The sequence below is a fragment of the Somniosus microcephalus genome, unplaced genomic scaffold, assembly GCF_052327205.1.
Source record: "Somniosus microcephalus isolate GS21.2 unplaced genomic scaffold, FLI_Smic_1.0 unresolved_chr1, whole genome shotgun sequence".
Classification (NCBI taxonomy): Eukaryota; Metazoa; Chordata; class Chondrichthyes; order Squaliformes; family Somniosidae; genus Somniosus; species Somniosus microcephalus.
In genome coordinates, this window is record NW_028225179.1 from 154,703,990 (window position 1) to 154,775,199 (window position 71,210).

The window sequence follows — 71,210 nt, forward strand, 5'->3', positions numbered from 1 at the left end:
CTGAGGGCTGGGGCTGCAAGGGAATGGAGGAGGGATGTTTGGGGGTGGGGGAAAGGGTGCAAGGCTGATCCACTCTGCTGTTTAGTGTCTGTGCTGCTGCGCAGCCACCCTCGGCCAGCACTGCGGGCTGACCTGACCCTTTCGGTCTGAAGGACACTGTGTCTCGCTTCATCTCCAGCTACCCGTCGCACCAGGCTCATTCATCCAGCTGCTGCGATAGCTCACAGGACCTCAGCATGATCATCCTCCTCCTGCTCGCCGTAATCCCTCTCTTCCTGGTGCTAGGGTTCTGGAGAGGTGGGAGACCGCCGAAGCAACGCGACCAGCAGGAGCTGCCTGGACCTCCCTCACTGCCGATCATTGGGAACCTGCGGGATCTCAGACAGAAGGACCTCCACATCCACCTCAGCGAACTGGCCAAGACGTTCGGGCCAATCTACAGACTGAGGCTATGGAGCCAAGGTGGGCAATTGGGTATCATTTGGGAGTCTCATTGAGGGAACCTGCTTACAGCGAGCTGTTTATAGACACAGGAACTGATGGGAAGTGTGGGGAACTTGAACTTGATTGGAGTGCAGAGAGGGATAACAAATAGGAGCGTGGAGAGTGATAACAGGAGCATGGGGAGTAACGAGCAGCGTTACGATAGCCCCTGACATGTACTTTTACTCTATAACCATCATGCGCCATATTTTCCGCCAAGTTGAACCAAAATCTGTCCTTTTACCAATTCCGTCTCTTCATCCATTGGCCGGTTCCCGGGCATGTGTCACCTTGACAGTTCCCGCTCCATCGACTTTACTTAACCCTCCTGCACAGCAGGCACTAGAAAGCCCATCTCTGGGTTTCAAGTCCGTACCGTTTTCACTTCCCGTAAAAAGCCAGTATTAAAAGTCATTTTACAGATTTACAAATCATTAAAAGTAGCGGCGGGGGTTAATATGTGCCTCACAAAAGGCAAAACAAAGCATTGGGTGCTCATCTTACAAGGAATAGAGTTGGAAAAGCAGGGAAATGATGTTAAACTTGTTAGAGAACCTTGGTTAGATCACACCTGGAGCACTGCCGTGTGGCTCTGGGCTCCACATTACAAAAAGGATATAGGGGCACTTGGGAAAAGGCAAAACAAGATTTACACGGATGATACCAGAACTGAGAGGTTACAAGTATCGGGAAAGACTGAACAGGTACAGGCTGGGGCTCTGTTCTCTAGTAAGGCAAAAACTGAGGGCCGTCCTAATACGGGTCTTTAAAATGATGAAAGGGGTTCAGGAGGGTAGACGTAGAGAAGATATATTTCTTAAGGTTAAAGGGATGTGGGGAGAAAGCAGGGACAGGGTACTGAATTTGGATGATCAGCCATGATCGCATTGAATGGTGGAGCAGGCTCGAGGGGCCGAATGGCCGACTCCTGCTCCTATCTTCTATGTTTCTGTGTAAGATGTTTCCACTTGTGGGTGAGACCAAAACTAGGGGCCGTCAATATAAGAGAGTCACTAATAAATCCAACAGGGAATTCAGGAGAAACTTCTTTACCCAGAGAGGGGTGAGAATGTGGGACTCGCTGCCACAGGGAGTGGTTGAGGAGTAGCTAGGCAGGGGGATGGGAACCTGAGAGTGGATTCAGAAGGGAGAGAAGCAAAGCTGGAAATGGAAGGCAGAAAATTAGTAAGCGAGTTTGGAAGGCAGAGGAAACAAAGGCTAGAAAATAGACAACAAGGGAGTTTGGCAGTGCTCAATGGTACATACTTCAATGCAAGGAGTCTAGGGAATAAAGCAGATGAGCTGAGGGCACAGGTAGACATGTGGGAGAATGATATTGTAACTATTACTGAGACATGGCTGAAAGAAGGGCAGGAATGGCAGCTCAACATTCCTGGTTACAGGGTTTTCAGACGAGATAGAAAGGGGGATAAAAAAGGAGGGGGGGGGGTCGCAATATTGATGAAAGAATCAATTACAGCTGTGAGGAGGGAGGATATCTTAGAAGGATCATCAAATGAGGCCATATGGGTTGAACTGAAAAACAAAAAAGGTGCAATCACACTGCTGAGAGTGTACTATAGACCTCCGAACAGTCAGAGGGAGATAGAAGAGCAAATATGTAGGCACATTTCGGAGACGTGCAAAAATAGGGCAGTAATAGTAGGGGATTTCAACTTCCCTAATATTAAATGGGATAAAATTAGTGTGAAAGGTATAGAGGGAGAAGAATTCTTAAAATGCATCCAGGAGAACTTTTTCAGCCAGTCCGTAGCAAGCCCAACAAGCGAGGGCGCGGTTCTGGACCTAGTTTTAGCGAATGAAGCTGGGCAGGTGGAAAGGGTACCAGTGGGAGAGCATATTGGTGGTAGTGATCATAATTCTGTTAGATTTAGTGTAGTTATGGAAAAGGACAAGGATAGACCAGAAATAAAAGTTCTCGATTGGGGAAAAGCTAATTTTACTAAGGTAAGAGGGGATTTAGCCAAAGTGGACTGGAGACAGAAACTTGAAGGTAAATCAGTGTCAGAGCAGTGGGAGGCATTCAAGGAGGAGATAGTGAGGGTTCAGAGCAAGTATGTTCCCTTAAAGAAAAAGGGTGGGACTAACAGATCTAGAGCTCCCTAGATGTCAAGTGGCATACAGGGTAGAATAAAGAAAAAAAAGGGATGCTTCTGACAGATACCGAGGACTCAATACTGCAGAAAGCCTGGTGGAGTATAGAAAGTGCAGGGGTGAAATCAAAAAGGAAATTAGGAAAGCAAAGAGAGGGCATGAAAAAATATTGGCAAGTAAAATCAAGGAAAACCCAAAGGTGTTTTATAAATACATTAAGAGCAAGAGGATAACTAAAGTAAGAGTAGGGCCTATTAGGGACCATAAAGTAAGACATGTGTATGGTTCTTAATGAATACTTTGCGTCTGTTTTCACAAAAGAGAGGGACGATGCAGACATTGCAATCAGGTAGGAGGAGTGTGAAATATTAGATGAAATAAACAGTGAAAGAGGAAGTATTAAGGGGTTTAGCATCTTTGAAAGTGGATAAATCCCCAGGCCTGGATGAAATGTATCCCAGACTGTTAAGAGAAGTAAGAAAGGAAATAGCAGAGGCTCTGACCATCATTTTCCAATCCTCTCTGGCTACAGATGTGGTGCCAGAGGACTGGAGGACTGCTAATGTGGTACCGTTGTTTAAAAAGGGAGAAAAGGGATAGACCGAGTAATTACAGGTCAGTCAGCCTAACCTCGGTGGTGGGAAAATTATTGGAAAAATTTCTGAGGGACAGGATAAATCTTCATTTAGAAAGACACGGATTAATCAGGGACAGTCAGCGTGGATTTGTTAAGGGAAGGTCGTGTCTGACTAATTTGATTGAATTTTTTGAGGCGGTAACAAGGAGGGTCGATGAGGGTAGTGCGTTTGATGTAATCTATATGGATTTTAGCAAGACTTTTGATAAGGTCCTGCATGGCAGACTGGTCACAAATGTAAAAGCCCATGGGATCCAAGGCAAAGTGACAAGTTGGATCCAAAACTGTCTCAGAGGCAGGAAACAAAGGGTAATGGTCGAAGGGGGTGTTTTGTGACTGGAAGGCTGTTTCCAGTGGGGTTCCGCAGGGCTCAGTACTGAGTCCTTTGCTTTTTGTGGAATATATCAATGATTTGGACTTGAATGATTAAGAAGTTTGCAGATGATGCAAAAGTTGGCCGTGTGGTTGATAATGAAGAAGAAAGCTGTAGACTGCAGGAAGATATCAATGGACTGGTCAGGTGGGCAGAACAGTGGCAAATGGAATTCAATCTGGAGACGTGTGAGGTAATACATTTGGGGAGGGCTAACAAGGCAGAGAATACACATTAAATGGTAGGACACTGAGAAGTGCAGAAGATCAGAGGGACCTTGGAGTGCATGTCCACAGATCCCTGAAGGTAGCAGGACAGGTAGATAAGGTGGTTAAGACGGCACACGGGATACTTGCCTTTATTAGCCGAGGCATAGAATATAAGAGCAGGGGGGTTATGCTTGAACTGTATAAAACACTAGTCAGGCCGCAGCTAGAACACTGCGTGCAGTTCTGGTCACCACATTACAGGAAGGATGTGATTGTACTAGACAGGGGACAGAGGAGATTTACGAGGATGTTGCCTGGGCTGGGGAATTTTAGCTATGAGGAAAGATTGGATAGGCTGGGGTTGTTTTCTTTGGAACAGAGGAGGCTGAGGGGAGACCTTATTGAGGTGTATAAAATTATGAGGGGCCTAGATAGAGTGGATAGGAAGGACCTATTTCCCTTAGCAGAGGGGTCGATAACCAGAGCGTATAGATTTAAAGTAATTGGTAGGAGGTTCAGAGGGGATTTGAGGAGAAATGTATTCACTGTGGGTGGTGGAGGTCTGGAACTCACTGCCTGAAAGGGTGGTAGAGGCAGAAACTCTCATCACATTTAAAAAGTACTTGGATATGCACTTGAAGTGCCGTAACCTACAGGGCTACGAACCAAGTGCTGGAAAGTGGGATTAGGGTGGAGAGCTCTTTGTCGGCCGGCACGGACAAGATGAGCCTAATGGCCTCCTTCTGTGCTGCAAATTTTTATGATTCTATGAATAGCATAGATGCATTTAAGGGGAAGCTCGATAAACACATGAGAGAGAAAGGAATAGAAGGATATGCTGATGGGGTGAGTTGAAGAGGGGAGGGAGGAAGATCGTGTGGAGCATAAACACCAGCACGGACCAGTTGACCCGGATGGCCTGTTTCTGTGCTGTAAACCCAATGTAAGAGTCGGTATTGAAAAGTCCAAAATGCTTCACTTCATTTCAGATATCATTGTCCTAAACAGCACAGAACTGATTAAAGAGGCGCTGGTGAAGAAATCGTCGGACTTTGCTGGGCGTCCTCAGACATTTACAGGTACGGGACAAGTTTTGATCACTCCCCAAGCTTTAGGACGTGTTTTGGAGAGTTTTTTTGGAGGGGGGGCGGGGGGGTGGGTGGGGTGGGGGGTTAGGGTCAGTTCCCAGAAATGACGGGTTTCCCTCCTGCCAGGATTTCTCCGAACTCACAAAGCAGTGGCGCTGAATCCATGTGGCGCAATGCTAGGCATGGCCCTCCTGGGCACGGGGAAGACTATCTGCCAGTCTGTGCTGATCAGGAGATGGTGGCATGTCCACCTGGCAGGTAAGGTTAGCCACCATCAGCACGCCTTCAGCCCGCACGTTGCTTCCAGATTGAGTAGAACCGCAATGGGCCAACACGTCTAACTGTAAGTATATTGACTGCTACTTGGACTCATTAAGGACTTTTGATAAGGTCCCGCATAAGAGATTAGCGTGTAAAGTTAAGGCACATGAGATTGGGGGCAAGGTATTGACTTGGATAGAGAACTGGTTGGCAGACAGAAAGCAAAGAGTTGGAATAAATGAGTCTTTTTCCGAGTGGCAGGCAGTGACTAGTGGGGTACCGCAGGGATCGGTCCTTGGACCCCAGCTATTCACAATATATATTAATGATCTAGACAAGGGAACTAGATGTAATATCTCCAAGCTTGCAGACGACACAAAGCTGGGTGGGCGTGTGTGCTGTGAGGAGGATGCCGAGAAACTCCAGGATGATTTGGACAGGTTGGGTGATTGGGCAGAAGCATGGCAGATGCAGTATAACGTGGATAAATGCGAGGTTATCCACTTTGGTGTAAAAAACAGGAAGGCAATAGATTGGGAGAAGGGGAAGTGCAACGAGACCTGGGTGTCCTTGTGCACCAGTCGCTGAAGGTAAGCATGCATGTGCAGCAGGCGGCTAAGAAGGCAAATGGTATGTTGGCCTTCGTAGCGAGAGGGTTTGAGTACAGGAACAAGGATGTCTTGCTGCAGTTGTACAGGGCCTTGGTGAGACCACATCTTGAGTATTGTGTGCAGTTTTGGTCGCCTTATCTGAGGAAGGATGTTCTTGCCATGGAGGGAGTGCAGCGAAGATTCACCAGGCTGATACCTGGGATGGCAGGAATGACATATGAGGAGAGATTGGGTCGATTGGGCTTATACTCACTGGAGTTTAGAAGAATGAGAGGGGATCTCATTGAAACTTATAAAATCCTGACAGGACTGGACAGACTAGATGCAGAAAGGATGTTCCCGATGGTCGGGTAGTCCAGAACCAGGGGTCACAGTCTAAGGATAAGGGGTAAGCCATTTAGGACAGAGATGAGGAGGAATTTCTTCACCCAGATAGTGGTGAACCTGTGGGGTTCTCTACCACAGAAGGCAGTAGAGGCCAATTCATTAAATATATTCAAGAAGGAGTTGGATATATTTCTTAAGGCTAAAGGGATCAAGGGATATGGGGAGAACGCAGGGACAGGGTACTGAATTTGGATGATCAGCCATGATCTCATTGAATGGCGGAGCAGGCTCGAGGGGCCGAATGGCCTACTCCTGCTCCTATCTTCTATGTTTCTATGTTTCTATTAGACAATGGTGTTCACACCTCCCTCCCCATGGCCAGCTCACACTTACTGCCAAGTCTCGCACATGCAGACTGATCGCATTGGAATGAAGTACTGTTAAGTGACCAAGCCTTCTGGGAGGTGCTGTCCCCTGAGTCAGCACCTTTGGACTGAGGTATTGCAGAGAGGGAACCGATGGCGTTCCAAGATGTGCGCGCCCTTGGGGTCTGATAACCGGGGTAGGACTTCATCTTCACCGCTGAGCGGTAATCTGGCAGAGCCGAATGCCTGACTGTTAATGGCACTGCCTGGACCGAAAGTCGGGAGGGTTCAATAATGAGCGTGCGTTTCACTCCGGCAGTGTACCACCCAGGCAATGAAGAGGGAAATCCTCCAGTTGCCCCGCCCGTCTCTCCTCCCTGACCTGCCCCATACCTGTAGCACTGTCTGCCTTTGTTTCAGCGGGATAGAAATTCATCTGCTGCGTGATCGAGAATTGGCCTCCTGTTGTACGCCCGGCCTGACATTCGGTCCCGTTGATTTCGGGCAGGGTGTAAATGGGCAGTCGATGCGCTACCACCCGAGACAGGATCCTGCCACACCCACCTTCACCCCCCAATGTTCCTCTGAGTCGATTGCCTTAAGCTGTCCCTGTCTGCTTCAGGAAACTTCATATCCTTCGGCGGGAAGGACATGTCCCTCGGAGACTACACCATGACCTGGAAGTGCCAGAAGAAGCTGGCACACGGTGCGATACAGTGGAGTCGTTTCACCGCCCTTGAGACCATGGTCGTGCGAGAGGCCCACAAACTGTGCGAGGTACGGCCGGAAACGTTGGAAGGTAGAGGCACGGTGGAGGGACTAAGCGGGGCTGGGGTGAAAGCGTTAAGACCATTGTGGGACCACAATAGGCCCAAGGACTGCAGTAGTTGAAGGAGGAGGCTCACCATCATCTCGCAGGGCAACCACGGATGGGCAATAAATGCCGGCCTTGCCAGTGATACCTACATCCTGAGAACTAATTTTTATAAATGGTGTGGGACAAGACTAGGTCCGACTCTTGAGCTTAATGAGCAACATGAATAGGAATTAAACACAGGGCTACTGCGGGCTCTGTCAGTAAGTACAGTCACTCAGCAGAGTTTAGTCACACTGTGCAGGCTCTGTCTGTAAGTACAGTCACTGTGCAGGGTTTATTAACACTGTGTGGTCTCTGTCGGTAAGTACAGTCACTGGGCAGGGCTTAGTCACAGTGTGTGGTCTCTGTCAGTAAGTACAGTCACTGGGCAGGGTTTATTCACACTGTGTGGTCTCTGTCTGTAAGTACAGTCACTGGGCAGGGTTTATTCACACTGTGCAGGCTCTGTCTGTAAGTACAATCACTGGGCAGGGTTTAGTCACACTGTGCGGGCTCTGTCTGTAAGTACGTTCACTGGGCAGGGTTTAATCACAGTGTGCGGGCTCTGTCTGTAAGTACAGTCGCTGGGCAGGGTTTAATCACAGTGTGCGGGCTCTGTCTGTAAGTACAGTCGCTGGGCAGGGTTTAGTCACACTGTGCGGGCTCTGTCTGTAAGTACAGTCACTGAGCAGGGTTTATTCACACTGTGCGGGCTCTGTCTGTAAGTACAGTCACTGGGCAGGGTTTATTCACACTGTGCGGGCTCTGTCTGTAAGTACAGTCACTGGGCAGGGTTTATTCACACTGTGCGAGCTCTGTCTGTAAGTACAGTCACTGGGCAGGGTTTATTCACACTGTGCAGGCTCTGTCTGTAAGTGTCACTGGGCAGGGTTTAGTCACACTGTGCGGGCTCTGTCTGTAAGTACATTCACTGGGCAGGGTTTAATCACTGTGTGCGGGCTCTGTCTGTAAGTACAGTCACTGGGCAGGGTTTAGTCACAGTGTGCGGGCTCTGTCTGTAAGTATAGTCACTGGGCAGGGTTTAGTCACACTGAGCGGGCTCTGTCTGTAAGTACAGTCACTGGGCAGGGTTTATTCATGCTGTGCGGGCTCTGTCTGTAAGTACAGTCACTGGGCAGGATGACTGCCTGATCTGTGAGTGTAGCTTAATGTAAGTTTTCAGATAAATGATATTGCCATTAGACTCACAATATTTCACCTTACAGGCACTTTACGTACTACAGAACTGGGAGGGAATGTTGCTTTAATAATCCCTCTCTCATTGCCGTTCTCCTAGCTGTTCCAGAGCTACATCGGGACCAAAGTGGACCCCACCAGAGATTTTTCTCTGTCCACCTGCAACGTAATCTGCTCCCTGATCTTTGGCACAATGGTAAATATGTTTAAAGCACCTTTTCTCATTTTATTCCAGGACTATTTCCACAAATGTTACCTGCTACGCTCTGTGGTATTGTCACTGTTGGTTACCTGGCTGGTCTACCCTTGTAGGTGAGGGAGGGATAGCGATGGCTGATCTCAGGATGATCCCAGGAGCTGGTTACCAGCGTAACATCCCTCTCCGACACTCCCTCTGTGCACCCTCTGCTGCCCTCTCAGCAAGTCATAGATTGGGAAGTGAGCAGAATGACATTGCAACCTGCCTCCATGCCTGCACCGTAGCAACTATGCATCAGTTCATTATAGGTTCAGAATATAAGAACATAAGAAATAGGAGCAGGAGTCAGCCATTCGGCCACTCGAGCCCACTCCGCCATTTAATGAGATCATGGCTTATCTACCTCAACCCGAATTCCAAAGATTTACAAGCCTTTGAGTGAAGAAAGCATTACTGGGCAGACCTGCAGATTTCCCGTGTAATGCATTTCTCCAAATGAACTCAAATGTACTTATTTCAAGTTGAATTTTTTTTGGGAGAGACTGCACTGTAAATGGGACCATACAGGGTCAGTGTTGGTCAATGGAGGGACACACAGGGTCAGTGTAGGTCAATGGAACACACAGGGTCAGTGTTGGTCAATGGGACACACAGTGTCAGTGTTGGTCAATGGGACACACAGGGTCAGCGTTGGTCAATGGAACACACAGGATCAGTGTTGGTCAATGGAGGGACACACAGGGTCAGTGTTGGTCAATGGGACACACAGGGTCAGTGTAGGTCAATGGAACACACAGGATCAGTGTTGGTCAATGGAACACACAGGGTCAGTGTTGGTCAATGGAGGGACACACAGTGTCAGTGTTGGTCAATGGGACACACAGTGTCAGTGTTGGTCAATGGGACACACAGGGTCAGTGTTGGTCAATGGAGGGACACACAGGGTCAGTGTAGGTCAATGGAACACACAGGGTCAGTGTTGGTCAATGGGACACACAGGGTCAGTGTTGGTCAATGGGACACACAGTGTCAGTGTTGGTCAATGGGACACACAGTGTCAGTGTTGGTCAATGGGACACACAGGGTCAGCGTTGGTCAATGGAACACACAGGATCAGTGTTGGTCAATGGAACACACAGGGTCAGTGTTGGTCAATGGAGGGACACACAGGGTCAGTGTAGGTCAATGGAACACACAGGATCAGTGTTGGTCAATGGAACACACAGGGTCAGTGTTGGTCAATGGAGGGACACACAGGGTCAGTGTTGGTCAATGGGACACACGGTCAGTGTTGGTCAATGGAGGGACACAGGGTCAGTGTTGGTCAATGGAGGGACACAGGGTCAGTGTTGGTCAATGGAGGGACATACAGGGGCAGTGTTGGTCAATGGAGGGACACAGGGTCAGTGTTGGTCAATGGAGGGACATACAGGGTCAGTGTTGGTCAATGGAGGGACATACAGGGTCAGTGTTGGTCAATGGAGGGACACACAGGGCCAGTGTAGGTCAATGGAACACACAGGATCAGTGTTGGTCAATGGAACACACAAGGTCAGTGTTGGTCAATGGGACACACAGTGTCAGTGTTGGTCAATGGGACACACAGTGTCAGTGTTGGTCAATGGGACACACAGGGTCAGCGTTGGTCAATTGGACACACAGGGTCAGTGTTGGTCAATGGAGGGACACACAGTGTCAGTGTTGGTCAATGGGACACACAGGGTCAGCGTTGGTCAATTGGACACACAGGGTCAGTGTTGGTCAATGGAGGGACACACAGGGTCAGTGTAGGTCAATGGAACACACAGGGTCAGTGTTGGTCAATGGGACACACAGTGTCAGTGTTGGTCAATGGGACACACAGGGTCAGCGTTGGTCAATGGAACACACAGGATCAGTGTTGGTCAATGGAGGGACACACAGGGTCAGTGTTGGTCAATGGGACACACAGGGTCAGTGTAGGTCAATGGAACACACAGGATCAGTGTTGGTCAATGGAACACACAGGGTCAGTGTTGGTCAATGGGACACACAGTGTCAGTGTTGGTCAATGGGACACACAGTGTCAGTGTTGGTCAATGGGACACACAGGGTCAGCGTTGGTCAATGGAACACACAGGATCAGTGTTGGTCAATGGAACACACAGGGTCAGTGTTGGTCAATGGAGGGACACACAGGGTCAGTGTAGGTCAATGGAACACACAGGATCAGTGTTGGTCAATGGAACACACAGGGTCAGTGTTGGTCAATGGGACACACAGTGTCAGTGTTGGTCAATGGGACACACAGGGTCAGCATTGGTCAATTGGACACACAGGGTCAGTGTTGGTCAATGGGACACACGGTCAGTGTTGGTCAATGGAGGGACACAGGGTCAGTGTTGGTCAATGGAGGGACACAGGGTCAGTGTTGGTCAATGGAGGGACATACAGGGTCAGTGTTGGTCAATGGAGGGACACAGGGTCAGTGTTGGTCAATGGAGGGACATACAGGGTCAGTGTTGGTCAATGGAGGGACATACAGGGTCAGTGTTGGTCAATGGAGGGACACACAGGGCCAGTGTAGGTCAATGGAACACACAGGATCAGTGTTGGTCAATGGAACACACAAGGTCAGTGTTGGTCAATGGGACACACAGTGTCAGTGTTGGTCAATGGGACACACAGTGTCAGTGTTGGTCAATGGGACACACAGGGTCAGCGTTGGTCAATTGGACACACAGGGTCAGTGTTGGTCAATGGAGGGACACACAGTGTCAGTGTTGGTCAATGGGACACACAGGGTCAGCGTTGGTCAATTGGACACACAGGGTCAGTGTTGGTCAATGGAGGGACACACAGGGTCAGTGTTGGTCAATGGGACACACAGGGTTAGTGTTGGTCAATGGAGGGACACAGGGTCAGTGTTGGTCAATGGAGGGACACACAGGGTCAGTGTTGGTCAATGGGACGCACAGGGTCAGTGTTGGTCAATGGAGGGACACACAGGGTCAGTGTTGCTCAATGGAGGGACACACAGTGTCAGTGTTGGTCAATGGAGGGACACAGTGTCACTGTTGGTCAATGGAGGGACACACAGGGTCAGTGTTGGTCAATGGAGGGACACACAGTGTCAGTGTTGGTCAATGGAGGGACACACAGGGTCAGTGTTGATCAATGGGACACACAGGGTCAGTGTTGGTCAATGGAGGGACACACAGTGTCAGTGTTGGTCAATGGAGGGACACACAGGGTCAGTGTTGGTCAATGGAGGGACACACAGGGTCAGTGTTGGTCAGTGCGACACACAGGGTCAGTGTTGGTCAATGGGACACCCAGGGTCAGTGTTGGTCAATGGAGGGACACACAGGGTCAGTGTTGGTCAATGGGACACACAGGGTCAGCGTTGGTCAATGGGACACACAGGGTCAGTGTTGGTCAATGGAGGGACACACAGGGTCAGTGTTGGTCAATGGGACACAATTCACAATTCACAATTCAAATCGCTTTATTGGCATGATAAGTTACATCTTATGTTGCCAAAGCATCAAAATACATTTATGGTTTAGCACATAAACGCAGTTCTATTCATACAGTGTATAAACAGGTATATCCCTGAGTGTATAAATATACATTCGCATTGTTTATATATATTCTTTTCTTAGTTTACTGGTTGTCCCTCTGTTCATGGCAAGCTGTAACATAGTGTGCCGCCAGTGTTACACAGCTTCTCTCCTCTCCCAGTAGGAATGGGAGTTTTTGGTTGTCATTCAGATTTCTGAAATCAGGGCATATTTGTGAGAATTTTTGGTAGAAATTCTCCCTGATGCCCTGATATTTTCCGCAGGCTGTGAGGAAGTGCATCTCTGTCTCCACTACTCCCTGACTGCAGTGAGAGCATATCCTGTCTTCTCTTGGCAGCCTGGTCTGCCTGTGTCTGCCTTTTTCGATCGCTAGGCTATGTTCGCTAAGTCTGTACCTTGTCAAGGTTCTTCTCAGTTTGTTATCCTTTACCATGGTCAGGTAATCAGCTATGTTGTATTGTCTGTTTAGGGCCAAGTAGCAATTGAGTTTGCTTTGGGTTTTTGTTGTTTCTGCCCAATATGTCAGATATTTTTCCTTTTGCTTAGCGACGATTGTGTTGGTCAATGGAGGGACACACAGGGTCAGTGTTTGTCAATGGGACACACAGGGTCAGTGTTGGTCAATGGAGGGACACACAGCATCAGTGTTGGTCAATGGGACACACAGTGTCAGTGTTGGTCAATGGAGGGACACACAGGGTCAGTGTTGAACATTGGGACACACAGCATCAGTGTTGGTCAATAGAGGGACACACAGGGTCAGTGATCTGGACGAGGGAATTGGATGTAATATCTCCAATTTGCAGACGACACAAAGCTGGGTGGGAGGGTAAGCTGTGAGGAGGATGTTGTGAAACTCCAGTACGATTTGGACAGGTTGGGTGATTGGGCAGAAACATGGCAAATGCACTATAATGTGGATAAATGTGAGGTTATCCACTTTGGTGGTGTAATGAAATCTGTTTGTCTTGATCCTGTATTCATTTTGCAATCATGTATATTACCCTCCCCCACTGTGTATAGTTTCACTTCCTCTTTCCCGACTAACCTGGGAGGTTCCAGGTCTTGGCTCTTGGCTCCGCCCCTGACTTCTCTTACATAAAGATCCCAGGATCTGTATGACTCATTCCTGTGAACCAGTCGGCGTGTTGAGATGTTAGCTCTGATCTTAGTGATTAAAAGCCAACTTGTTTAAGTCTATAACTTCTAGTTTTGTGGTTATTGAAGGCCCATCAATTTTAATCACTAAAGAATACTAGGATGGATCGACTCCTAAAACCAGAGCGTCCACATTCTGCTGAAGCATCAAATCAATTTGGACACTGGCTCAAATGCTTCGAACTCTTCGCGGGGGCCTCATCCGCTAGCGAGGTAGATAAACTGAGTCTACTGACTACTTGCGTAAGTCATCGGATTTATTCGTTCATCCGGGACGCCACCTCTTACACGGAGGCCATCACTATCCTGAAGGCCCAATACCAGAGGCCGGTAAACGAAGTGTACGCCAGACATCTGCTGGCTACATGCAGGCAGCGACCAGAGGAATCAATGGACGATTTCTTACAGGGCCTAAAGGACCTGGTCCGGGACTGTAACTGCAAGGCCATGACGGCCAACACGCACTCTGACGAATTGGTCCGTGATTCCTTCATCACGGGCCTCAAATCGAATTATATCCGGCAGAGACTGCTGGAGAGGAGGTCCTGGACTTAAAAAAGGCAGTGGCCACTGCGCGATCGCTGGACGTGGCCCAGAAAAACGCTGACTCTTATTCTTCCGGCCATGCGGCCCTCACCACCTCGTGCGCGCCGAGGGGGCCGCCATCTTGGAATCAGCTATCTTCCCCATCCAGGTCTCAGACCAGCTCTACGCCGCCAGAGTCCCCACACAGAAGTTCACCCAGGAGTCCTACTACAGTGGCAATGTCTCGAGGCCCGAAATGCTACTTCTGCGGCCAGGCCAAGCACCCCAGACAACGATGCCCAGCGAAGGACGCTACATGCTTCAAATGTAAGAAAAAGGGGCATTTTAGCAAAGTCTGCAGGGGGAATCCGATTTCCAACTCCGTCACCGCCTCGTGCGTGCCGTGCGGGCCGCCATCTTGGGATCCGCCATCTTTTCCCGACTCAACGGCCGCCCAGGGCCCAACAGTGGCTTCGATCATGGTGGATCAATCCAGGCCACACCCGTTGACAAAATCCATGATGGACATACAGGTAAACGGGAATTTAACGAAATATTTAATTGACTGTGGGAGTACCGAGAGTTTTATCCACCCTAGCCTGGTACGGCGGCACTCATTAACAATAACCCCTACACGGAGCAGAATTGCTATGGCTGCTAAGCCCCACACTTCGGACATTTTGGGCTACTGTGTGGTAACACTGACTGTAAAAGGCACGGACGACAAGGATTTTAAACTCCTCGTGATGCCAGAACTCTGTGTTAATGTAATCTTGGGCCTGGACTTCCAGTGCCACCACGAAAGTGTCACGCTAGCATATGGCGGGTCCCAGCCGCCACTCACAGTCTGTGGCCTATCAACCTTAAAAATCAGCCCGCCCTCTTTATTCGCTAATCTCGCTCCGAACTGTAGGCCCATAGCGACCAAAAGTAGACGGTACAGTCTGGAAGACAGACACTTTATCAAGGCGGAAGTGGACAGACTCCTGCGGGAAGGCATTATTGAATGCAGTACCAGCCCGTGGCGTGCCCAAGTAGTCATAGTTAAAAATAGCGAAAAGAAACGGATGGTAATTGACTACAGCCAGACTGTTAATATTTATACCCAGCTGGACGCCTACCCTTTACCCTGCATATCAGAAATGGTCAACCAGATTGCGCAATACCGAGTCTTCTTGACTATCGACCTCAAATCCGCGTATCACCAGCTCCCCATTAGAACGGAGGACCGCCCATACACCGCCTTCGAGGCGAACGGGCGCCTCTACCATTTTCTCAGAGTGCCCTTCGGAGTAACAAATGGGGTCTCAGTCTTCCAACGTGAGATGGACCGCATGGTTGACGAGAATAAACTACAAGCTACCTACCCCTATCTGGACAATGTCACTATCTGCAGGCACAACCAGCAAGACCACGATCTAAATCTTGCGAGATTTTTAAAAACTGCCCTAAAGCTGAATCTAACCTACAACGAAGACAAATGTGTCTTCAACACAACCCGTCTCTGTATCCTCGGCTGTGTGGTGGAAGATGGGGTAATTGGACCGGACCCTGACCGATTACGCCCCCTAAAGGAACTGCCCCTGCCACACAATCCCAAAGCTTTAAAAAGGTGCCTGGGATTTTTTTCGTATTATGCCCAATGGGTGCCCAATTACTCTGATAAGGCCCAACCCCTCATTAAATCGACGTCCTTCCCACTATCAGCTGAAGCTCGGGAGGCTTTCACCAGTATTAAACAGGACATTGAAAGGGCTGCAGTGTGTGCAGTGGACGAATGCATTCCCTTTCAAGTCGAAAGCGATGCATCAGACTTTGCCTTAGCTGCGACCCTCAATCAGGCTGGGAGACTGTAGTGTATGTACCCGTCTACCTTTAAGGGAACTATTGAATGTAACCGTTCACCTTTAAGAGAACTACTTTAGGTGTGGCACTATTTGTTTGGCTTCTGTATACTGTAATACCGATAGTGACCACACCAGTATATAAGTGTTGTGGCCGGATTGCTGGGGCAGATTCGCCCGGACCTTCGAATAGTGAAGACCTGTTTGTTTGTTACTTCTGAAGTCTGTGTATTTATTAACTGCACAACCCACAGACTTTACAGTGGCGACGAGTCCGATCGTACCCTGCGGCAAGACTACCAAAGCAACAAAGAGCGTCAAAGAGAGGCAACCGCCCTCGTCGTGCTGCTGAAAGAAAACACGAGGCTGCAGCAGGAGGACGGAGGAAGACTTTAGCAACAAAAGCTTCCATCTGCAACAGGCACTGACTACCCTTCTACCACGGTGCGGAGTGAGCCGATCAGCTGGAAACAAGGCGGCCGCGGAGACTGTGAGTAGGGGAAGGTGTAGAGAATATCCGGAGGATAAGGGCTGTGCACTCGACCACGGTCGAGGGGGGAACGGAGCCGGTCAGAAAGTCGGGTCCAACGGCGTCGTGAGACAGTCGGACCTCGATCGGCGGGAAAAGCCGGGCAGCGACCGCAGCCACGAAGCGCTGAGACTGGGAGTAGGCGCGGGAAGAGAAACCCAGCCGCAGCCGGGGAGGGAAACACTGGTCTGCGAGAGGGCTGGGAGGCGAACAGGAACCGTGCGGGTGGGAGAGAGAGACAGAGCCGAGCAAGGGGAGAGAGACTGCGCGAGAGCCAGTCCAGCGGCTGAGCTGTCCTCCACCAACGGGGTAACCAGAGCCGGTAGAACCGAACGTGCGGGAGTGGGAGAGACAGAGCTGAGCAAGGGGAGAGAGACTGTGCGAGAGCCAGTCCAGCGGCTGAACTGTTCTTCACCAACGGGGTACCCAGGGCCGGTAGAACCGAACGTGCGGGAGAGAGAGCGACAGAGCCGGGTACGGAGAGAGAGACTGTGCGAGAGCCAGTCCAGCGGCTGAACTGTCCTCCGTTAACGGGGTGTACCCAGCGCCGGTAGAGCCGTGCGGGCGGGAGGAAAAGACAGAGCCGAGTAAGGGGAGCTGTGCGAGAGCCAGCCCAGCGGCTGAACTGTTCTTCACCAACGGGGTACCCAGGGCCGGTAGAACCGAACGTGCGGGAGAGAGAGCGACAGAGCCGGGTACGGAGAGAGAGACTGCGCGAGAGCCAGTCCAGCGGCTGAACTGTCCTCCGTTAACGGGGTGTACCCAGCGCCGGTAGAGCCGTGCGGGCGGGAGGAAAAGACAGAGCCGGGTAAGGGGAGCTGTGCGAGAGCCAGCCCAGCGGCTGAACCTGTCCGCTGTGGGGAAAGCGTACCCCTTCCACCAGGAAGAAACGCGGGAAGCCGCCATTAGGCGGAGGAGACGACAGAAGCGGGAAACCGCCATTGAAGTGGGCGGGGAGAGAAAGGAAAGAGCGGGAAACCGCCAATTTCGTGGGAAAACCGCCATCTTAGAAATAAACAAATAAATAAGAATACTTAAAGAAATACTGGTGCTGCTCCCAAGGGAAGAAAGATGCCTAAGAGAGGGAATGTTAACGATTTTAATTCTGAAATAGAAGACTGGGCCACGTACGTGGAACGCATAGAGATCTATTGCGAAGCCAACAAAATAGAGGAAGACGACAAAGCGATAACATTGCTAAACTCGATGGGGGCAAAAACATACGGGCTCTTGAAGCATCTAATAGCACCAAATAAACCAGCGGATCAGACCTTCGAAGAGATTGTGGCTGTGCTGAAGGACAACTTGAACCCCACACCGTTGATGCTGGCTGAACGATTCAAATTCTACGCAAGAACGCAGAGGAAAGACGAAAGCAATGCGGAATACTTGGTCGAACTGCGTAGGCTAGCGAAATACTGCCAGTTCGGAGGGAATCTGACAGAAGCGCTGCGGGACAAGTTCGTATGCGGATTGTCCAAAGAAGGGACGCAGAAGCGACTACTGGAAGAGAACGACCTCACACTGGACAGGGCTGTCCTTATAGCTGCATCGCACGAAGCCGCAGCGAAAGGAACGGCGGAAATGCAACTAAAGGCGGCGGCACTCGGGGTGGACCAAATTACTTCAAGCACAACAAAATGCTACCGTTGTGGGAAGACAACGCATGACCAGAATCAATGCTGGTTTAAGAACCAAGAGTGTAGGAAATGTGGCAAACTGGGTCACATCGCGAAGGTATGCCGGTCCGGGAAAAAGACCAACAATCAAAGGAAGCCACCACAAGAAAAGTACAACAAGGTACACAAGGTGGCTGAGAAGAGTTCAGACGAACAGAATTCAGACTCAGACCCAAACAACCAGGAGCTGGGTAGTCTGAGAATCCACAATGTGGGTAAAGAAACGGATCTACAGACCATCTGGGTCATACTAAAAATAGCTGGAGTCCAAGTAAGAATGGAGCTGGACACTGGATCAGCTCTATCAGTCATCAACCGAAGGGACTACCACCGGCTATTCTCTCACATACCTTTAAGAAATACCAAGTTCGTATTACAGACATACACGGGGCATAACGTATACCCCGTGGGGAAAATAAGAGTCAAGGTGAGAGATAGGGGTAAAGAACACCCAAGAATGAACTTGTACGTATTGCCTGAGGGAGGACCACCACTTCTAGGATGGGAGTGGATTACGAAAATAGACATGGAATGGCATTACCTCAAAGCCATAATGAGGGAGGACTCGGTGTAAGCTATTAGCTCAGATTCTGAAATGGATGATGATAAGACCAATTCGAATATGGAAGACAAGGCTAAAAGGGACTTGCCGACGATGGGGAAGAAAACGAAGACATGCAGAAGGACTTATGGTACCAAGAAGAATAAAGCTGCAGAGCAGAACTCCAGGTTGACAGAGAATTCTGAGCCTGTTCAAGCAAAGGATTCATCCACGACAGAAGAACACCGAGCTCGGACGCAAACTTATGTCAAAGTACGACAACAATTAGAACAGTTGAGTGACCGTCTCGTACAAGAGATGAAAAATATGGAAAAGTTCTGGGACACCGAATGGGAGAACCTGGAAAGACTACAGAGACAGCTAGCTCAAGCAGAGAGCGACCATAGAGCCATCGTGGCCAAATACCAATCACATTCCCCTGATGCTGTTCAGGAACTAGAATATTTACAGAACGAACCAAAGGAAGAGGAATCTTCAGGGAGCCAGGATTTTATTCCAGTTCTTCTCTACGACTCCTTACAAGCAGAGTGTGAGAAGTTGAAAGAACAGTATGAACAGGCCCAGGCTACAATTCTGGAGGGGGTTAACTCGGCAACCTCCGAAAAGCTAGTTTCAGTAGAAGCATATGAACAACTAAAGGTTGAACATGAGCAAGAAGTCCAAAGGCTGCAGGAAATTCTTGATGAGCTCAAGGCCAAGACAGACTCATCGGTAGAAGTTCCATCCATAGATGAGAAATTAGAGGTGAAAAACATGGCAGAGCATGAAAGACAGGATGTCCAAGAACTCATAAAAACATTGAAGGACACCCAAGACAAATATGAGGCGGCAATGACCGAGGTTCAACAACTTGAAGAACAGATTCAACTGGGAATCCTTTCAGTGGAAGAAAAGGAAACTGTAAGAAACTCAGAGACTGTAGGAATGGTCCCTGAACATGAACTAGAGAGCATCAGGGCGCAACTTTTCCGAGCGCTGAAAGCCAAAGTTCAAGAGGAACAGAAGGTGGAAGTATTGGAGGAAAAGGTGGATGAAATGGAGAAGACTCTGATCCACCGTGTTCCCAGGGAAGAGTTAACGGTCAGCCAACTTCTTCATATGCTGAAGGACAAGACTCTGCAAGGGGAACAATCTGAACACGAGCTTCAATCTTCAGCGGGAACGAGTTCGGAGCTCTCAAAAGTCACGGAGATAGCTGAGGTGGCAACACAAATTTTACAAGGATGCCAAAAGTACGTTGAATCACGTCAAGGTGAACAGAAGAATGTGGGAACCGTTACTTCAGTAGAAGGATTAAATAGCCTGATAACGCAATTCCCGATGGAAGGGAAGGTATTGAACTCACAAATGAGGTCCGTCGTGAAGGAATGGCAGATAACCCAGGAAGAGCGGGATGAATATGAATGCATGAAGAAGTCTTTTCAAGAAAGATGTCTAGGGAAGGAACCACCGTCAGCTAACGTCCAGACGGGTGAGGAGGAAGAAGAAGGCTCTCTCGCTGGCCTAACTCAGGACAAACCGGAATATTACCATGACCTGTTGAGTGACACTGAATATTACGAGGATGTGGTCTGCCCAGCTTGTGATGAAAACTCCCAAAGTGCTGAAATCCGGATGAAGCACTTAAGGTCTAAGGAACATAGAGAGTTGGTGGCGCTACAGCTGGCAGCCGAGAAAGGAGCTCCGAGAGTTTCAAAAAGGCAGAAAAGAAAAAGAAGAAGCAGAAGATAATAACTGTCTAAAATATTAGCACTTCTACCATCTCAGGCGGGACACTACGAAAGGAGCTAAATTAGTTGAAAAACTGGAAAATGTCAAGACAGCCAGTTGGTTGTAAAAGTCCGCACTGCTGGTTCAACAGGACGAAAGTTCAAGCTGTTACGTCAAGAAAAAGGCTATGGAGGAGTCACGCTAGCCAGGTGAACCGGCTACACCAAAGAAATGTTGTTCGGAACGAGTCAAGATCAGAGACTGAATCTATGAACTGTTTCCGCAGAGACTGAACCTGGGAACTGTTCCCACCGAGATTATATCTGTAAATTGTTTTATATGACATTGACTCCACCGAGGTTATATCTGTAATTTGTTTTATAGGAAGTTGAAGATATGTATGTTTAATGGAGACTCTGTAAGTAATAAGCTAAAAAGGGAGGATTGTAGTGTATGTACCCGTCTACCTTTAAGGGAACTATTGAATGTAACCGTTCACCTTTAAGAGAACTACTTTAGGTGTGGCACTATTTGTTTGGCTTCTGTATACTGTAATACCGATAGTGACCACACCAGTATATAAGTGTTGTGGCCGGATTGCTGGGGCAGATTCGCCCGGACCTTCGAATAGTAAAGACCTGTTTGTTTGTTACTTCTGAAGTCTGTGTATTTATTAACTGCACAACCCACAGACTTTACAGAGACCTGTGGCCTTCTTCTCCCGAACCCTTCAGGGACCTGAAATCAGGCACTCTTCTGTCGAGAAGGAGGCACAGGCTATAGTGGAGGCAGTGCGGCACTGGAGACACTACCTAGCCGGCAAACGTTTCACCCTGCTCGCCGACCAGCGGTCGGTGGCTTTCATGTTTAATAACAAACAAAGGGAGAAAATCAAGAATGACAAAATACTCAGGTGGAGGATCGAATTATCCACGTTCGACTATGATATTATGTACAGGCCGGGAGCCCTTAATGAACCCCCAGACGCCCTATCGCGGGGAATGTGTGCCAGCATTCATACGGACAAATTACAGGGTCTCCACAACGACCTCTGTCACCCAGGGGTCACCCGACTATACCATTTTATAAAGTCCCGCAATCTGCCCCACTCCATCGAGGAGGTCAGGGCAATGACCAGAGCCTGCCGCATCTGTGCGGAATGCAAGCCTCGTTTCTACAGGCCTGACCGTGCACACCTTATCAAAGCCACACGGCCATTCGAGCGCCTAAGTCTGGACTTCAAGGGACCCCTTCCCTCTGCCGACCGTAACGTATACTTCCTCAATATCATTGATGAATATTCCCGCTTCCCCTTCGCCATTCCCTGCCCAGACATGACCAGTGCCACGGTCATCAAGTGTCTCTGTAATCTATTCTGCATGTTTGGCATGCCGAACTACATACACAGCGATAGGGGGACGTCATTCATGAGTGACGAGCTGCGCCAGTTCTTGCTCTCGAAGGGGATAGCCACTAGCAGAACCACTAGCTACAACCCCCGGGGTAATGGGCAAGTGGAAAGGGAGAATGCTACTGTTTGGAAGGCTGTCACGTTAGCCTTAAAGTCAAAAGGCCTTCCGACCTCCCGCTGGCAGGAAGTCCTCCCAGACGTGCTCCACTCCATAAGGTCTCTGTTATGTACTGCCACTAACGCTACCCCTCACGAAAAGATGTTCGTTTTCCCCCAGAAATCCACCTCGGGCATATCTCTACCCGTGTGGCTGACGTCTCCGGGGACAGTACTATTGCGGAAGCACGTGAGAGGCCATAAAACGGACACCCTTGTGGAAAAGGTACAGCTCCTCCATGCAAACCCTCAGTACACCTATATCGAATACTCTGACGGGCGAGAGGACACTGTTTCCATAAAAGACCTCGCTCCCTCGGGGAGCGGAGAGAACGATGGGAGACTACCTGATGAAGACCTACACTACAAAGAGACAGGACGCCCAGAGGTATCAATACCCAACTTTAACCTGGAGGACACTGCAGATAACCTGGAAGACACTGCGGAGGCCCGGACAGCGGAGGAACCAGAATCCACTCCCCTAGAGGCACCCCAACCGGCTTTGCGCCGACCACTGAGAACTGCAAAACCTCCTGACAGACTCACTTATACCAACTTTTAAGAAACATCTCTCCGATGGACTAAATCTATAGAAGGGGTGAATGTAATGAAATCTGTCTGTCTTGATCCTGTATTCGTTTTGCACTCATGTATATTACCCTCCCCCACTGTGTATAGTTTCATTCCTCTTTCCCGACTAACCTGGGAGGTTCCAGGTCTTGGCTCTTGGCTCCGCCCCTGACTTCTCTTACATAAAGATCCCAGGATCTGTATGACTCATTCCTGTGAACCAGTTGGCGTGTTGAGATGTTAGCTCTGATCTTAGTGATTAAAAGCCAACTTGTTTAAGTCTATAACTTCTAGTTTTGTGGTTATTGAAGGCCCATCAGGTGGCAAAAACAGGAAGGCAGATTATTATTTGAATGGCAATAGATTGGGAGAAGGGGAAGTGCAAAGAGACCTGGGCGTTCTTGTGCACCATTCGCTGAAGGTAAGCATGCAGGTGCAGCAGGTGGTTAAGAAGGCAAATGGTATGTTGGCCTTCGTAGCAAGAGGTTTCGAGTACAGGAACAAGGATGTCTTGCTACAGTTGTACAGGGCCTTGGTGAGACCACACCTTGAGTATTGTGTGCAGTTTTGGTCGCCTTACCTGAGGAAGGACGTTCTTGCCATGGAGGGAGTGCAACGAAGATTCACCAGGCTGATACCTGGGATGGCAGGAATGATGTATGAGGAGAGATTTTGTCGATTGGGCTTATACTCACTGGAGTTTAGAAGATTGAGAGGGGATCTCATCGAAACCTATTAAATTCTGTCAGGCCTGGACAGACTAGATGCAGGAAGGATGTTCCTGATGGCCGGAGAGTCCAGAACCAGGGGTCATAGTCTAAGGATAAGGGGTAAGCCATTTAGGACTGAAATGAGGAGGAATTTCTTCACCCAGAGAGTGGTGAACCTGTGGAATTCTCTGCCGCAGAGGGCGGTGGAGGCCAGTTCATTAAATATATTCAAGAAAGAGTTGGATATATTTCTTAAGGCTAAAGGGATCAAGGGATATGGGGAGAAGGCAGGGACAGGGTACTGAATTTGGATGATCAGCCATGATCTCATTGAATAGAGGAGCAGGTTCGAAGGGCCGAATGGCCTACTCCTGCTCCTATCTTCTATGTTTCTATGTTTCTATGTGTTAGTCAATGGGGCACACAGCGTCAGTGTTGGTCAATGGGGCGGACACACAGCGTCAGTGTTGGTCAATGGAGGGACACACAGGTTCAGTGTTCGTCAATGGGACACACAGCGTCAGTGTTGGTCAATGGAGGAACACACAGGGTCAGTGTTGGTCAATGAGACACACAGGGTCAGTGTTGGTCAATGGAGGGACACACAGGGTCAGTGTTGGTCAATGGGACACACAGGGTCAGTGTGGTCAATGGGACACACAGGGTCAGTGTTGGTCAATGGGACACACAGGGTCAGTGTTGGTCAATGGAGGGACACACAGGGTCAGTGTTGGTCAATGGGACACACAGGGTCAGTGTTGGTCAATGGGACACACAGGGTCAGTGTTGGTCAATGGGACACCCAGGGTCAGTGATGGTCAATGGAGGGACACACAAGATCAGTTCTGGTCAATGGGACACACAGGGTCAGTGTTGGTCAATGGGACACACAGGGTCAGTGTTGGTCAATGGGACACACAGGGTCAGTGTTGCTCAATGGGACAAACAGGGTCAGTGTTGGTCAATGGGACTCACAGGGTCAGTGCTGGTCAATGGAACACACAGGGTCAGTGTTGGTCAATGGGACACCCAGGGTCAGTGTTGGTCAATGGGACACACAGGGTCAGTGTTGGTCAATGGGACGCACAGTGTCAGTGTTGGTCAATGGGACACACAGGTTCAGTGTTGGTCAATGGGACACACATGGTCAGTGTTGGTCAATGGGACACACAGGGTCAGTGTTGGTCAATGGGACACACAGGGTCCGTGTTGGTCAATGGGACGCACAGGGTCAGTATTGGTCAATGGGACACAAAGGTTCAGTGTTGGTCAATGATGGGACACACAGGGTCAGTGTTGGTCAATGGAGGGACACACAGGGTCAGTGTTGGACAATTGAGGGACACACAGGGTCAGTGTTGGTCAATGATGGGACACACGGGGTCAGTGTTGGTCAATGGAGGGACACACAGGGTCAGTGTTGGACAATTGAGGGACACACAGGGTCAGTTTTGGTCAATGGGACACACAGGGTCAGTGTTGGTCAATGGAGGGACACACAGGGTCAGTGTTGGTCAATGGGACACACAGGGTCAGTGTTGGTCAATGGGACACACAGGGTCCGTGTTTGTCAATGGGACGCACAGGGTCAGTGTTGGTCAATGGGACACACAGGGTCAGTGTTGGTCAATGGGACACACAGGGTCAGTGTTGGTCAATGGAGAGACACACAGGGTCAGTGTTGGTCAATGGGACACACAGGGTCAGTGTTGGTCAATGGAGGGACACACAGGGTCAGTGTTGGTCAATGGAGGGACACACAGGGTCAGTGTTGGTCAATGGGACACACAGGGTCAGTGTTGGTCAATGGGACACAACAGGGTCAGTGTTGGTCAATGGAGGGACAGACAGGGTCAGTGTTGGTCAATGGGACACACAGGGTCAGTGTTGGTCAATGGGACACACAGGGTCAGTGTTGCTCAATGGGACAAACAGGGTCAGTGTTGGTCAATGGGACTCACAGGGTCAGTGCTGGTCAATGGAACACACAGGGTCAGTGTTGGTCAATGGGACACCCAGGGTCAGTGTTGGTCAATGGGACACACAGGGTCAGTGTTGGTCAATGGGACGCACAGTGTCAGTGTTGGTCAATGGGACACACAGGTTCAGTGTTGGTCAATGGGACACACATGGTCAGTGTTGGTCAATGGGACACACAGGGTCAGTGTTGGTCAATGGGACACACAGGGTCCGTGTTGGTCAATGGGACGCACAGGGTCAGTATTGGTCAATGGGACACAAAGGTTCAGTGTTGGTCAATGATGGGACACACAGGGTCAGTGTTGGTCAATGGAGGGACACACAGGGTCAGTGTTGGACAATTGAGGGACACACAGGGTCAGTGTTGGTCAATGATGGGACACACGGGGTCAGTGTTGGTCAATGGAGGGACACACAGGGTCAGTGTTGGACAATTGAGGGACACACAGGGTCAGTTTTGGTCAATGGGACACACAGGGTCAGTGTTGGTCAATGGAGGGACACACAGGGTCAGTGTTGGTCAATGGGACACACAGGGTCAGTGTTGGTCAATGGGACACACAGGGTCCGTGTTTGTCAATGGGACGCACAGGGTCAGTGTTGGTCAATGGGACACACAGGGTCAGTGTTGGTCAATGGGACACACAGGGTCAGTGTTGGTCAATGGAGAGACACACAGGGTCAGTGTTGGTCAATGGGACACACAGGGTCAGTGTTGGTCAATGGAGGGACACACAGGGTCAGTGTTGGTCAATGGAGGGACACACAGGGTCAGTGTTGGTCAATGGAGGGACACACAGGGTCAGTGTTGGTCAATGGGACACACAGGGTCAGTGTTGGTCAATGGGACACACAGGGTCAGTGTTGGTCAATGGAGGGACACACAGGGTCAGTGTTGGTCAATGGGACACACAGGGTCAGTGTTGGTCAATGGAGGGACACACAGGGTCAGTGTTGGTTAATGGAACACACAGGGTCAGTTTTGGTCAATGGGACACAGGGTCAGTGTTGGTCAATGGAGGGACACACAGGGTCAGTGTTGGTCAATGGGACACATAGGGTCAGTGTTGGTCAATGGGACACACAGAGTCAGTGTTGGTCAATGGGACACACGTTCAGTGTTGGTCAATGGGAGACACAGGGTCAGTGTTGGTCAATGGAGGGACTCACAGGATCAGTGTTGTTCAATGGAGGGACACACAGGGTCAGTGTTGGTCAATGGAGGGACATACAGGGTCAGTGTTGGTCAATGGGACACACAGGGTCAGTGTTGGTCAATGGGACACACAGGGTCAGTGTTGGTCAATGGGACACACAGAGTCAGTGTTCGTCAATGGGACACACGCTCAGTGTTGGTCAATGGGACACACAGGATCAGTGTTGGTCAATGGAGGGACACACGTTCAGTGTTGGTCAATGGGTCACTCAGGGTAAGTGTGGTCAATGGGACACACAGTGTCAGTGTTGGACAGTGGAGGGACACACTGGGTCAGTGTTGGTCAATCGGACACACAGTGTCAGTGTTGGACAATGGAGGGACTCATAGGGTCAGTGTTGGTCAATGGGACACACAGGGTCAGTGTTGGTCAATGGAGGGACACACGTTCAGTGTTCGTCAATGGGACACACAGGGTCAGTGTTGGTCAATGGAGGGACACACGGGGTCAGTGTTTGTCAACGGAGGGACACACAGGGTCAGTGTTGGTCAATGGAGGGTCACAGAGGATCAATGTTGGTCAATGGGACACACAGGGTCAGTGTTGGTCAATGGAGGGACACACAGGGTCAGTGTTGGTCAATGGGACACACAGGGTCAGTGTTGGTCAATGGAGGGACACACAGGGTCAGTGTTGGTTAATGGAACACACAGGGTCAGTTTTGGTCAATGGGACACAGGGTCAGTGTTGGTCAATGGAGGGACACACAGGGTCAGTGTTGGTCAATGGGACACACAGGGTCAGTGTTGGTCAATGGGACACACAGGGTCCGTGTTTGTCAATGGGACGCACAGGGTCAGTGTTGGTCAATGGGACACACAGGGTCAGTGTTGGTCAATGGGACACACAGGGTCAGTGTTGGTCAATGGAGAGACACACAGGGTCAGTGTTGGCCAATGGGACACACAGGGTCAGTGTTGGTCAATGGAGGGACACACAGGGTCAGTGTTGGTCAATGGAGGGACACACAGGGTCAGTGTTGGTCAATGGAGGGACACACAGGGTCAGTGTTGGTCAATGGGACACACAGGGTCAGTGTTGGTCAATGGGACACACAGGGTCAGTGTTGGTCAATGGAGGGACACACAGGGTCAGTGTTGGTCAATGGGACACACAGGGTCAGTGTTGGTCAATGGAGGGACACACAGGGTCAGTGTTGGTTAATGGAACACACAGGGTCAGTTTTGGTCAATGGGACACAGGGTCAGTGTTGGTCAATGGAGGGACACACAGGGTCAGTGTTGGTCAATGGGACACATAGGGTCAGTGTTGGTCAATGGGACACACAGAGTCAGTGTTGGTCAATGGGACACACGTTCAGTGTTGGTCAATGGGAGACACAGGGTCAGTGTTGGTCAATGGAGGGACTCACAGGATCAGTGTTGTTCAATGGAGGGACACACAGGGTCAGTGTTGGTCAATGGAGGGACATACAGGGTCAGTGTTGGTCAATGGGACACACAGGGTCAGTGTTGGTCAATGGGACACACAGGGTCAGTGTTGGTCAATGGGACACACAGGGTCAGTGTTGGTCAATGGGACACACAGAGTCAGTGTTCGTCAATGGGACACACGCTCAGTGTTGGTCAATGGGACACACAGGATCAGTGTTGGTCAATGGAGGGACACACGTTCAGTGTTGGTCAATGGGTCACTCAGGGTAAGTGTGGTCAATGGGACACACAGTGTCAGTGTTGGACAGTGGAGGGACACACTGGGTCAGTGTTGGTCAATCGGACACACAGTGTCAGTGTTGGACAATGGAGGGACTCATAGGGTCAGTGTTGGTCAATGGGACACACAGGGTCAGTGTTGGTCAATGGAGGGACACACGTTCAGTGTTCGTCAATGGGACACACAGGGTCAGTGTTGGTCAATGGAGGGACACACGGGGTCAGTGTTTGTCAACGGAGGGACACACAGGGTCAGTGTTGGTCAATGGAGGGTCACAGATGATCAATGTTGGTCAATGGGACACACAGGGTCAGTGTGGTCAATGGGACACACAGTGTCAGTGTTGGACAATGGAGGGACACACTGGGTCAGTGTTGGTCAATCGCACACACAGGGTCCGTGTTGGTCAATGGGATGCACAGGGTCTGTGCTGGCCAATGGGACACACAGGGTCAGTGTTGGTCAATGGGACACACAGGGTCAGTGTTGGTCAATGGTGGGACACACAGGGTCAGTGTTGGTCAATGGGACACATAGGGTCAGTGTTGGTCAATGGGACACACAGTGTCAGTGTTGGTCAATGGGACACACAGGATCAGTGTTGGTCAATGAGACACACAGGGTCAGTGTTGGTCAATGGGACACACAGGTCAGTGTTGGTCAATGGGACACACAGGGTCAGTGTTGGTCAATGGAGGGACACACAGGGTTAATGTTGGTAAATGGGACACACAGAGTCAGTGTTGGTCAATGGAGTTACACACAGGGTCAGTGTTGGTCAATGGGACACACAGGGTCAGTTTTGGTCAATTGGACACACAGGGTCAGTGTTGGTCAATGGGACACAGAGTTTCAGTGTTGGTCAATGGGATACATAGCACCAGTGTTGGTCACTGGGACACATAGGGTCAGTGTTGGTCAATGGAGGGACACACAGGGTCAGTGTTGGTCAATGGAGGGACACACAGGGTCAGTGTTGGTCAATGGGACACACAGGGTCAGTGTTGGTCAATGGGACACACAGGATCAGTGTTGGTCAATGGGACACACAGGGTCAGTGTTGGTCAATGGGACACACAGGTCAGTGTTGGTCAATGGGACACACAGGGTCAGTGTTGGTCAATGGAGGGAGACGCAGGGTCAGTGTTGGTCAATGGGACACACAGAGTCAGTGTTGGTCAATGGAGTTACACACAGGGTCAGTGTTGGTCAATGGGACACACAGGGTCAGTGTTGGTCAATGGGACACAGAGTTTCAGTGTTGGTCAATGGGATACATAGCGTCAGTGTTGGTCACTGGGACACACAGTGTCAGTGTTGGTCAATGGAGGGACACACAGTGTCAGTGTTGGTCAATGGGGGGACACACAGGGTCAGTGTTGGTCAATGATGGGACATACAGGGTCAGTGTTGGTCAATGGAGGGACACAGGGTTGTTGTTGGTCAATGGGACACATAGGGTCAGTGTTGGTCAATGGAGGGACACACAGGGTCAATGTTGGTCAATGGGACACACAGGGTCAATGTTGGTCAATGGGACACACAGGGTCAGTGTTGGTCAATGGGACACACAGGTCAGTGTTGGTCAATGGGACACACAGGGTCAGTGTTGGTCAATGGGACACACAGGGTCAGTGTTGGTCAATGGAGTTACACACTGGGTCATTGTTGGTCAATGGGACACACAGGGTTAGTGTTGGTCAATTGGACACATAGGGTCAGTGTTGGTCAATGGGACACAGAGTTTCAGTGTTGGTCAATGGGATACATAGCATCAGTGTTGGTCACTGGGACACATAGTGTCAGTGTTGGTCAATGGAGGGACACACAGGGTCAGTGTTGGTCAATGGAGGTACACACAGGGTCAGTGTTGGTCAATGGGACACACAGGGTCAGTGTTGGTCAATGGGACACACAGGGTCAGTGTTGGTCAATGGGACACACAGGATCAGTGTTGGTCAATGGGACACACAGGATCAGTGTTGGGCAATGGGACACACAGGTCAGTGTTGGTCAATGGGACACACAGGGTCAGTGTTGGTCAATGGAGGGACACACAGGGTCAGTGTTGGTCAATGGGACACACAGGGACAGTGTTGGTCAATGGGACACACAGGATCAGTGTTGGTCAATGGGACACACAGGGTCAGTGTTGGTCAATGGGACACACAGGTCGGTGTTGGTCAATGGGACACACAGGGTTAGTGTTGGTCAATTGGACACATAGGGTCAGTGTTGGTCAATGGGACACAGAGTTTCAGTGTTGGTCAATGGGATACATAGCATCAGTGTTGGTCACTGGGACACATAGTGTCAGTGTTGGTCAATGGAGGGACACACAGGGTCAGTGTTGGTCAATGGAGGTACACACAGGGTCAGTGTTGGTCAATGGGACACACAGGGTCAGTGTTGGTCAATGGGACACACAGGATCAGTGTTGGTCAATGGGACACACAGGGTCAGTGTTGGTCAATGGGACACACAGGGTCAGTGTTGGTCAATGGGACACACAGGATCAGTGTTGGTCAATGGGACACACAGAGTCATTGTCGTTCAATGGAGGGACACACAGGGCCAGTGTTTGTCAATGGGACACACAGGGTCAGTGTTGGTCAATGGGACACACAGGGTCAGTGTTGGTCAATGAGGGGACACATAGGGTCAGTGTTGGTCAATGAGGGGACACACAGGGTCAGTGTTTGTCAATGGGACACACAGGGTCAGTGTTGGTCAATGGGACACACAGGGTCAGTGTTGGTCAATGGGACACACAGGGTCAGTGTTGGTCAATGGGACACACAGGGTCAGTGTTGGTCAATGGCGGGACACACAGGGTCAGTGTTGGTCAATGGGACACACGTTCAGTGTTGGTCAATGGAGGGACACAGGGTCAGTATTGGTCAATGTGGTGTGTCAGTGTAATTCAGTGGGCTTCATTTGCTGTCTGTCGCGCTTTATTTTATTTCTTTCATTGTTTGACTGTGGCAGTACGAGAAGATCGACGCAGAGCTTCAGGATATACATGACTGCCTGGTTGAGCTGGTTACTCTCTGGGGGTCACCCTCAATCAATCTTATCGACATGTTTCCTCTTTTACAGGTAAGAAAGATGGAAGATCCCACTTCATTTTCACTTAATGTAACTCAGGGTGCTCAGTGCAGAATGTGTAGGGCATCACAAGGTCTATAACACTATTGTTAACGTGATGGTGGTCCTGAGTACCTCATCTGCGTGGCCAGTCTGTCTGCAGCTAGAATTTGATTGAAATAAAAATGGGGCAAGGAGTAATACGGGCGGCCGATAGTCAAAATCTACCCACAATGTCTGCATACAGCACTGGCGTCTCATGCACTGGATGTCTTTGAATAATATTGGCTTTCCATGCCCTGGTTGCCTGTAAATAATGCTGTTGTTTCAAGCGCTGGACGCTTGTGAATAACACTGGAGTTTCAGGCACTGGATGAGTGTGAATAACACTGGAGTTTCAGGCACTGGATGCCTGTAAATAACACTGGAGTTTCAGGCACTGGATAAGTGTGAATACCACTGGAGTTTCAGGCACTGGATGTTTGTGAATAACACTGTTGTTTCAAGCACTGGATGCTTGTGAATAACACTGGAGTTTCATGCACTGGATGTCTGTAAATAACACTGGAGTTTCATGCACTGGATGCCTGTTAATAACACTGGAGTTTCAGGCACTGGATGTGTGTGTGAATAACACTGGAGTTTCATGTTCTAGATGTCTGTTAATAACACTGGAGTTTCATGCACTGGATGCCTGTTAATAACACTGGAGTTTCAGGCACTGGATGTGTGTGTGAATAACACTGGAGTTTCAGGTTCTAGATGTCTGTTAATAACACTGGAGTTTCATGCACTGGAAGTGTGTGTGAATAACACTGGAGTTTCAGGTTCTAGATGTCTGTTAATAACACTGGAGTTTCATGTTCTAGATGTCTGTTAATAACACTGGAGTTTCAGGCACTGGATGTGTGTGTGAATAACACTGGAGTTTCAGGTTCTAGATGTCTGTTAATAACACTGGAGTTTCAGGCACTGGATGTGTGTGTGAATAACACTGGAGTTTCAGGTTCTAGATGTCTGTTAATAACACTGGAGTTTCAGACACTGGGGGCTAGATTTTCAGTCGCTTGCGCCAGCAGTTAGCGCCTTAAGAGAAGTGATTTCCGGGCGCTATGCGTGTAGCGCCCGGGCGCAGCGCAGTTTGCGCCCCGCCCCAAATTAAGTTGCCCGTTAGCGCCGGCGCAAAGTTTAGCGCCCGCCCGGATGCGTGCGCAGAAAATGACGTCACATCCTCGTGCAACGCCCTTTGGCCGCCCCGATTGCAAACTTCAGTCGGACCGCCCCATTGTGCGGCGGGCGGCCGGAGCGTTTGGAAAAAGGAACGCAACACAACCAGCGCGGGCCCCGGGGGGCGCTAATTAAAGGGAACGTCCTCTCCAGTATAAAGGCCAGCCTTTTTTCAGAAAACAGTCTTGTGCAACGCATTTCTGGAGACACAACAAGGAGGATAGCTAACTGGTTTCAAGCAGCAAGAGCCAGGTATTTTTGGACTCAGGCCATAGCGCTGCAAGTGGCCATTTGGAAATTAGACTGTTTGCCAGGATTTGATGGGGGCTGCATGGGGTGCCAACGCGGAGCTGCAGCGCCATGTCCGTAGGGCTCGCAGACGCATTGTGAGAGGGGCAGCCCTGGCTAGAGGCAGAGGGGGCTACAGGCGTCAGCCACGTAGGCCTTACCCAGTCAGGCTATACCGCCAGCAGCGCTCCTACCTAAACATGAGTGCCGCGTGATGTGTTAGAAGGCTCCGATTCCGAAAGGAGGTGATTGCAGAGATCTGCCACCTGCTTCGCCGAGATCTGCGGCCAAAGCTCAGGTGCAGGACGTCTCTGTCGGTGGAAGTGAAGGTGACGGTGGCATTGAACTTCTATGCCACCGGCTCCTTCCAATACGCTGCTGGGGACATAGCAAACATCTCCCAGTATGGCGCGCATCGCTGCATCCGCCACGTGACCGAAGCACTGTTCAGAAGGAGAAGCCAATTCATCTCCTTCCCCATGGCCCTCGAGAGCCAGCATCAGCGCGCATTGGGATTTGCCAGACTCGGGGAATTCCCCTTGGTGCAGGGCGCCATTGACTGTACGCATGTGGCTTTGCGGGCCCCTCTGGAGCATGGCGAGCAGTATCGCAACAGGAAGGGCTACCATTCTCTGAATGTGCAGCTGGTATGTGACCACAAGCAGCGCATCATGGCAGTCAATGCCAGCTTCCCAGGCAGCAGCCACGATGCCTTTATCCTGCGGCAGAGTACTGTGCATGACATGTTCCAGGCACAGCCTCCCCCAAGAGGATAGCTCATCGGGGACAAAGGCTATCCTTTGTGCACCTGGCTCATGACCCCGCTCCGCGCGCCCAGGACCGCTGCTGAAGAGGCCTACAACGAGAGCCATCAAACCACCCGCAACATCATCGAGCTAACTATTGGGGTCCTCAAGCAGTGGTTCCGCTGCCTTGATCGCTCCGGAGGAGCTCTCCAGTATTCGCCGGACCGGGTCTCCCAATTTGTGGTGGTTTGCTGCATGCTACACAACCTGGCTATCCGCAGGACTCAGGCACTGCCACCTGACGTTGGACCAGCACCTCAGGAGGAGGAGCAGGAGGAGCATGAGGAGGAGGAGGAGGAGGAGCAGGAGTACGTTCCCAGGAGGGAGCGACCAGGGCCAAGGGCCGCACGACGCCACCTTATTACACGGTACTTCTAAGCCCCCTGTCAGGGAATGGCCAGGGGCCATGAGGGAAGATGAATGCAGCCGCTCCGCAAGCCCTCAGCCGGCGAAGCCAACAAACACTAAGAAGAACAACCATGGAGACTGCATGAATAAAGATAATTTTTTATTGCACAAAAATGAAAAGCCCTTCCCACATGAATCCCCAAAAACAATAAACGGGCCCCACAAAAAGCCCAACAAACGACTCACTCCCACAAACTGGGGAGGAGTCGCTCCACCTTTCTTCAAACCGGGCCTCAACGTCGGCCTAACGCAAAAAATAAGCCCTCCAACAACACAACCATGGGCAAAATAAAGATGGCCACCGCCATATTAAAGGAAAGCTGCCCACACCCTCTGCTGAGGGCGAGACCTTGGCCAGCCTTTTGCCTCCCCTGCCCGGCCTGCTGCTCCTTCGCAAGCTCTGCCCAGTGGCTGCTGCGAGGCTGGGGGAAGGCGCCTGAGGCTCAGATGCCCTTCCGCCAGATGCCGCTGGGGGGCGGCCTACACGGCGTTTGGGCCTCGAGGGGCCGTCTGCTGAGTGGCGCACCTGAGCCTGGCCACCATCAGCTGCAGCCGCTTGCCCTTGACGCCCCAGTGGGGGAATGGCGGCGACGGATGGCGCAATGTGGGCCAGCTGGCGTCTGGGATGCGCTGGCTGGTGCTGTGGCGCGGTGGCACTCGGCCGGGCCCGCACTGCAGGATCCGCAGCAATCAGCCGAGGGGCGGCTTGCTGGGATGGTCCAGCGCGGCGGCTGCCCTGGCGATGCCTGCCTGAGACAGCGCGTGTGGCAGCAGTGAGTGCCCCTGTGGTCCTGGTGTGCGCGCGCATCACATCCGCCAGGGTCTTGACGGCATCAGTCAGCATGCGGCCACTCGCGGCAGTTGCTGCCCCGAACTCGCGCACACTGGTCGCCAGCGACTCGATGGCCTCAGGCATGCGCCCCACCACGCTCATGAGCTCCGTGTGGCGCCGGTCCGAGTCATCGGCCATCTTATCCAGCTTCCGCACCTCCTCCGAAGTGAAGGTGTCCGGACTGGAGTCGCGACTCTCCCGCTGGGGAGGAGGGGGCCGAACTAGGGGACCCTTGCCGCGTTGGTGACGGCGAGTGTGCCGAGCAGCAGCACTCCCCTCTGATCCTTCCCCCCTTTGGGGGGAAGGCCGCGGGCCACGCGCACGGCTGCTGGGTGGCTGGACGCCACTGGTCCCAGAAGCTGCATTGCCCTGCGACAGTTCCTCCAGGCACTCGTCCAGTGAGGAGGTGTCAAGCATTTCCTCCTCTCCTGCGGGACGTGACTGTTCCCCCAATGGTCCGGCTTGCTCCTCCTCCTCCTCCTGCTCGGAGGTGCTGTCACTGGCAGCTTCAGGGTCCTGGTCGTCACCAGCTGAAAGCAGGAATGCACAAGAGTAGCTTCAGAGTGAGGAGATGGCGTCAGCGAGGGAGTTAGGACTGGTGGCATTCAGCGCATTGGTGGGACAGTGGCAAAGGAGGTAGCTCGGATGGGCCAGTGCGACGTGAGAGGGCCAAAAGGCGAGGTCCTTACCATTGCCGGGCAGTGGAAGGTCGGATACTCCGCACACTGTGGGGACAATCACACGGGCTCCCATGAGCACACACACGCGCTCCTCCAGCCGAGTGAGCTTCTGCAGCTTGGCGCGGCCACCCCTGGCACGGGCCTGGTGATTAAAGGCTACTTTAGCCTGCAAGAGAAAGGACGGGCTGTAAGTGCGCAGTGTAGCCCTGATGTAGTGTGCACTGCCTCCCATGGTGGAATAGCTTGGCCAGAGTGAAGCCCTGATGTAGTGTGCACTGCCTCCCATGGTGGAATAGCTTGGCCAGAGTGAAGCCCTGATGTCGTGTGCACTGCCTCCCATGGTGGAATAGCTTGGCCAAAGTGTAGAGTGCCGAATGGCCATTTGATGCTCATGACTGTCCCAATGCTGCTGGCTGAGGGCTGGCCAATAGGACTTTCAGCTCCCTTTGCCCATCATGTCAGGTGTACATGCAAGAATGAGGAGGAGACTGGAAAGGCTACTCACCTTGACAATCCTGGTCAGGTCGTTGTATTTTTTACGACATTGTTTGTGGGTCCTGGGGGCATCGCCGGTGAACGTCACCCTCTGGGCGAGCTGCTTCCAGGCTTTGGTGTAGTCGTGGTGGGTTGGATTCCTCCCACTCTCTGGGAACAAGATCTTGCGCCTCACCTCCAGAGCTGTGACCATTATGTCCAGATCACCCTCTGAGAAGCGCAGGGCACGCTGACGGGCCTTCTCTGGCGTTGCCATGACTTTCTGGGGCTGAGCAGCAGTGTTGAGGCCTCTTTGCAAGGCTGCAGTGTGCAGGGCGTGGCAGCAGACCAATTCGTCCCTTCCCCCTTTAAGAGCTGGTCGGCGCCACGGGGTCTGCTGTCAGTCCAAAAATGACCGCACCCGCGCTGCGCCCCGCCTGGGCGCTATCCCTCTGGACCGCCGGCTTAGCGCCTAAAGATAGTAGTGGAACGCCTCTTTTAGCGCTCCACCAACCTCTTCGGGTGAAGCCACTGAATTCCCGGCAACGGGGCGCTACTTTGGGGCGGGCGCTAACTTCGGGCGGGCGCTAAGGTTAGCGCCCCAAAACTGCCTATACTGAAAATCTAGCCCTGGGTGTCTGTGAATAACACTTGTGTTTCAGGCACTGGATGTGTGTAAATATCACTGGAATTTCAGGCACTGGATGTGTGTGAATAACACTGGAGTTTCAGGCACTGGATGTGTGTGAATAACACGGTTGTTTCAGGCACTGGATGTGTGTAATAACACCGTAGTTTCAGACACTGGATGTTTGTAAATAACACTGTTGTTTCAGGCACTGGATGAGTGTGAATAACACTGTAGTTTCAGACACTGGATGTCTGTAAATAACACTATTGTTTCAGGCACTGGATGTGTGTAATAACACTGTAGTTTCAGACACTGGATGTTTGTAAATAACACTATTGTTTCAGGCACTGGATGTGTGTAATAACACTGTAGTTTCAGACACTGGATGAGTGTGAATAACACTGTTGTTTCAGGCACTGGATGAGTGTGAATAACACTGGAGTTCCAGGCTCTGGACATCGATAAATAACACTGGTGTCCCATGTGCTTTTTTTCCATGTGTTTTTCATTAGAATTTTCCCAATTCTACGTGGAAGGACTTTCGAAAGGCATTGGAGAAGCGAGACTCCTTTGTGCGACAGCAGATTCAGAAACACAAGGTGAGTGAGCACGGCGACACCACGATTGGGGCCGAAATACTTCCTGCAGACATCTGAAACCTTGGCAGGATTTGCCTGAGACCGCACGTCGCCAAGGGGCAGGTAGATTCTCACAAAGGCTGATCAGAAAAGCATGGTTGTAGCGCCTGCAATTTTCCACCCATTAACCTCAATGGAAGGAAAATCTCAAAGTGCGGTATTGGAACAGTTCCATCCTTAAGGCCAGCATTAGCACTCTAAAACTCCCAGTTCTAGTGATGCGGTGGTTAGATCTGAGATAAAGACCGCTCCTCTCTGCCCGAGCTGTGAACTGTAGTCCAAGTCTCAGGAGAGAACACCTGGTGCGCTTGTAGAAATAAAAATGAGCATAAATTGGAATTGTGAAATAAATGCTTTGGCCTCTGCAAAGCCCAGGTGTAAAGATTTGGTGGCAGAGGGTCTTACTACCACTTTGGGGTGTCTAGATTGATGCATGATAGAAAGAAAGAAAGAATTTGCATTTATAGAGCACATTTCACGACCTCAGGACATCCCAAAACACTACACAGCCAATGATGTACTTTTTGAAGTGTAGTCACTGTTGTAATTAAGGAAAGGTGGTAACCAAATTGCGCACAGCAAGTTCCTACAAGCAGTAACGTGATAATGACCAGGTAATCTGTTTTTTTGGTGAAGTTGTTTGAGGGATAAATATTGGCCAGGACAACAGGGAGAACCTCCCTGCTCTTCTTTGAAATAGTGGCCGTGAGATTTTTTACGTCCACCTGAGAGGGCAGTCTGGCACCTCTGACAGTGCAGCGCTCCCTCAGTACTGCACTAGGAGTGTCATACGAACATAAGAACATGAGGAATAGGAGCAGGAGTCGGCCATTTGGCCCTTCGAGCCTGCTCCGCCATTCAATAAGATCATGGCCGATCTTCGACCTCAACTCCACTTTCTCGCCCGATCCCCATATCCCTTGATTCCCCTAGAGTCCAAAAATCTATCGATCTCTGTCTTGAATATACTCAACGACTCAGACTCCACAGCCCTCTAGGGTAGAGAATTCCAAAGATTCACCACCCTCTGAGTGAAGAAATTTCTCCTCATCTCAATCCTAAATGGCCGACCCCTTATTCTGAGACTATGACCCCTGGTTCTAGACTCCCCAGCCAGGGGAAACATCCTCCCTGCATCTACCCTGTCAAGCCCTGGAAGAATTTTGTCAGCCTGAATTTTGTGCTCTAGTCTCTCGGGGTGGAGCACGTCTGACTCAGAGACGTGTGTGCTACCCACTGAGCCACAGCGCACACCCATTGTAGCTTTCAAAAGCTCTTATAATAATTTGTCCATGACTACACAAACCGCTCTGGGTCCAGGTATATTGTGTATCAGTAAAACAGGTTTATTAAGCATTAAATATCCAGTACAAAGAAGTAGTACTGAACAAGAAGATAGTCACAGTCTGTGTGTTCGAACCTGGGTGTTCCTTCCGAGTGACTGCGGCACGGTCTCCTGATGTATCTTGCTGTGTTCTATTGACTGAAGCTCGCTTCTCTGGGTTCTTGCTGTGTTCTGTTGACTGAAGCTCGCTTCTCTGGGTTCTTGCTGTGTTCTGTTAACTGAAGCTTCTCAAACTCTGGTTACACAATGCGCTACTTTCGGTGTTCAAAACCTGTATCTTTATACCCTTTTTCCTCTCGTTTTGCCTACGTGGCAGTTATTAACCCTCTGACACCTGGTAAAAGTCTCGCTTCCCTCGTTAGCCATCTTATGACCTTGTTAATCCCACTAGGTCTCTTTCTGTGCACAACAAAGTACCCTTGTCTTAGATGTTCACTTTTCACAGAACATTTCCTAAAATGTTTTCTAAACAGTCTGCCCATCCTATAGCTGTACCAATGAAGGATGTCTCCAACTCCTATCTCTCTCTCTAGTTCTTGTCTCTTTAAACAAAATATTACTGAATTCCTCATCTCCGACAGTCTCCATGTTGATCCAGCACAACATTCCATCACTTCAGTAATCTAAAACAGAGGTTTTTAGTCAGGTTAGCATAATTTCCCATCCTGCTTTGCTCTCAGCCATTTTCCATTTTATACAGGCTTTTAGGCTTTTAACATACAATTTCACATATTATAGTTATTTAATAATGGTTATAGAATCTTAATAATGTTTACTAAATCCTACAGGTACACCTCTATCTTACACCATGATGGTAGGAAAGTCTTCCCAGCCTGCGAGCTGTAAGATACAAAATGAGTTTGGGCACTCTCACTGGCATACAGCACACTGCTGCCCAAAGGTGGCACTAATTGACAATGTCACCCAGTCAGCTTAAGGGTGGCCAGTGCGGACAATGGGAAATAAATATCATGCTGGTGCAGTAGGGGGCGCTCTTCTGGGGCGGTGGGGGTTGAAGCACATTGTTGGGTCCAAGTAGATGGAGCTTCGATCTGCATCTGTCTGTGCTGCACCTGACCCGGCAATCGTTTCTCGGGTATTTCTGCCGATCTTATGCCAAAGTTACAACAGTGGATTGTGGGACCCCGTGCGGAAATTCCACCCCTGAATGCCTCAGTGCTAAGAGAAGATAAAGAGTATGAGGAATTAAACGTGATACTGGAGGAATTAAACGTGATATTGGCGCAATAAAGGAAGGGATTGGAACAGTTTGTCAGAATCCTGTAAGGGAAGGAAAGTATCTGGGCTAAAGTGAGCTGGGAGATTTTTATTTCCATTGACCTGAGTCGGCACATGAGGTAACAACAACAACTTGCATTTGTATAGCGCCTTTAATGTTGTAAAACATCCCAAGGCACTTCACAGGCGCGTTCTCAAAAAAATTTGACACCGAGCCACATAAGGAGATATTAGGACGGGTGACCAAAGGCTTGGTCAAAGAGGTAGGTTCTAAGGAGCGTCTTAAAGGAGGAGAGCGAGAGAGAGGTAGAGCGGCAGAGAGGTTTAGGGAGTGAATTCCAGAGCTTAGGGCCCAGGCAGCTGAGGGCACGGCCACCAATAGTGGAGCGCTTAAAATCGGGGATGCGCAAGAGGCCAGAATTGGAGGAGCGCAGAGATCTCGGAGGGTTGTAGGGCTGGAGGAGGTTACAGAGATAGGGAGGGGTGAGGCCATGGAGGGATTTGAAAACAAGGATGAGGATATTAAAATCGAGGTGTTGCTAGACCTGGAGCCAGTGTAGGTGAGTGAGCACAGGGGGTGATGGGTGAATGGGACTTGGTGCGAGTTAGGACACGGGCAGCAGAGTTTTGGGTGAGCTCAAGTTTATCTAGGGTGGAGGATGGGAGGCCAGCCAGGAGTGCGCTGGAATAGTCGAGTCTGGAGGTACAGGAAACTTTCTGGTATCCGGCACTGACGGGACCGAGCTGGTGCCGGTAGATCAAAACTGCCGTATAAACCAGCGCTAATGTTAAAACATACAGAGCTTTTCAGCTCCGTGTGAATCAACAAACCCTGTTGCTTAGCAACAGCTTCAAAACAGTCGGCTGCAGCTGCAAGCGTCTCTAGCTGAAGCTGTTGCTTAGCTACAGACCTTGCAGAGCCTGACTGGGGAAAAAAAAAGCAACGAGAAGTAAAAAAACTTATAGAAAACGGCTCCTGAATTTTGCCGGTAGATAGAGCTTTCCGGACTTTTAACCTCCGGTTAAACGAAAGTTTCCTGTAACAAAGGATTGGATGAGGGTTTCAGCAGCAGATGAGCTGAGGCAGGGGCGGAGACGGGCGACGTTACATTCAAAGCTTTGTGTTGCAGGCGACATTTCAGAAGGGGAAGATGCGAGATGCCACAGATGTTCTGATGAAGATCTTCTGGGACCAAGACAAAGGCGCTTCAGAATGTGGGGAGGTCACGGAGGAACACATTCATATGATAATTGTGGACCTGTTTATCGGTGGCACAGAAACCACATCGTCCACCCTAGGCTGGGCAATTGCGTTTCTGATTCACAGGCCAGAGGTGAGTGACAGCCCATAAACTACACGGCACTTGTTCAAACCGACAGTGTCGTCTCCTGCACGCCCGCCAGTCCAACCGTACATTTCTTTTTAATAAGGCAACTTGAAACTACTGTAACACGCAAGTAACTAAGACAATTCTAGTTCAGAGATAGTGGAAGAAGGTTCATCTCGTTCCGATGTTCCTCTGATAGCTCCACTACACTCCATTTTTGCGGTGGCTTTTTACAGTATATTTTAGCAATACGATGTAAGTTCATGACACCCCATTATTTTCCTCACAGCATTTGCTTACCATTTTATTTTTTTGGGTGGGTTGTGGGGATGGGGAGACATTAAGCGGAAACAGGTAGGGAGGGGAAGCCCAGAATGCGTGGCAGCACGTGGCATACCTGCCAGTCACAAGCATGTCAACATGTCTCGCTCCCATCCACCCCTTTCACCTTTGCCCTTGCAGATTCAGGACAGAATTTACAGTGAAATGTGCGACGTTGTCGGAGAAGACCGTTACCCGACCTACGCGGACCGGAAGAACCTGCTCGTCCTGAATGCCACCATTGCCGAGGTTCTGCGGCTGCGACCTGTGGTCCCTCTGTCCTTGATGCACCGCACAACCTGTAACACAAGGTAGCTCCACCGCCACCACCCCCCCCCCCCCCCTCTCCCCTGCTGGCTTCTTGCTCATTTTGTACATCATTTTCTGCAGAGATCTCATTGAAACTTATAAAATTCTAACAGGACTAGACAGACTAGATGCAGGAAGGATGTTCCCGATGGCCGGGGAGTCCAGAACCAGGGGTCACAGTCTAAGGATAAGGGGTAGGCCATTTAGGACAGAGATGAGGAGGAATTTCTTCACCCAGAGAGTGGTGAACCTGTGGAATTCTCTACCACACAAGGCAGTTGAGGCCAATTCATTAAATATATTCAAGAAGGAGTTAGATATATTTCTTGAGGCTAAAGGGATCAAGGGATATGGGGAGAAGGCAGGGACCGGGTACTGAGTTTGGATGATCAGCCATGATCTCATTGAATGGCGGAGCAGGCTTGAGGGGCCGAATGGCCTACTCCTGCTCCTATCTTCTATGTTTCTATGTTTCGATGACCTTGGGTCTCTGTCCCCTTCATCCTATGACTGAGAGGGCTGGCTAGACCTTGAGGTCCTGCTGATCGACACTTTCTAATAAGAGTGAAAGTAATGCAGTTTGGCCCATCCTTCTTTCACTTGACGTTTGAAGAGAAATATTCATTAGAAAACACAGAGGGCAGGTATTACAGTCTATAGGTAACCAAGGCATGGATGAGGGTTTCTGCACCAGGTGAGCTGAGGCAGGGGCAGAGATGGGCAATTTTGCGCAGATGGGAGTGGGCGTCTTGGCGTTGGAGCGGACATGTGGTTGGAAGCTCATCCAGGGGGGCAAACAATGGTTTCATTGACATCCGAACATATGAGTTTTGTTGACATATGAAAATGACGGGCATGAACAGAGCATCTGGTCCATCAAACCGGACCCACACCATGATGGCCAGAGCATCAGAACTAGACACTTCTTCCCACCCACTCCCACCACCCCATTCCCCCACAGCCATGCCATCTCCCGCGAGAGATAAAATCCAGAGTCAATAAGAGAAAGAATATCTCTGGAAAACTCCTCCCTGACCCCCTCAGGCGATCGAAACTAGGAGAGTGAACCAATGGAACATTGCTTTTATCAGTTCACAGGATGTGGGCGTCGCTGGCAAGGCCAGCATTTATTGCCCATCCCTAATTGCCCCCGAGAAGGTGGGAGTGAGCTGCCTTCTTGAACAGCTGCAGTCCGTGTGGTGGAGGTACTCCCACAGTGCCATTAGGGAGGGAGTTCCCATGCGTCGGCTGTTATAGAGTTATAGAGTCATCGAATTATACAGCACAGAAAGAGGCCCTTCGGCCCATCGTGTCTGCGCCGGCCATCAAGCCCTATCTATTCTAATCCCATTTTCCAGCACTTGGTCCCTAGCCTTGTATGCTATGGTATTTCAAGTGCTCAACTAAATGCTTCTTGAATGTTGTGAGGGTTCCTGCCTCTGCCACCCTTTCAGGCAGTGAGTTCCAGATTCCAACCACCCTCTGGGTGAAAAAGTTTTTCCTCCAATCCCCTCTAAACCTCCTGCCCCTTACCTTGAAACTATGCCCCCTGGTTATTGACCCCTCTACTAAGGGGAAAAGTTCCTTTCTATCTACCCTATCTATGCCCCTCATAATTGTGTACACCTCAATCAGGTCCCCCCTCAGCCTTCTCTGCTCTAAGGAAAACAACCCCAGCCTGTCCAGTCTCTCTTCATAGCTGAAGCGCTCCAGCCCAGGTAACATCCTGGTGAATCTCCTCTGCACCCTCTCCAATGCAATCACATCCTTCCTATAGTGTGGTGACCAGAACTGCACACAGTATTCCAGCTGTGGCCTAACTAACGTTTTGTACAGCTCCATCATAGCCTCGGCTAATGAAGGCAAGTATCCCATATGCCTTTTTAACCACCTTATCTACCTGTCCTACTGCCTTCCGGGATCTATGTACATGCACACCAAGGTCTCTCTGATCCTCTGTCTTTCCTAGGGTCTTACCATTCATTGTGTATTCCCTTGCTTTGTTAGTCCTCCCAAACTGCATCACCTCACACTGTTCAGGGTTAAATTCCATTTGCCACTGTTCTGCCCATCTGACCAACCCGTCTATGTCATCCTGTAGCCTGAGGCTTCCCTCCTCGCTATTTACCACTCCACCAATTTTCGTGTCATCTGCGAACTTACTGATCATACCTCCTACATTCATATCTAAATCATTAATGTACACTACAAACAGCAAAGGACCCAGCACCGATCCCTGCAGTACACCACTGGACACAGGCTTCCAGTCACATATACAACCTTCGACCATCACCCTCTGCCTCCTGCCACTAAGTCAATTTTGGATCCAATGTGCCAAATTGCCCTGGTTCCCATGGCCTCTTACCTTCTTGACCAGTCTCCCATGCAGGACTTTGTCAAAAGCCTTAAGAAGCCCATGTAGACTACATCAACTGCACTACCCTCATCCACACACCTAGTCACCCCCTTGAAAAATTCAATCAAATTGGTTAGACATGATCTCCCCCTGACAAAGCCATGCTGACTATCGTTGATTAATCCTCGCATCTCCAAGTGGAGACTGATCAATTCCTCCAATAAAAGGCGAAGAGTTACGAAGGTGACTAAAGGTTTTTATTGACTAAATAACAGCCCACTCTCGTGGGTGATCCGATCCAAGCAGGAGGAATACCAGCCAGTCGCTCACCTTTATACCTGGCCTGGTGGGTGGAGCCAAGGCGGAGTCGGCAGTGGTCATCCCAGGTATAGCAGTGTGGCAAGAGGCGACCTCGTACCGTGATACAATAGTGGTCAGTGATACGATAGTGAACGTGGTTTACCACAGAGACCAATTCTGTCCCTCAGAATTTTTTCCAATAATTTCCCTACCACTGATGTTAGGCTCATTGGCCTGTAATTCCCTGGTTTATCCCTACTACCGTTCTTGAATAATGGCACTACGTTAGCTGTCCTCCAGACCTCTGGCACCTCCCCTGTGGCCAGAGAGGGTCTGAAAATTTGTGTCAGAGTCCCTGCAATTCCTCCCTTGCCTCACACAGCAGCCCGGGATACATCTTGTCTGGGCCTGGGGATTTATCCACTTTTGAGCCCGCTAAAACCGCTGGTACCTCCTCCCTCTCAATTCTAATTTGTTCAAGTATATCACAATCCCCCTGCCTGATTTCTATGCCTACATCGTCCTTCTCCATAGTGAACACAGATGCAAAATATTCATTTAAAACCTCACCCACATCTTCCGGCTCTACACACAGATTGCCACTTTGGTCCCTAATGGGCCCTACTCTTTCCTTGGTTATCCTCTTGCCCTTAATATACTTATAAAACACCTTGGGATTTTCCTTTATTTTGCCCGCCAGTGTTTTTTCATGCTCCCTCTTCGCTCTCCTAATTTCTTTTTTAAGTATCCCCCTGCACTTTTTATACTCTTCTAGGGCTTCTAATGTTTTTAGTCCTTTGTATCTGCCAAAAGCCTCCCTTTTTTTCCTAATCCATTCTTGTATATCCCTTGACATCCAGGGTTCCCACCCTTGACCTTTACAGGAACATGTTGGTGTTGTACTCTCTCTATTTCCTTTCTGAAAGACTCCCACTGCTTTGATGTGGATTGTCCTACAAGTAGCTGATCCCAGTCCAATTTGGCCAGATCCTGCCTTATTATATTAAAATCGGCTTTCCCCCAATTTAGAAACTTTATTTCCAGTCCATCTTTGTTCTTTTCCATGACTACCTTAAATCTCACCGAATTATGGTCACTGTCACCAAAATACTCTCCTACTGACACTTCTACCACTTGCCTGGCTACATTCCCTAGAATTAGGTCCAGTACCGCCCCCTCTCTTGTAGGACTTTCTACATGCTGGCTCAAAAAGCTCTCCTGGATACACTTTAAGAATTCTGCACCCTCTAAGCCTTTCACACTCTGACTATCCCAGTTAATATTGGGGAAGTTGAAATCCCCCACTATTATTACCCTATTATTTCTACACTTCTCTGAGATTTGCCTACATATCTGTTCCTCTATCTCCCCCTGACTGTTTGGGGGCCTATAGTACACTCCCAGCAAAGTGCTTTCCCCCTTTTTGTTTTTAAGTTCTACCCATATGGCCTCATTAGTGGAACCTGCTAAGATATCATCCCTCCTTACAGCAGTAATTGACTCCTTGATTAATATTGCAACACCCCCTCCCCTTTTACACCCCCCTCTGTCTCGCCTGAAGATTCTATACCCCGGAATATTGAGCTGCCAGTCCTGCCCCTCCCTCAACCATGTCTCTGTGATAGCAACAATATCGTACTCCCATGTGTTCATCAACACTTTCAATTCATCTCCCTTACTCGCAAGACTCCCTGGGCTAAAAATTCGGTGGTGCCGCGTTTGGGGTGCCAAGCTCGCCTGGGTGCCGGAATTTGCGCTCCGGGCGGAGCCGTTTGCGCCCTCCCGATATCCAGTTGGAGCGCCCCAAGAGGGACTCGGGGCGCTGCTCGAGGCTCCCCGCGTCCCGCTTGGGGCGCTCAAACTGAATATCGCAGCGCGACGTGCCGCAGTGCCACATGCTGCGGCACGGTGTGCTGCGGTACTGCAGGCCTTCCTCCCCTTCTTAAGGGGGAGGGACCTGCACCAGCGTGATCACCGATCGCGAGTGCCGGTGAAAGAGCCTGGCACCGAGGAGAAGTGCCGGGCTCTCGGGACACAGCCGGCACTGCCCGGGGAGGGCATCAGGAGGCTGGGGAGGGCAGCGCGAGGAGGTGCTGGCAGGCGGCCACCGAAAAAAATGGCCGCCCCGCAACTCCACCTTAATTTGCGCCACGACCGCCACAGGTAGGCCCCGTGAACCGGTCGCGATTTGCGACCGGCGCTACGGTGGGGGGGGGGGGGGGAGCGTGACCCAATATTGCGGGGCGCTGTGCACACCGATTACATCATCGGTGGCGGCGCAGCGCTACAGGCTAACGCCGCCATTAGCGCCCCGCTAAATATCGCGGGAGGCGTGGCCAGTGGCGCTAAAGCCACTGAGTGCCCTCTTTAGGCGCTAACTGGTGACGCAGCCCACCGAATTTCTAGGCCCTTGAATTAAAATAAATGCCATCCAGCCTTGCCATACTCCCTTGTGCCATTACATATTTCTCTGCCTTCCAGGTTGACTTGTTTTTTCCTCTATATTTGGCTGTGCATCGCCTCCTACTATAACTCCACTCCGTATCCCATCCCCCTGCCAAGTTAATTTAAACCCCCCCCCCCAACAGTGCTAGCAAACCTCCCCGCAAGGATGTTGGTCCCGTTCCAGTTCATAGAAACATAGAAACATAGAAGATAGGAGCAGGAGTAGGCCATTCGGCCCTTCGAGCCTGCTCCGCCATTCAATGATATCATGGCTGATCATCCAAATTCAGTACCCTGTCCCTGCCTTCTCCCCATATCCCTTGATCCCTTTAGCCTCAAGAAATATATCCAATTCTTTCTTGAATATATTTAATGAACTGGCCTCCACCGCCCTCTGTGGCAGAGAATTCCACAGGTTCACCGCTCTCTGGGTGAAGAAATTCCTCCTCATTTCAGTCCTAAATGGCTTACCCCTTATCCTTAGACTATGACCCCTGGTTCTGGACTCCCCGGCCATCAGAAACATCCTTCCTGCATCTAGTCTGTCCAGACCTGACAGAATTTTATAGGTTTCGATGAGATCCCCTCTCAATCTTCTAAACTCCAGTGAGTATAAGCCCAATCGACACAATCTCTCCTCATACGTCATTCCTGCCATCCCAGGTATCAGCTTGGTGAATCTTCGCTGCACTCCTTCCATGGCAAGGACGTCCGTCCTCAGGTAAGGTGACCAAAACTGCACACAATACTCAAGGTGCGGTCTCACCAAGGCCCTGTACAACTGTAGCAAGACATCCTTGTTCCTGTACTCGAACCCTCTTGCTACGAAAGCCAACATACCATTTGCCTTCTTAACCGCCTGCTGCATCTGCATGCTTACCTTCAGCGACTGGTGCACAAGAACACCCAGATCTCTTTGCACTTCCCCTTCTCCCAATCTATTGCCATTCAAATAATAATCTGCTTTCCTGTTTTTGCCACCAAAGTGGATAACCTCACATTTATCCACATTATACTGCATTTGCCATGTTTCTGCCCAATCACCCAACCTGTCCAAATCGTACTGGAGTTTCACGACATCCTCCTCACAGCTTACCCTCCCACCCAGCTTTGTGTCGTCTGCAAATTTGGAGATATTGCATCCAATTCCCTCATCCAGATCATTAATATATATTGTGAACAGCTGGGGTCCTAGGACTGATCCTTGCGGTACCCCACTAGTCACTGCCTGCCACTCGTCCGACTTGTACAGGTCCCACCTTCCCCAGAAGCAGACCCAGTGATCCAACTCTTTAGCCACGCATTCATCTGCTCTATCCTCCTATTCCTATACTCACTAGAACGTGACACCGGGAGTAATCCAGAGATTACAACCTTTGAGGTCCTGCTTTTTAATCTACTACCTAGCTCCCTAAATTCTTTTTGCAGGACCTCATCCCTCTTCCTACCCATGTCATTGGCACCAATGTGAACCACGACCTCTGACTGTTCGCCCTCCCCCTTCAGAATGCCCTGCAGCCGTTCAGTGACATCCTTGACCCTGGCACCAGGGAGGCAACAAACCATCCTGGAGTCATGTCTGCGGCCACAGAAACGTCTATCTGTTCCCCTTATGATAGAATCCCCTGTCACTATTGCTCTCCCACTCTTTTTCCACCCCTCCTGTGTAGCTGAGCCACTCGTAGTGCCATGGACTTGGCTCTTGCTGCATTCCCCTGAGAAACCATCTCCCCCATCAGTAACCAAAACAGAAAATCTGTTGGAGAGGGAGATGGACCCAGGGGACTCCTGCACTACCTTCCTAGTTCTTTTACTCTGTCTGGTGGACACCCATTCCCTGTCTGCCTGTGCACTCTTTACCTGTGGTGTGACCACCTCGTGCTATCCACGAAGATCTCAGCTTCGCGGATGCTCCACAGTGACTCCAGCCGCAGCTCCAGCTCATAAATGCGGGTTTCGAGTAGCTGCAGCTGGAGACACTTCCTGCACATGTGTTCACCCTGGACACCTAAAGTGTCCCTGACTTCCCACATGAGGAGCACTCCATGGTGCCGAGCTGCCCTGCCATGTCCTACCCTTAATTTATTCCCTTTACATTAAAGAATATTAAATACACTCGGGACCTTACTTCCCTTTAAACACTACTTACTCTAAATTAGAGACCTTACTTTGACTTTAACGACTGGACTGTAGAAATACTCACCAGGTCCTACTTACCAATCAGCCCCTTCCCTGGTTGTGACGTCACTTTAGCAGTTTCGCAGTTGTTGTTGTTTGACGGCTCCCGCTCTCGGACTCTTTCCCAACTCGCAACACTCCGATGTCAGGCCTCCTCTGCAGCGCTCCTTTATGGCCGCTCCGCTTTCTTTCAGGTCCCGCTGCTGCTCCCACACAGGTCCGCCTCCTCCTTCTAGGTGTTAGAGCTCACGGGTTTGGGAAGTGCTGCCGAAGAAGCCTTGGCCAGCACAAAGGTTGACTTTAGTGATGGGGAGTGTTCTTTAAGAGAGATTTAAGTTGTGTTTTTCCTCAGTGTTGCAGGATATTTTATTCACAAGGGAACCAATGTCATCACAAACCTATACGGAGCTCACCAGGATGAAACCAAGTGGACTGACCCAGCCCATTTCAGACCAGGTAATGATTGATGATCAATGGATTGGGACTGACCCAGCCCATTTCAAACCAGGTAAATTTTTTTTTGTATTTGTTCCTGGGATGTGGGGGTCGCTGGCAAGGCCAACATTTAGTGCCCATCCCTAGTTGCCCTTGAGAAGGTGGTGGTAAGCCACCTTCTTGAACCACTGCAGTCTGCATTCTAAGTATACTTCTTTGTAGCGGTTTGTTACAACTGAGTGGCTTGCTAGGCCATTTCAAGGGGCAGTTAAGAGTCAACCATGTGGTCTGGAGTCACATATAGGCCAGAGTTCCTTCCCCAAAGGACATTAGTGAACCACATGGGTTTTTCTGGTAACTTCATGGTCACCATTACTGATGCTAGCTTTTTATTCCAGACTTATTTAATTAACTGAATTCCCCAGCTGCCGTGGTGGGATTTGAACTCTCGTCCACAACTGGATCATTAGTCCAGGTCTCTAGGGTTACTAGTCCAGTAACATAACCACTATGCTGCCGTACCCCCTGATCCGTGGATTGGGAACTGACCCAACACATTTCAGACCAAGTTATGGATGAAAATTGAGTCTGTATATTGAGGGCTAATTTGTTTCATTGTGCAGAACGTTTCTTGGAGGCAGCTGATGCTGAGAGGGCCATGCAGAGCGTGATCTCCTTTGGAACCGGTGCCAGGACCTGTGTGGGCGAGCCAATAGCTCGATTGGAACTCTTCATTTTCATGGCGTATCTCCTGAAGGATTTTCAGTTCCTGCCTGCAAAGGTTGGACAATGTCCGGACCTGCATGGAACACCTGGAATTCTGCTGAAAATTAAACCCTATCATGTGTCTATTGTACCCAGATCGACTCTCAGACACAACTAATATCGAGGCTTTGAGCTGGAGGATGGGTCTGGAGGTTGGAGAGAAGGGGTGGGTGGCTGGGACTCTTCACATTTGCCTCTAGAATTCTGTGGGCCAAATGGCCTTTTCGTGCTTTGTGGCTTTGCTTATTTTCCTATTAATTAGCGCTTTGAGTCAGTACCCCAACAGATAGGGAAAGAAAGAGGCATTTGGAGCGGGGATATAAAGCGGAGTGAGACTAGAAGGAGCGGGAGCAGAGCGGGGATATAAAGTGGAGTGAGACTAGAAGGAGCGGGAGCGGAGCGGGGATATAAAGCGGAGTGAGACGAGAAGGAGCGGAGCGGGGATAAAAGCGGAGTGAGACGAGAAGGAGCGGGAGCGGAGCGGGGATATAAAGTGGAGTGAGACGAGACGGAGCGGGAGTGGAGCGGGGATATAAAGTGGAGTGAGACGAGAAGGAGCGGGAGTGGAGCGGGGATATAAAGTGGAGTGAGACGAGAAGGAGCGGGAGCGGAGCGGGGATATAAAGCGGAGTGAGACGAGAAGGAGCGGGAGTGGAGCGGGGATATAAAGTGGAGTGAGACTAGAAGGAGCGGGAGTGGAGCGGGGATATAAAGTGGAGTGAGACGAGAAGGAGCGGGAGCGGAGCGGGGATATAAAGCGGAGTGAGACGAGAAGGAGCGGGAGTGGAGCGGGGATATAAAGTGGAGTGAGACTAGAAGGAGTGGGAGCGGAGCGGGGATATAAAGCGGAGTGAGACTAGAAGGAGTGGGAGTGGAGCGGGGATATAAAGTGGAGTGAGACTTGAAGGAGCGGGAGTGGAGCGGGGATATAAAGTGGAGTGAGACGAGAAGGAGCGGGAGCGGAGCGGGGATATAAAGCGGAGTGAGACGAGAAGGAGCGGGAGTGGAGCGGGGATATAAAGTGGAGTGAGACTAGAAGGAGTGGGAGCGGAGCGGGGATATAAAGCGGAGTGAGACTAGAAGGAGTGGGAGTGGAGCGGGGATATAAAGTGGAGTGAGACTTGAAGGAGCGGGAGCGGAGCGGGGATATAAAGTGGAGTGAGACTAGAAGGAGTGGGAGCGGAGCGGGGATATAAAGCGGAGTGAGACGAGAAGGAGCGGGAGTGGAGCGGGGATATAAAGTGGAGTGAGACTAGAAGGAGTGGGAGCGGAGCGGGGATATAAAGCGGAGTGAGACTAGAAGGAGTGGGAGTGGAGCGGGGATATAAAGTGGAGTGAGACTTGAAGGAGCGGGAGCGGAGTGGGGATATAAAGTGGAGTGAGACTAGAAGGAGTGGGAGCGGAGCGGGGATATAAAGCGGAGTGAGACTAGAAGGAGCGGGAGCGGAGCGGGGATATAAAGTGGAGTGAGACTTGAAGGAGCGGGAGCGGAGCGGGGATATAAAGTGGAGTGAGACTAGAAGGAGTGGGAGCGGAGCGGGGATATAAAGTGGAGTGAGACTAGAAGGAGCGGGAGCGGAGCGGGGATATAAAGCGGAGTGAGACTTGAAGGAGCGGGAGCGGAGCGGGGATACAAAGCGGAGTGAGACTTGAAGGAGCGGGAGCGGAGCGGGGATATAAAGCGGAGTGAGACTTGAAGGAGCGGGAGCGGAGCGGGGATATAAAGTGGAGTGAGATTTGAAGGAGTGGGAGCGGAGCGGGGATATAAAGTAGAGTGAGACTAGAAGGAGCGGGAGCGGAGCGAGGATATAAAGCGGAGTGAGACTAGAAGGAGTGGGAGCGGAGCGGGGATATAAAGTGGAGTGAGACTTGAAGGAGCGGGAGCGGAGCGGGGATATAAAGCGGAGTGAGACTAGAAGGAGTGGGAGCGGAGCGGGGATATAAAGCGGAGTGAGACGAGAAGGAGTGGGAGCGGAGCGGGGATATAAAGCGGAGTGAGACGAGAAGGAGTGGGAGCGGAGCAGGGATATAAAGTGGAGTGAGACGAGAAGGAGCGGGAGCGGAGCGGGGATATAAAGCGGAGTGAGACGAGAAGGAGTGGGAGCGGAGCGGGGATATAAAGTGGAGTGAGACGAGAAGGAGTGGGAGCGGAGCGGGGATATAAAGCGGAGTGAGACGAGAATGAGTGGGAGCGGAGCAGGGATATAAAGTGGAGTGAGACTAGAAGGAGTGGGAGCGGAGCGGGGATATAAAGCGGAGTGAGACTAGAAGGAGTGGGAGCGGAGCGGGGATATAAAGTGGAGTGAGACGAGAAGGAGCGGGAGCGGAGCGGGGATATAAAGTGGAGTGAGACCAGAAGGAGTGGGAGCGGAGCGGGGATACAGAGTGGAGTGAGACGAGAAGGAGCGGGAGCGGAGCGGGGATATAAAGTGGAGTGAGAGTAGAAGGAGTGGGAGCGGAGCGGGGATATAAAGTGGAGTGAGACTAGAAGGAGTGGGAGCGGAGCGGGGATATAAAGTGGAGTGAGACGAGAAGGAGTGGGAGCGGAGCGGGGATATAAAGCGGAGTGAGACTAGAAGGAGTGGGAGCGGAGCGGGGTTATAAAGTGGAGTGAGACTAGAAGGAGTGGGAGCGGAGCGGGGATATAAAGTGGAGTGAGACTAGAAGGAGTGGGAGCGGAGCGGGGATATAAAGTGGAGTGAGACGAGAAGGAGCGGGAGCGGAGCGGGGATATAAAGTGGAGTGAGACGAGAAGGAGTGGGAGCGGAGCGGGGATATAAAGTGGAGTGAGACTAGAAGGAGTGGGAGTGGAGCGGGGATATAAAGTGGAGTGAGACTAGAAGGAGCGGGAGTGGAGCGGGGATATAAAGTGCAGTGAGACTAGAAGGAGCGGGAGCGGAGCGGGGATATAAAGTGGAGTGAGACTAGAAGGAGTGGGAGTGGAGCGGGGATATAAAGTGGAGTGAGACTAGAAGGAGTGGGAGCGGAGCGGGGATATAAAGTGGAGTGAGACTGGAAGGAGTGGGAGCGGAGCGGGGATATAAAGCGGAGTGAGACGAGAAGGAGCGGGAGCGGAGCGGGGATATAAAGTGGAGTGAGACGAGAAGGAGCGGGAGTGGAGCGGGGATATAAAGCGGAGTGAGACGAGAAGGAGTGGGAGCGGAGCGGGGATATAAAGTGGAGTGAGACGAGAAGGAGCGGGAGCGGAGCGGGGATATAAATCGGAGTGAGACTAGAAGGAGTGGGAGTGGAGCGGGGATATAAAGTGGAGTGAGACTAGAAGGAGTGGGAGCGGAGCGGGGATATAAAGTGGAGTGAGACGAGAAGGAGTGGGAGCGGAGCGGGGATATAAAGTGGAGTGAGACTAGAAGGAGTGGGAGCGGAGCGGGGATATAAAGTGGAGTGAGACGAGAAGGAGTGGGAGCGGAGCGGGGATATAAAGTGGAGTGAGACTAGAAGGAGCGGGAGTGGAGCGGGGATATAAAGTGGAGTGAGACTAGAAGGAGCGGGAGTGGAGCGGGGATATAAAGTGGAGTGAGACTAGAAGGAGTGGGAGCGGAGCGGGGATCTAAAGCGGAGTGAGACTAGAAGGAGTGGGAGCGGAGCGGGGATATAAAGTGGAGTGAGACTAGAAGGAGTGGGAGTGGAGCGGGGATATAAAGTGGAGTGAGACTAGAAGGAGTGGGAGCGGAGCGGGGATATAAAGTGGAGTGAGACGAGAAGGAGCGGGAGTGGAGCGGGGATATAAAGCGGAGTGAGACGAGAAGGAGTGGGAGCGGAGCGGGGATATAAAGTGGAGTGAGACGAGAAGGAGCGGGAGCGGAGCGGGGATATAAAGTGGAGTGAGACGAGAAGGAGTGGGAGCGGAGCGGGGATATAAAGTGGAGTGAGACGAGAAGGAGCGGGAGCGGAGCGGGGATATAAATCGGAGTGAGACTAGAAGGAGTGGGAGTGGAGCGGGGATATAAAGTGGAGTGAGACTAGAAGGAGTGGGAGCGGAGCGGGGATATAAAGTGGAGTGAGACGAGAAGGAGTGGGAGCGGAGCGGGGATATAAAGTGGAGTGAGACTAGAAGGAGTGGGAGCGGAGCGGGGATATAAAGTGGAGTGAGACGAGAAGGAGTGGGAGCGGAGCGGGGATATAAAGTGGAGTGAGACTAGAAGGAGCGGGAGTGGAGCGGGGATATAAAGTGGAGTGAGACTAGAAGGAGTGGGAGCGGAGCGGGGATCTAAAGCGGAGTGAGACTAGAAGGAGTGGGAGCGGAGCGGGGATATAAAGTGGAGTGAGACTAGAAGGAGTGGGAGTGGAGCGGGGATATAAAGTGGAGTGAGACTAGAAGGAGTGGGAGCGGAGCGGGGATATAAAGCGGAATGAGACTAGAAGGAGTGGGAGCGGAGCGGGGATATAAAGTGGAGTGAGACGAGAAGGAGTGGGAGCGGAGCGGGGATATAAAGAGGAGTGAGACTAGAAGGAGTGGGAGTGGAGCGGGGATATAAAGTGGAGTGAGACTAGAAGGAGTGGGAGTGGAGCGGGGATATAAAGTGGAGTGAAACGAGAAGGAGTGGGAGCGGAGCGGGGATATAAAGCGGAGTGAGACTAGAAGGAGCGGGAGCGGAGCGGGGATATAAAGTGGAGTGAGATTAGAAGGAGCGGGAGCGGAGCGGGGATATAAAGTGGAGTGAGACGAGAAGGAGTGGGAGCGGAGCGGGGATATAAAGTGGAGTGAGACTAGAAGGAGTGGGAGTGGAGCGGGGATATAAAGTGGAGTGAGACTAGAAGGAGCGGGAGCGGAGCGGGGATATAAAGTGGAGTGAGACTAGAAAGAGCGGGAGTGGAGCGGGGATATAAAGTGGAGTGAGACGAGAAGGAGCGGGAGCGGAGCGGGGAAATAAAGTGGAGTGAGACGAGAAGGAGTGGGAGCGGAGCGGGGATATAAAGTGGAGTGAGACTAGAAGGAGTGGGAGTGGAGCGGGGATATAAAGTGGAGTGAGACTAGAAGGAGCGGGAGTGGAGCGGGGATATAAAGTGGAGTGAGACTAGAAGGAGCGGGAGCGGAGCGGGGATATAAAGTGGAGTGAGACTAGAAGGAGTGGGAGGGGAGCGGGGATATAAAGTGGAGTGAGACTAGAAGGAGTGGGAGCGGAGCGGGGATATAAAGTGGAGTGAGACTAGAAGGAGTGGGAGCGGAGCGGGGATATAAAGCGGAGTGAGACTAGAAGGAACGGGAGCGGAGCGGGGATATAAAGTGGAGTGAGACTAGAAGGAGTGGGAGCGGAGCGGGGATATAAAGCGGAGTGAGACGAGAAGGAGTGGGAGCGGAGCGGGGATATAAAGTGGAGTGAGACGAGAAGGAGCGGGAGCGGAGCGGGGATATAAAGCGGAGTGAGACTAGAAGGAGTGGGAGTGGAGCGGGGATATAAAGTGGAGTGAGACTAGAAGGAGTGGGAGCGGAGCGGGTATATAAAGTGGAGTGAGACTAGAAGGAGTGGGAGCGGAGCGGGGATATAAAGTGGAGTGAGACGAGAAGGAGTGGGAGCGGAGCGGGGATATAAAGTGGAGTGAGACTAGAAGGAGCGGGAGTGGAGCGGGGATATAAAGTGGAGTGAGACTAGAAGGAGTGGGAGCGGAGCGGGGATATAAAGAGGATTGAGACTAGAAGGAGTGGGAGCGGAGCGGGGATATAAAGTGGAGTGAGACTAGAAGGAGTGGGAGCGGAGCGGGGATATAAAGTGGAGTGAGACTAGAAGGAGTGGGAGTGGAGCGGGGATTAAAAGTGGAGTGAGACTAGAAGGAGTGGGAGCGGAGCGGGGATATAAAGTTGAGTGAGACTAGAAGGAGCGGGAGCGGAGCGGGGATATAAAGTGGAGTGAGACTAGAAGGAGTGGGAGCGGAGCGGGGATATAAAGTGGAGTGAGACTAGAAGGAGCGGGAGCGGAGCGGGGATATAAAGTGGAGTGAGACTAGAAGGAGCGGGAGCGGAGTGGGGATATAAAGCGGAGTGAGACGAGAAGGAGTGGGAGTGGAGCGGGGATATAAAGTGGAGTGAGACTAGAAGGAGTGGGAGCGGAGCGGGGATATAAAGTGGAGTGAGACGAGAAGGAGTGGGAGCGGAGCGGGGATATAAAGCGGAGTGAGACGAGAAGGAGCGGGAGTGGAGCGGGGATATAAAGGGGAGTGAGACTAGAAGGAGTGGGAGCGGAGCGGGGATATAAAGTGGAGTTAGACGAGAAGGAGTGGGAGCGGAGCGGGGATATAAAGTGGAGTGAGACTAGAAGGAGTGGGAGTGGAGCGGGGATATAAAGGGGAGTGAGACTAGAAGGAGTGGGAGCGGAGCGGGGATATAAAGTGGAGTGAGACGAGAAGGAGTGGGAGCGGAGCGGGGATATAAAGTGGAGTGAGACTAGAAGGAGTGGGAGTTGAGCGGGGATATAAAGCGGAGTGAGACGAGAAGGAGTGGGAGCGGAGCGGGGATATAAAGTGGAGTGAGACGAGAAGGAGTGGGAGCGGAGCGGGGATATAAAGAGGAGTGAGACTAGAAGGAGTGGGAGCGGAGCGGGGATATAAAGTGGAGTGAGACTAGAAGGAGTGGGAGCGGAGCGGGGATATAAAGTGGAGTGAGACTAGAAGGAGCGGGAGCGGAGCGGGGATATAAAGTGGAGTGAGACTAGACGGAGTGGGAGTGGAGCGGGGATATAAAGTGGAGTGAGACTAGAAGGAGTGGGAGTGGAGCGGGGATATAAAGTGGAGTGAGACGAGAAGGAGTGGGAGCGGAGCGGGGATATAAAGTGGAGTGAGACTAGAAGGAGTGGGAGCGGAGCGGGGATATAAAGTGGAGTGAGACGAGAAGGAGTGGGAGCGGAGCGGGGATATAAAGTGGAGTGAGACGAGAAGGAGTGGGAGCGGAGCGGGGATATAAAGCGGAGTGAGACTAGAAGGAGCGGGAGCGGAGCGGGGATATAAAGTGGAGTGAGACGAGAAGGAGTGGGAGCGGAGCGGGGATATAAAGTGGAGTGAGACGAGAAGGAGTGGGAGCGGAGCGGGGATATAAAGTGGAGTGAGACTAGAAGGAGTGGGAGCGGAGCGGGGATATAAAGTGGAGTGAGACGAGAAGGAGTGGGAGCGGAGCGGGGATATAAAGTGGAGTGAGACGAGAAGGAGTGGGAGCGGAGCGGGGATATAAAGCGGAGTGAGACTAGAAGGAGTGGGAGCGGAGCGGGGTTATAAAGTGGAGTGAGACTAGAAGGAGTGGGAGCGGAGCGGGGATATAAAGTGGAGTGAGACTAGAAGGAGTGGGCGCGGAGCGGGGATATAAAGTGGAGTGAGACTAGAAGGAGCGGGAGTGGAGCGGGGATATAAAGTGGAGTGAGACTAGAAGGAGCGGGAGCGGAGCGGGGATATAAAGTGGAGTGAGACGAGAAGGAGGGGGAGCGGAGCGGGGATATAAAGTGGAGTGAGACTAGAAGGAGCGGGAGCGGAGCGGGGATATAAAGTGGAGTGAGACGAGAAGGAGGGGGAGCGGAGCGGGGATATAAAGCGGATTGAGACTAGAAGGAGCGGGAGTGGAGCGGGGGTATAAAGTGGAGTGAGACTAGAAGGAGCGGGAGCGGAGCGGGGATATAAAGTGGAGTGAGACGAGAAGGAGTGGGAGTGGAGCGGGGATATAAAGTGGAGTGCGACTAGAAGGAGTGGGAGCGGAGCGGGGATATAAAGCGGAGTGAGACGAGAAGGAGTGGGAGCGGAGCGGGGATATAAAGTGGAGTGAGACGAGAAGGAGCGGGAGCGGAGCGGGGATATAAAGTGGAGTGAGTCTAGAAGGAGTGGGAGTGGAGCGGGGATATAAAGTGGAGTGAGACTAGAAGGAGTGGGAGCGGAGCGGGGATATAAAGTGGAGTGAGACGAGAAGGAGTGGGAGCGGAGCGGGGATATAAAGTGGAGTGAGACTAGAAGGAGTGGGAGCGGAGCGGGGATATAAAGTGGAGTGAGACGAGAAGGAGTGGGAGTGGAGCGGGGATATAAAGTGGAGTGAGACTAGAAGGAGCGGGAGCGGAGCGGGGATATAAAGTGGAGTGAGACGAGAAGGAGTGGGAGTGGAGCGGGGATATAAAGTGGAGTGAGACTAGAAGGAGTGGGAGCGGAGTGGGGATATAAAGTGGAGTGAGACTAGAAGGAGTGGGAGCGGAGTGGGGATATAAAGTGGAGTGAGACGAGAAGGAGTGGGAGTGGAGCGGGGATATAAAGTGGAGTGAGACTAGAAGGAGCGGGAGCGGAGCGGGGATATAAAGTGGAGTGAGACTAGAAGGAGCGGGAGCGGAGCGGGGATATAAAGCGGAGTGAGACTAGAAGGAGTGGGAGCGGAGCGGGGATATAAAGCGGAGTGAGACTAGAAGGAGTGGGAGCGGAGCGGGGATATAAAGTGGAGTGAGACTAGAAGGAGCGGGAGCGGAGCGGGGATATAAAGTGGAGTGAGACTAGAAGGAGTGGGAGTGGAGCGGGGATTAAAAGTGGAGTGAGACTAGAAGGAGTGGGAGCGGAGCGGGGATATAAAGTGGAGTGAGACTAGAAGGAGCGGGAGCGGAGCGGGGATATAAAGTGGAGTGAGACTAGAAGGAGTGGGAGTGGAGCGGGGATATAAAGTGGAGTGAGACCAGAAGGAGTGGGAGCGGAGCGGGGATTTTAAGTGGAGTGAGACTAGAAGGAGCGGGAGCGGAGCGGGGATATAAAGTGGAGTGAGACTAGAAGGAGCGGGAGTGGGGCGGGGATATAAAGTGGAGTGAGACTAGAAGGAGTGGGAGTGGAGCGGGGATATAAAGCGGAGTGAGACGAGAAGGAGAGGGAGCGGAGCGGGGATATAAAGCGGAGTGAGACTAGAAGGAGTGGGAGTGGAGCGGGGATATAAAGTGGAGTGAGACTCGAAGGAGTGGGAGCGGAGCGGGGATATAAAGCTGAGTGGGACTAGAAGGAGCGGGAGCGGAGCGGGGATATAAAGTGGAGTGAGACGAGAAGGAGTGGGAGCGGAGTGGGGATATAAAGTGGAGTGAGACGAGAAGGAGCGGGAGTGGAGCGGGGATATAAAGCGGAGTGAGACTAGAAGGAGCGGGAGCGGAGCGGGGATATAAAGTGGAGTGAGACGAGAAGGAGCGGGAGCGGAGCGGGGATATAAAGCGGAGTGAGACTAGAAGGAGTGGGAGTGGAGCGGGGATATAAAGTGGAGTGAGACTAGAAGGAGTGGGAGCGGAGCGGGGATATAAAGTGGAGTGAGACGAGAAGGAGTGGGAGCGGAGCGGGGATATAAAGTGGAGTGAGACTAGAAGGAGCGGGAGCGGAGCGGGGATATAAAGTGGAGTAAGACTAGAAGGAGTGGGAGCGGAGCGGGGATATAAAGTGGAGTGAGACGAGAAGGAGTGGGAGCGGAGCGGGGATATAAAGTGGAGTGAGACTAGAAGGAGCGGGAGTGGAGCGGGGATATAAAGTGGAGTGAGACTAGAAGGAGTGGGAGCGGAGCGGGGATATAAAGCGGAGTGAGACTAGAAGGAGTGGGAGCGGAGCGGGGATATAAAGTGGAGTGAGACTAGAAGGAGCGGGAGCGGAGCGGGGATATAAAGTGGAGTGAGACTAGAAGGAGTGGGAGTGGAGCGGTGATATAAAGTGGAGTGAGACTAGAAGGAGTGGGAGCGGAGCGGGGATATAAAGCGGAATGAGACTAGAAGGAGTGGGAGCGGAGCGGGGATATAAAGTGGAGTGAGACGAGAAGGAGTGGGAGCGGAGCGGGGATATAAAGAGGAGTGAGACTAGAAGGAGTGGGAGCGGAGCGGGGATATAAAGTGGAGTGAGACTAGAAGGAGTGGGAGTGGAGCGGGGATATAAAGTGGAGTGAGACGAGAAGGAGTGGGAGCGGAGCGGGGATATAAAGTGGAGTGAGACGAGAAGGAGTGGGAGCGGAGCGGGGATATAAAGTGGAGTGAGACTAGAAGGAGTGGGAGCGGAGCGGGGATATAAAGTGGAGTGAGACGAGAAGGAGTGGGAGCGGAGCGGGGATATAAAGCGGAGTGAGACTCGAAGGAGTGTGAGTGGAGCGGGGATATAAAGTGGAGTGAGACTAGAAGGAGTGGGAGCGGAGCGGGGATATAAAGCGGAGTGAGACTAGAAGGAGCGGGAGCGGAGCGGGGATATAATGTGGAGTGAGACTAGAAGGAGTGGGAGCGGAGCGGGGATATCAAGCGGAGTGAGACGAGAAGGAGCGGGAGCGGAGCGGGGATATAAAGCGGAGTGAGACGAGAAGAAGTGGGAGCGGAGCGGGGATATAAAGTGGAGTGAGACTAGAAGGAGTGGGAGCGGAGCGGGGATATAAAGCGGAGTGAGATTAGAAGGAGCGGGAGCGGAGCGGGGATTTTAAGCGGAGTGAGACTAGAAGGAGCGGGAGCGGAGCGGGGATATAAAGCGGAGTGAGATTAGAAGGAGCGGGAGCAGAGCGGGGATATAAAGCGGAGTGAGACGAGAAGGAGCGGGAGCGGAGCGGGGATATAAAGTGGAGTGAGACTAGAAGGAGCGGGAGCGGAGCGGGGATATAAAGCGGAGTGAGACTAGAAGGAGTGGGAGTGGAGCGGGGATATAAAGTGGAGTGAGACGAGAAGGAGTGGGAGCGGAGCGGGGATATAAAGTGGAGTGAGACGAGAAGGAGTGGGAGCGGAGCGGGGATATAAAGTGGAGTGAGACGAGAAGGAGTGGGAGCGGAGCGGGGATATAAAGTTGAGTGAGACTAGAAGGAGCGGGAGCGGAGCGGGGATATAAAGTGGAGTGAGACTAGAAGGAGTGGGAGTGGAGCGGGGATATAAAGTGGAGTGAGATTAGAAGGAGTGGGAGTGGAGCGGGGATATAAAGTGGAGTGAGACTAGAAGGAGTGGGAGTGGAGCGGGGATATAAAGTGGAGTGAGACTAGAAGGAGTGGGAGTGGAGCGGGGATATAAAGTGGAGTGAGACTAGAAGGAGTGGGAGCGGAGCGGGGATATAAAGTGGAGTGAGACGAGAAGGAGTGGGAGCGGAGCGGGGATATAAAGTGGAGTGAGACTAGAAGGAGTGGGAGCGGAGCGGGGATATAAAGTGGAGTGAGACGAGAAGGAGTGGGAGCGGAGCGGGGATATAAAGCGGAGTGAGACTCGAAGGAGTGGGAGCGGAGCGGGGATATAAAGTGGAGTGAGACGAGAAGGAGTGGGAGCGGAGCGGGGATATAAAGTGGAGTGAGACTAGAAGGAGCGGGAGCGGAGCGGGGATATAAAGTGGAGTGAGACTAGAAGGAGTGGGAGTGGAGCGGGGATATAAAGTGGAGTGAGATTAGAAGGAGTGGGAGTGGAGCGGGGATATAAAGTGGAGTGAGACTAGAAGGAGTGGGAGTGGAGCGGGGATATAAAGTGGAGTGAGACTGGAAGGAGTGGGAGTGGAGCGGGGATATAAAGTGGAGTGAGACTAGAAGGAGTGGGAGCGGAGCGGGGATATAAAGCGGAGTGCGACGAGAAGGAGTGGGAGCGGAGCGGGGATGTAAAGCGGAGTGAGATTAGAAGGAGCGGGAGCGGAGCGGGGATATAAAGCGGAGTGAGACGAGAAGGAGTGGGAGTGGAGCGGGGATATAAAGCGGAGTGAGATTAGAAGGAGCGGGAGCGGAGCGGGGATATAAAGCGGAGTGAGACTAGAACGAGCGGGAGCGGAGCGGGGATATAAAGTGGAGTGAGACGAGAAGGAGTGGGAGTGGAGCGGGGATATAAAGCGGAGTGAGATTAGAAGGAGTGGGAGCGGAGCGGGGATATAAAGCGGAGTGAGACTAGAAGGAGCGGGAGCGGAGCGGGGATATAAAGTGGAGTGAGACTAGAAGGAGTGGGAGTGGAGCGGGGATTAAAAGTGGAGTGAGACTAGAAGGAGTGGGAGCGGAGCGGGAATATAAAGTGGAGTGAGACTAGATGGAGCGGGAGCGGAGCGGGGATATAAAGTGGAGTGAGACTTGAAGGAGCGGGAGTGGAGCGGGGATATAAAGTGGAGTGAGACTAGAAGGAGTGGGAGCGGAGCGGGGATATAAAGTGGAGTGAGACTAGAAGTAGTGGGAGTGGAGCGGGGATATAAAGTGGAGTGAGACTAGAAGGAGCGGGAGCGGGGCGGGAATATAAAGCGGAGTGAGACGAGAAGGAGCGGGAGTGGAGCGGGGATATAAAGTGGAGTGAGACTAGAAGGAGCGGGAGTGGAGCGGGGATATAAAGCGGAGTGAGACGAGAAGGAGTGGGAGCGGAGCGGGGATATAAAGCGGAGTGAGACTAGAAGGAGCGGGAGCGGAGCGGGGATATAAAGCGGAGTGAGACGAGAAGGAGCGGGACCGGATCGGGGATATAAAGCGGAGTGAGACGAGAAGGAGCGGGAGCGGAGCGGGGATATAAAGTGGAGTGAGACGAGAAGGAGCGGGAGCGGAGCGGGGATATAAAGCGGAGTGAGACTAGAAGGAGCGGGAGCGGTGCGGGGATATAAAGCGGAGTGAGACTAGAAGGAGTGGGAGTGGAGCGGGGATATAAAGCGGAGTGAGACGAGAAGGAGTGGGAGCGGAGCGGGGATATAAAGTGGAGTGAGACGAGAAGGAGCGGGAGCGGAGCGGGGATATAAAGTGGAGTGAGACTAGAAGGAGTGGGAGTGGAGCGGGGATATAAAGCGGAGTGAGACTAGAAGGAGCGGGAGCGGAGCGGGGATATAAAGCGGAGTGAGACTAGAAGGAGCGGGAGTGGAGCGGGGATATAAAGCGGAGTGAGACGAGAAGGAACGGGAGCGGAGCGGGGGTATAAAGCGGAGTGAGACTAGAAGGAGTGGGAGCGGAGCGGGGATATAAAGTGGAGTGAGACGAGAAGGAGCGGGAGCGGAGCGGGGATATAAAGCGGAGTGAGACTAGAAGGAGTGGGAGTGGAGCGGGGATTTCAAGCGGAGTGAGACTAGAAGGAGTGGGAGCGGAGCGGGGATATAAAGCGGAGTGAGACGAGAAGGAGCGGGAGCGGAGCGGGGATATAAAGCGGAGTGAGACTAGAAGGGGCGGGAGCGGAGCGGGGATATAAAGCGGAGTGAGACTAGAAGGAGCGGGAGCGGAGCGGGGATATAAAGCGGAGTGAGACTAGAAGGAGCGGGAGCGGAGCGGGGATATAAAGGGGAGTGAGACTAGAAGGAGCGGGAGCGGAGCGGGGATATAAAGCGGAGTGAGACGAGAAGGAGTGGGAGCGGAGCGGGGATATAAAGTGGAGTGAGACGAGGAGGAGCGGGAGCGGAGCGGGGATATAAAGTGGAGTGAGACTAGAAGGAGTGGGAGTGGAGCGGGGATATAAAGCGGAGTGAGACTAGAAGGAGCGGGAGCGGAGCGGGGATATAAAGCGGAGTGAGACTAGAAAGAGCGGGAGTGGAGCGGGGATATAAAGCGGAGTGAGACGAGAAGGAATGGGAGCGGAGCGGGGGTATAAAGCGGAGTGAGACTAGAAGGAGTGGGAGCGGAGCGGGGATATAAAGTGGAGTGAGACGAGAAGGAGCGGGAGCGGAGCAGGGATATAAAGCGGAGTGAGACTAGAAGGAGTGGGAGTGGAGCGGGGATATAAAGCGGAGTGAGACGAGAAGGAGCGGGGCGGAGCGGGGATATAAAGTGGAGTGAGACGTGAAGGAGCGTGAGCGGAGCGGGGATATAAAGCGGAGTGAGACGAGAAGGAGCGGGAGCGGAGCGGGGATATAAAGCGGAGTGAGACTAGAAGGAGTGGGAGTGGAGCGGGGATATAAAGTGGAGTGAGATTAGAAGGAGTGGGAGCGGAGCGGGGATATAAAGTGGAGTGAGACTAGAAGGAGCGGGAGCGGAGCGGGGATATAAAGTGGAGTGTGATTAGAAGGAGTGGGAGTGGAGCGGGGATATAAAGTGGAGTGAGATTAGAAGGAGTGGGAGCGGAGCGGGGATATAAAGTGGAGTGAGACTAGAAGGAGCGGGAGCGGAGCGGGGATATTAAGCGGAGTGAGACTAGAAGGAGCGGGAGCGGAGCGGGGATATAAAGCGCAGTGAGACGAGAAGGAGCGGGAGCGGAGCGGGGATATAAAGCGGAGTGAGACTAGAAGGAGCGGGAGCGGAGCGGGGATATAAAGTGGAGTGAGATGAGAAGGAGCGGGAGCGGAGCGGGGATATAAAGTGGAGTGAGACTAGAAGGAGCGGGAGCGGAGCGGGGATATAAAGTGGAGTGAGACAAGAAGGAGCGGGAGCGGAGCGGGGATATAAAGTGGAGTGAGACAAGAAGGAGCGGGAGCGGAGCGGGGATATAAAGTGGAGTGAGACGAGAAGGAGCGGGAGCGGAGCGGGGATATAAAGTGGAGTGAGACTAGAAGGAGCGGGTGCAGAGCGGGGATATAAAGTGGAGTGAGACGAGAAGGAGTGGGAGAGGAGCGGGGATATAAAGTGGAGTGAGACTAGAAGGAGTGGGAGCGGAGCGGGAGCGGAGCGGGGATATAAAGTGGAGTGAGACTAGAAGGAGTGGGAGCGGAGCGGGGATATAAAGCGGAGTGAGACTAGAAGGAGTGGGAGTGGAGCGGGGATATAAATTGGAGTGAGACGAGAAGGAGTGGGAGCGGAGCGGGGATATAAAGTGGAGTGAGATTAGAAGGAGTGGGAGCGGAGCGGGGATATAAATTGGAGTGAGACGAGAAGGAGTGGGAGCGGAGCGGGGATATAAAGTGGAGTGAGATTAGAAGGAGTGGGAGCGGAGCGGGGATATAAAGTGGATTGAGACTAGAAGGAGCGGGAGCGGAGCGGGGATATAAAGTGGAGTGAGACTAGATGGAGTGGGAGCGGAGTGGGGATATAAAGCGGAGTGAGACGAGAAGGAGTGGGAGCGGAGCGGGGATATAAAGCGGAGTGAGACTAGAAGGAGTGGGAGCGGAGCGGGGATATAAAGCGGAGTGAGACTAGAAGGAGCGGGAGCGGAGCGGGGATATAATGTGGAGTGAGACTAGAAGGAGTGGGTGCGGAGCGGGGATATAAAGTGGAGTGAGACTAGAAGGAGTGGGAGCGGAGCGGGGATATAAAGTGGAGTGAGATTAGAAGGAGCGGGAGCGGAGCGGGGATATAAAGGGGAGTGAGACTAGAAGGAGCGGGAGCGGAGCGGGGATATAAAGCGGAGTGAGACTAGAAGGAGCGGGAGCGGAGCGGGGATATAAAGCGGAGTGAGACTAGAAGGAGCGGGAGCGGAGCGGGGATATAAAGTGGAGTGAGACTAGAAGGAGTGGGAGCGGAGCGGGGATATAAAGCGGAGTGAGACGAGAAGGAGCGGGAGCGGAGCGGGGATATAAAGTGGAGTGAGACGAGAAGGAGCGGGAGCGGAGCGGGGATATAAAGCGGAGTGAGACGAGAAGGAGCGGGAGCGGAGCGGGGATATAAAGCGGAGTGAGACTAGAAGGAGTGGGAGTGGAGCGGGGATATAAAGTGCAGAGAGATTAGAAGGAGTGGGAGCGGAGCGGGGATAGAAAGTGGATTGAGACTAGAAGGAGCGGGAGCGGAGCGGGTGCGGAGCGGGGATATAAAGTGGAGTGAGACTAGAAGGAGTGGGAGCGGAGCGGGGATATAAAGCGGAGTGAGACTAGAAGGAGTGGGAGTGGAGCGGGGATATAAATTGGAGTGAGACGAGAAGGAGTGGGAGCGGAGCGGGGATATAAAGTGGAGTGAGATTAGAAGGAGTGGGAGCGGAGCGGGGATATAAATTGGAGTGAGACGAGAAGGAGTGGGAGCGGAGCGGGGATATAAAGTGGAGTGAGATTAGAAGGAGTGGGAGCGGAGCGGGGATATAAAGTGGAGTGAGACTAGAAGGAGCGGGAGCGGAGCGGGGATATAAAGTGGAGTGAGACTAGATGGAGTGGGAGCGGAGTGGGGATATAAAGCGGAGTGAGACGAGAAGGAGTGGGTGCGGAGCGGGGATATAAAGTGGAGTGAGACTAGAAGGAGTGGGAGCGGAGCGGGGATATAAAGTGGAGTGAGATTAGAAGGAGCGGGAGCGGAGCGGGGATATAAAGTGGAGTGAGACTAGAAGGAGCGGGAGCGGAGCGGGGATATAAAGCGGAGTGAGACTAGAAGGAGCGGGAGCGGAGCGGGGATATAAAGCGGAGTGAGACTAGAAGGAGCGGGAGCGGAGCGGGGATATAAAGTGGAGTGAGACTAGAAGGAGTGGGAGCGGAGCGGGGATATAAAGCGGAGTGAGACGAGAAGGAGCGGGAGCGGAGCGGGGATATAAAGTGGAGTGAGACGAGAAGGAGCGGGAGCGGAGCGGGGATATAAAGCGGAGTGAGACGAGAAGGAGCGGGAGCGGAGCGGGGATATAAAGCGGAGTGAGACTAGAAGGAGTGGGAGTGGAGCGGGGATATAAAGTGGAGAGAGATTAGAAGGAGTGGGAGCGGAGCGGGGATAGAAAGTGGAGTGAGACTAGAAGGAGCGGGAGCGGAGCGGGTGCGGAGCGGGGATATAAAGTGGAGTGAGACTAGAAGGAGCGGGAGCGGAGCGGCGATAGAAAGCGGAGTGAGATTAGAAGGAGCGGGAGCGGAGCGGGGATATAAAGTGGAGTGAGACTAGAAGAAGCGGGAGCGGACCGGGGATATAAATTGGAGTGAGACTAGAAGGAGCGGGAGCGGAGCGGGGATATAAAGCGGAGTGAGACTAGAAGGAGCGGGAGCGGAGCGGGGATATAAAGTGGAGTGAGACTAGAAGGAGCGGGAGCGGAGCGGGGATATAAAGTGGAGTGAGACTAGAAGGAGTGGGAGCGGAGCGGTGATATAAAGCGGAGTGAGACTAGAAGGAGCGGGAGCGGAGCGGGGATATAAAGCGGAGTGAGACGAGAAGGAGTGGGAGCGGAGCGAAGATATAAAGCGGAGTGAGACTAGAAGGAGTGGGAGCGGAGCGGTGATATAAAGTGGAGTGAGACTAGAAGGAGTGGGAGCGGAGCGGGGATATAAAGTGGAGTGAGACTAGAAGGAGCGGGAGCGGAGCGGGGATATAAAGTGGAGTGAGACTAGAAGGAGCGGGAGCGGAGCGGGGATATAAAGTGGAGCGAGACTAGAAGGAGTGGGAGCGGAGCGGGGATATAAAGTGGAGTGAGACTAGAAGGAGCGGGAGCGGAGCGGGGATATAAAGCGGAGTGAGACTAGAAGGAGTGGGAGCGGAGCGGGGATATAAAGCGGAGTGAGACGAGAAGGAGGGGGAGCGGAGCGGGGTTATAAAGTGGAGTGAGACGAGAAGGAGCGGGAGCGGAGCGGGGATATAAAGTGGAGTGAGACTAGAAGGAGCGGGAGCGGAGCGGGGATATAAAGTGGAGTGAGACTAGAAGGAGCGGGAGCGGAGCGGGGATATAAAGTGGAGTGAGACTAGAAGGAGTGGGAGCGGAGCGGGGATATAAAGTGGAGATGGACTAGAAGTAGCGGGAGTGGAGCGGGGATATAAAGTGGAGTGAGACTATAAGGAGCGGGAGCGGAGCGGGGATATAAAGCGGAGTGAGACGAGAAGGAGCGGGAGCGGAGCGGGGATATAAAGTGGAGGGAGACTAGAAGGAGCGGGAGCGGAGCGGGGATATAAAGTGGAATGAGACGAGAAGGAGTGGGAGCGGAGCGGGGATATAAAGCGGAGTGAGACTAGAAGGAGCGGGAGCGGAGCGGGGATATAAAGTGGAGTGAGACGAGAAGGAGCCGGAGCGGAGCGGGGATATAAAGCGGAGTGAGACTAGAAGGAGCAGGAGCGGAGCGGGGATATAAAGTGGAGTGAGACGAGAAGGAGTGGGAGTGGAGCGGGGATATAAAGTGGAGTGAGACGAGAAGGAGCGGGTGTGGAGCGGGGATATAAAGTGGAGTGAGACTAGAAGGAGCGGGAGCGTAGCGGGGATATAAAGCGGAGTGAGACGAGAAGGAGCGGGAGCGGAGCGGGGATATAAAGCGGAGTGAGACGAGAAGGAGCGGGAGCGGAGCGGGGATATAAAGTGGAGTGAGGCGAGAAGGAGTGGGAGCGGAGCGGGGATATAAAGTGGAGTGAGACGAGAAGGAGCGGGAGCGGAGCGGGGATATAAAGTGGAGTGAGGCGAGAAGGAGTGGGAGCGGAGCGGGGATATAAAGTGGAGTGAGACTAGAAGGAGCGGGAGCGGAGCGGGGATATAAAGCGGAGTGAGATGAGAAGGAGTGGGAGCGGAGCGGGGATATAAAGTGGAGTGAGACTAGAAGGAGTGGGAGCGGAGCGGGGATAAAAAGCGGAGTGAGACGAGAAGGAGCGGGAGCGGAGCGGGGATATAAAGCGGAGTGAGACTAGATGGAGCGGGAGCGGAGCGGGGATATAAAGTGGAGTGAGACGAGAAGGAGCGGGAGCGGAGCAGGGATATAAAGCGGAGTGAGGCTAGAAGGAGCGGGAGCTGAGCGGGGATATAAAGTGGAGTGAGAGTAGAAGGAGTGGGAGCGGAGCGGGGATATCAAGCGGAGTGAGACGAGGAGGAGTGGGTGCGGAGCGCGGATATAAAGCGGAGTGAGACTAGAAGGAGCGGGAGTGGAGCGGGGATATAAAGTGGAGTGAGACGAGAAGGAGCGGGAGTGGAGCGTGGATATAAAACGGAGTGAGACTAGAAGGAGCGGGAGCGGAGCGGGGACATAAAGCGGAGTGAGCCTAGAAGGAGTGGGAGCGGAGCGGGGATATAAAGCAGAGTGAGACGAGAAGAAGCGGGAGCGGAGCGGGGATATAAAGTGGAGTGAGACTAGAAGGAGCGGGAGCGGAGGTGGGATATAAAGCGGAGTGAGACTAGAAGGAGCGGGAGCGGAGCGGGGATATAAAGCGGAGTGAGACTAGAAGGAGTGGGAGCGGAGCGGGGATATAAAGTGGAGTGAGACTAGAAGGAGTGGGAGCGGAGCGGGGATATAAAGCGGAGTGAGACGAGAAGGAGCTGGAGCGGAGCGGGGATATAAAGCGGAGTGAGACGAGAAGGAGTGGGAGTGGAGCGGGGATATAAAGTGGAGTGAGACTAGAAGGAGCGGGAGCGGAGCGGGGATATAAAGTGGAGTGAGACTAGAAGGAGCGGGAGAGGAGCGGGGATATAAAGTGGAGTGAGACTAGAATGAGCGGGAGCGGAGCGGGGATATAAAGTGGAGTGAGACTAGAAGGAGCGGGAGCGGAGCGGGGATATAAAGCGGAGTGAGAAGAGAAGGAGTAGGAGCGGAGCCGGGATATAAAGTGGAGTGAGACGAGAAGGAGCGGGAGCGGAGCAGGGATTTAAAGCGGAGTGAGACTAGAAGGAGTGGGAGTGGAGCGGGGATATAAAGGGAGTGAGACTAGAAGGAGCGGGAGCGGAGCGGGGATATAAAGCGGAGTGAGACTAGAAGGAGTGGGAGTGGAGCGGGGATATAAAGCGGAGTGAGACTAGAAGGAGTGGGAGCGGAGCGGGGATATAAAGTGGAGTGAGACTAGAAGGAGCGGGAGCGGAGCGGGGATATAAAGTGGAGTGAGACTAGAAGGAGCGGGAGTGGAGCGGGGATATAAAGTGGAGTGAGACTAGAAGGAGCGGGAGCGGAGCGGGGATATAAAGCGGAGTGAGACTAGAAGGAGCGGGAGTGGAGCGGGGATATAAAGCGGAGTGAGACGAGAAGGAATGGGAGCGGAGCGGGGGTATAAAGCGGAGTGAGACTAGAAGGAGTGGGAGCGGAGCGGGGATATAAAGTGGAGTGAGACGAGAAGGAGCGGGAGCGGAGCGGGGATATAAAGCGGAGTGAGACTAGAAGGAGTGGGAGTGGAGCGGGGATTTCAAGCGGAGTGAGACTAGAAGGAGTGGGAGCGGAGCGGGGATATAAAGCGGAGTGAGACGAGAAGGAGCGGGAGCGGAGCGGGGATATAAAGCGGAGTGAGACTAGAAGGAGCGGGAGCGGAGCGGGGATATAAAGCGGAGTGAGACTAGAAGGAGCGGGAGCGGAGCGGGGATATAAAGCGGAGTGAGACTAGAAGGAGCGGGAGCGGAGCGGGGATATAAAGGGGAGTGAGACTAGAAGGAGCGGGAGCGGAGCGGGGATATAAAGCGGAGTGAGACGAGAAGGAGTGGGAGCGGAGCGGGGATATAAAGTGGAGTGAGACGAGAAGGAGCGGGGATATAAAGTGGAGTGAGACTAGAAGGAGTGGGAGTGGAGCGGGGATATAAAGCGGAGTGAGACTAGAAGGAGCGGGAGCGGAGCGGGGATATAAAGCGGAGTGAGACTAGAAAGAGCGGGAGTGGAGCGGGGATATAAAGCGGAGTGAGACGAGAAGGAATGGGAGCGGAGCGGGGGTATAAAGCGGAGTGAGACTAGAAGGAGTGAGAGCGGAGCGGGGATATAAAGTGGAGTGAGACGAGAAGGAGCGGGAGCGGAGCAGGGATATAAAGCGGAGTGAGACTAGAAGGAGTGGGAGTGGAGCGGAGATATAAAGCGGAGTGAGACGAGAAGGAGCGGGGCGGAGCGGGGATATAAAGTGGAGTGAGACGTGAAGGAGCGTGAGCGGAGCGGGGAAATAAAGCGGAGTGAGACGAGAAGGAGCGGGAGCGGAGCGGGGATATAAAGCGGAGTGAGACTAGAAGGTGTGGGAGTGGAGCGGGGATATAAAGTGGAGTGAGATTAGAAGGAGTGGGAGCGGAGCGGGGATATAAAGTGGAGTGAGACTAGAAGGAGCGGTAGCGGAGCGGGGATATAAAGTGGAGTGAGATTAGAAGGAGTGGGAGTGGAGCGGGGATATAAAGTGGAGTGAGATTAGAAGGAGTGGGAGCGGAGCGGGGATATAAAGTGGAGTGAGACTAGAAGGAGCGGGAGCGGAGCGGGGATATTAAGCGGAGTGAGACTAGAAGGAGCGGGAGCGGAGCGGGGATATAAAGCGGAGTGAGACTAGAAGGAGCGGGAGCGGAGCGGGGATATAAAGCGGAGTGAGACTAGAAGGAGCGGGAGCGGAGCGGGGATATAAAGTGGAGTGAGATGAGAAGGAGCGGGAGCGGAGCGGGGATATAAAGTGGAGTGAGACTAGAAGGAGCGGGATCGGAGCGGGGATATAAAGTGGAGTGAGACAAGAAGGAGCGGGAGCGGAGCGGGGATATAAAGTGGA

The 71,210-nt window shown here is 52.0% G+C and overlaps 1 protein-coding gene across 1 annotated transcript; it reads left to right on the top strand.

Moving 5' to 3' along the window:
• Positions 1 to 236: 236 nt before the first annotated feature.
• On the top strand, positions 237 to 50,219 carry cyp21a2 (cytochrome P450, family 21, subfamily A, polypeptide 2). Its single transcript, XM_085975133.1, has 10 exons — positions 237 to 462; positions 4,807 to 4,896; positions 7,092 to 7,246; positions 8,623 to 8,718; positions 30,998 to 31,108; positions 36,955 to 37,041; positions 40,795 to 40,998; positions 41,455 to 41,624; positions 49,254 to 49,357; positions 49,960 to 50,219. The coding sequence occupies exons 1-10, from the start codon at positions 237 to 239 to the stop codon at positions 50,217 to 50,219; spliced, it is 1,503 nt and encodes a 500-aa protein (XP_085831259.1).
• The last annotated feature ends 20,991 nt before the right edge of the window (positions 50,220 to 71,210 follow it).

Bases quoted from the DNA above. Each gene is read 5' to 3' on its own strand.
- cyp21a2 (XM_085975133.1), top strand. From the start codon at position 237: ATGATCATCCTCCTCCTGCTCGCCGTAATCCCTCTCTTCCTGGTGCTA. The intron at 41,625-49,253 runs GTAGCTCCACCG...GTTTTTCCTCAG, and splicing joins CGCACAACCTGTAACACAAG to TGTTGCAGGATATTTTATTC. The intron at 49,358-49,959 runs GTAATGATTGAT...TTCATTGTGCAG, and splicing joins CCCAGCCCATTTCAGACCAG to AACGTTTCTTGGAGGCAGCT.